At 46.0% G+C, this 71524-nt stretch overlaps 1 protein-coding gene across 6 annotated transcripts; it reads left to right on the top strand.

Moving 5' to 3' along the window:
* The first annotated feature begins 39546 nt into the window (after positions 1 to 39546).
* Positions 39547 to 70968, top strand: PEG3 (paternally expressed 3). Of its 6 annotated transcripts, XM_061173459.1 has the most exons (13): positions 39547 to 39730; positions 43228 to 43298; positions 45471 to 45675; positions 45842 to 45969; positions 54040 to 54118; positions 54671 to 54790; positions 56538 to 57017; positions 57542 to 57625; positions 58316 to 58444; positions 58526 to 58635; positions 62392 to 62494; positions 63213 to 63305; positions 63511 to 70968. In XM_061173459.1, exons 7-13 carry the CDS (start codon positions 56624 to 56626, stop codon positions 67839 to 67841), a joined length of 5244 nt encoding a protein of 1747 aa, XP_061029442.1. In that variant the 5' UTR covers positions 39547 to 39730; positions 43228 to 43298; positions 45471 to 45675; positions 45842 to 45969; positions 54040 to 54118; positions 54671 to 54790; positions 56538 to 56623; the 3' UTR covers positions 67842 to 70968. The 6 variants fall into 6 exon arrangements, with proteins under 6 accessions (XP_061029442.1, XP_061029443.1, XP_061029444.1 ...); XM_061173460.1 differs by lacking the exons at positions 45471 to 45675; positions 45842 to 45969; XM_061173461.1 differs by lacking the exons at positions 45471 to 45675; positions 45842 to 45969; positions 54040 to 54118; positions 54671 to 54790.
* The last annotated feature ends 556 nt before the right edge of the window (positions 70969 to 71524 follow it).

Raw genomic sequence — 71524 nt, 5'->3', positions numbered from 1 at the left:
CAGCTGAACAGGGGTGTGGGGTCAAGGTGGGCTTTGTGGGCTGGGGTCTACTATTACAGCGTGTCTGTGGGCTGACGGGAATGGTCCAGGAGAGGAGGGAGTCTCAGTGATGCAGGAGAGGGGGAGAGTGCGAGAAGGATGCCCTTGAACAGAGAGGAGGCTGGGGTCCACGGGAACATGGTGGCCCTGGAGAGGAGCACAGCACCAGTGGAAGGAGGGCTGCCGGGGCCCAGACGCGGGTACGAAGGCGGTGTTGGAAGAGTGTGCAGTCCCCTCTTGACTCAAACAGTGGATGAGGAGCCATTGCCACACCTTCAGTGCTGGGCTTCCAGGAACAAGGAAGCAAGCACTGTGCAGGGGCCGGGAACCAGGGCTCTCCCTCCCAGACCACCCGGCCCTGCTGTGTACAAGCTAGTGGACAAACTACCCCCTCCCTTCAGGACTCACTTTCCCTACATGGAAAAAAGGGGTCTCTGAAGGCATCCCTCCCAAGGATTATTGTGAGAACACATTGTGAGAATGCTTACTTTGGTACTTATCGTTTTTATTTTTATTTTAAAAACCATTTTTTTTTCTAGTTTATTTTTTGGCCACGCTGCTCGGCATGTGGGACCTTAGTTCCCCTACCAGGGATCGAACCTGTGCCCCCTGCAGTGGAAGCATGGAGTCCTAACCACTGGACCACCAGGGAAGCCCCCTTTGGTACCTATCTTTGGTGAATGTTACTTATTGCTAGAATGAAACAGTATTCAATGAAATTCAGGAGGAGAGAGGTATCCGCAAAGTGCAGGGCTTACAAAAGGACTATGTCCCTTACCTATTGTATGGTATTATTATTATAATAATCTTATATATAACGTAGAATTAAATATATAATACAATGTTATACATGATAATCATATACATGATTATATATGAATACACTGACCTTAACATATAATTATGTAATAATCAACACTAATAATACATGATGAGCTTATTGTAGACTGCCCATCACCTGTTGTAGAATCCACAACAAGGTCCTCATTTCAGCTGACCCTGTGGAATAGTGCTTGGTAGGAATAAACTGGCGGGGAAATGATTAACAGGGACTTGGATATTTATTTGGAATCTGGGAGATGGGGCTACAATATGCAATCATCCTCCAGCAAAAGCTAACAGAAGCCTTTCTCCTAGATGCCCGGGAAAACGGAAGACGCTGCGTTATTTCCAATATATGCCTTTGGCTTGATGCATTAACCTTAATTCTGGCATTTTTACTCCCTCCTGCCTTAAACAGTATTTCTCCTGGTCTCTTGGCCTGGGGATCCCGAGGGTTTTCTTAAGCCCCAGGACAAAGCGCCTCGGAGAGATTGGGATGGGGAGCCTTTTATTTGCAAAGTGGTATAAGAGCCACGGTGAAAGGAGAACCCTGGGGCGCCTCTCTGGGAAACCGCTTCTCTCTCTTTTTTTTTTAATTAATCTTTTATTGGAGTATGGTTGCTTTACAATGTTGTGTTAGCCTCCGCTGCACAACAAAATGAATTAGCCATACACACAGATATCCCCTCCCTTTGGGACTTCCCTCCCATTCAGAAAGAGAAAAGCAAATATCGTATAATATCGTTTATATGTGGAATCTAGAAAAGTGGTATAGATGATCTTACTTGCAAAGCAGACATAGAGACACAGACGTAGAGGACAAATGTATGGATACCAAGGGGGAAAGGGGTGGGGTGGGAGGAATTGGGAGACTGGGATTGACACATAATACACTATTGATACTATGTATAAAATAGACAACTGATGGGAACATACTGTATAGCACAGGGAGCTCTAACTAATTCACTGTAGAAACCGCTTCTCTTCAACAATCCACCTCTCTTCAGCCTTTCTTCTCTGCTTGGAGGGCGTGCATGCCTCTGGGGTTACAAGTGACCTAATTTGAAGGCCACGGCTCTACTGGCCTTAAGGTCCTCAATTCTTCTGGGAGCCTCCAGCCCTGGGCCCCCTCCGTCTTTCCCGGGACACTCCCAGGCAGCTGCACCAGACTGCGGGGCGCCAGGAGCCTCCTCTCCTTAATCCCTCTGGCTGGGTCTGGAGGCCCCTGGAGGGGCCAGAAGGCTTGTTGTCTTGTCTTTTCCCCTCCATCTCCCACCTCTGCAGAGGGGCACTGCCTGAGCCCCCAGCCCAACACCTGAGGTACAGACTTTCTTTTTTTCAGATTTCAATTTTTTAAAAAATTTTTATTGGAGTATAGTTGCTTTACAATGTTGTGTTAGTTTCTACTGTACAGCAAAATGAATCAGTTATACGTACACATATATCCCCTCTTTTTTGGATTTCCTTCCCATTTAGGTCACCACAGAGCATCAAGTAGAATTCCCTCTGCTATACAGTAGGTTCTCATTAGTTATCTATTTTACACATAGTATGAATAGTGTTTATATGTCGATCCCAATCTCCCAGTTCATCCCACACCCCACTTCCCCCCTTGCTGTCCATGTTTGTTCTCTATGTCTGTGTCTCTATTTCTGCTTTGCAAATAGGTTCATCTGCACCATTTTTCCAGATTCCACATATATGCGTGAATGTACGATGTTTGTTTTTCTCTTTCTGACTTACTTCATTCTGTATGACAGTCCCTAGGTTGCATATATACAATGCAAATGCATATATACAATGGAATATTACTCAGCCATAAAAAGGGACAGAATTTCTACACCAGTGAGGTCTAGGGAATGCAATCTGGCAAGGAAGGGAAAGAAAGGGTTACTCCTTCCATATCCAGGAGTGGAGGGTGCCTTGACCCTATTAATGTTTCCATATTCAGGAAGGGGGTAAGCACAGGCCCTGTAAATGTTTGCATGGCCAGGAATGGTAGACAGAGCCCCTGCCTCTACTCCCATCCCCTTCTGGGGCAGGTGACCCAATAAAGCTTGTCTCCAGAGACCGTGAGAAGGAGTTAGGCAACAACGGAAGCTTCGGCCATCCTCCCTCCCTTGCAGCCCCACTCAACCTCAGCCTTCCCTAAGCCCCCACGAGGCCTCGGGTTCCTGCAAACCAGAGGAGGGGAGTTGGGGGTGGGGGCAGAAGGGTCTCAGCCCATTCACCCTGCAAACCGAAGGGCAAGATGGCTTCCAGTTTCCAGCCCTGGTGCAGAGCCCTCTGGGGCCCCAGGAGCTAGGGTCCGTCCCTTAGATGCCAGATATCAGGACAGTGACAGGTGGGTCCCCTCTGGAAGCCCCTGTTCTCCCTCCGTGGTGCCAACCAGAGGAATTCTGAGACCTTGCCTGCGACAGTCAGATGTGAACTATAAATAAAATTCTATCAGACACCAACAATGGAGCATTCACTCATCCAACAAGTATTCTGCATGCCTAAGTCCCAGGCACTGTGCTAAATTCTGGGGAGTCACAGGAGCTCAGGAAGATGTTCCTTTTCCCCTGGAGGGGGTGGAGTAGGGAGTGGGGGCTCTGACAAAGTCAAGGTAATTTTTTAAGTGAATGGAGATGGGTGACAATTTCTTGGACACGACACCAAAACCACAGGCAACAAAGGCAAAAAGTAGACAAAGTAGGACTATAGGTAACTTAAAAACTTTTGTGCATGACAGGAAACCATCAATGAAGCGAAAGGGCAGCCTATGGAATGGGAGAAAATATTTGCAAATTATATATAAGGGGCTAATATTCAAAACATATAAAGAACTCCTAAACTCGACAACAAAAAACAAATAAGTGTGATTTAAAAATGGGGAAAGGAAAAGAAAAACACTTTTTATGGGGCACACAGCTTAAAAGTAGCTGTCACTCAAACATGCGCTCACAACTGAGCTGCTTTTGTTTTATTCTAAATAAATCGTTGCTTTTGAGGAACAAAAAAATGGGGGCAAAGGACTTCCATAGACATTTCTCCAAAGATGATAAACAAATGGCCGAAAAGTACATAAAAAGATGCTCAACATCATTAATCATCAGAGAAATGCAACTCAAAACCACAATGAGATACCATTTCACACTCATTAGGATGGCTGTTACCAAAGAGAAAGAAAGAAAGAAAGAAAGGGAAAATAACGAATATTGCCAAGGATGTGGAGAAATTGGAAGGCTTATACGCTGTTGGTGGGATTATAAAATGGTGCCACTGCTGTGGAAAACGGTATGGAGATTCCTCAAAAAATTAAAAATAGAACTCCCATATGATCCAGTAATCCCACTTCTGGGTTTATCCAAAAGAATTGAAAGCTGGGTCTCAAAGAGATATTTGCACACCAATGTTCATAGCAGCCCTATTCACAGTAGCCGAGAGGTGGAAGCAACCTAAGTGTCCATCAGTGTAGAATGGATAAACAACAAAAACAGATATGGTCTATCCACACAGTGGGGTATTATTCAGCCTTTCTATCCCTTCAACATTGTTCTCTCCGGGGTCTTCACACTTGCACTTCCTCTTCTGGGTACTTTATTCCCACAGGTCTTCACCTGACTTCTCACTGAGGCTTGAGCTTCAATGTCACCTCTTTAGAGGGGCCTTTTCCGAGAATTCCAGCTAGAAGAGCCCCTTACACCCTCCAAAGGTGTCTGTTACCCCATAGGTGGCCCCACCACCACGATTAACACCCATTCTTTGATGGGATAACTGATGTCTTCTCTAGGTTATTTATAAAATTATCCACAAACCTGCTTCAAGATCCCTCTTCCCCACCCATCGGAAGCCTGTCCTATGCAGAAATTCCCAAGGAACCAGACGGTTACCCTGTTCTATGATCTCCATTCATTTTGTGTTATTGCGGTGAAAAAAAACAGCACACAACATAAAACTTAACCATCTTCACCATTTTGTAACATTAAAAAAAATTGAAGTATAGTTGATTTACAATGTTGTGTTGATCTTAACCATTTTTAAGTGTACAGTTCCATAGTGTTAAGTATATTCACATTGTGAAACAGATCTCAAGAACTTTTAAAAACTTTTTATTTTATATTGGAGCACAGTTGATTAACAATATTGTGTTAGTCTCAGGTGTACAGCAAAGTGATTCAATTATACACAGACATGTATCTATTCTTTTTCAAGTTCTTTTCACACTTAGGTTATTACAGAGTACTGAGCAGAGTTCCCTGTGCTATACAGTAGGTCCTTGCTGGTTATCCTTTTTAAATATAGCAGTGTGTACCTGTCAATCCCAAACTCCCAGGCTATCCCTCCCCCCAAACCCTTCAGAACTATTTCATCTTGAAAATCTGAAATTCTACACCAATTAAACAATAACTCCCGTTCTCCCTTCCCCCAGCTCCTGTTAACCACTGTTTTACTTTCTGTCGCTATTCCAGGCACCTCATATAAGTGGAATCGTACAGTCCTTGTCTTTTTGTGACTGTCGTATTTCGCTTAGCATCATGTCCTCAAGGTTCATCCGTGTTGCAGCAGGTGTCAGAATTTCCTTCCTTTTTAAGGCTGAATCATTCCTTTGTATGGATGGACCATATTTTGTTTATCCATTCATTCACCAGGGGACATTTGGGTTGCTTCTACCTCCTGGCTATTGTGAATAACGCTTCTAGGAACGTGACTGCACAAATATCTCTTTGAGGGACATCTCTTCCCTGGTGGTGCAGTGGTAAAGAATCCGCTTTCCAATGCAGGGGACGCAGGTTCGACCCCTGGTCGGGGAACTAAGATCCCACATGTTGCCGGGGAATGAAGCCCGCGTGCCACAAGTGTTGAGCTCGTGTGCCTCAACGAGAGAGGCCGCATGCCTCAACAGAAAGATCCCGCATGCCGCAACTAACACCCGACACAGCCAAGAAAATAAGGAAAATAAATAAAAATTTAAAAAAATAAATATTTTTAAAAACCATCTCTTTGAGATCCTGCTTTCAGTTCTTCGGGGTGCAGACCCAGAGGCGGGAATGCTAGATAGACAGTCTGTTTTGCACATTCCTCTTGCCCCAGCACAGTGTCTGGCACTCAGGAAGGTCTTCGGAGGTAATAGCTGTGCCTAGAAAGGGTCTTGGAAAGAGTCCTGCTTCCTTGGCTCTCCCTGTGTACCCAGCATCTGCCAAGAACTCCCAATATATGATCTCTTTTGAGGTAGGAACTGTTATGACACCCATTCCACAGGGGCCCAGAGCGGTGAAACCCCTTGGCTGGGAAGAGCTGCAAGAAAAGCAAGGTTGGTGGGGCAGAGGCTGGGTCTACGGGAACTTCCAACAAACGCTATGGGGTGCGGTCTTCATCCTAAGGGGCGCCAGCTGGTTTTTAGCAGGGAGGGTGCTGCAGTTAGGTTTTTCTCTGGCGAAGACCCCTCTGACTGCAAGCCCGGAGTGCATCCGAAGCCATCAGAGCGGGGAAGAGGGGTTCGGAGCTCTTTGCAAAATCCAGGGAGACACAGGGAGATCCAGGCCAAAGATGTGGCCAGGGACTCAGGAGGAAGAGGGATGGCTCGAAAGGCATCTAGATGGACCGCTGGACGCGACTTAACTCGCAAGGCATGGGGCTGGAGAAGCCGTTGAAGGCACCCAGGTTCCCGCCTGGCACACCGTGTGGCTGACCGGTAGCTCCCCTCCCTAAAAATGGGAGCACGCTTAGGTCGAAAAGGAGAGCAGGTGCTGGGCAGGGATCTCCCCAGGGAGGGCCGGCCGCGTGTTTCCCCACTTGCTGGGCCTGCAGGTGTGTCCGTGGATCAGATGACGGCTGTGGGGGTGGAGAGGGCTGAAGGCAGGAAGGGGCAGGGAGAGCTGGGGCCGCGGAGCCCAGACTTCATCGGACACAGCTGTCTGGCGGTGGAAGGGATCGGTCGTCTGGGCTGGTCTGTCCCCTGGTTCTCTCTTTTAGAGAAGATTGTTTTGTTCTTCTCGCGTCGAAAGGGATATTGTGGCTACTTAAGAAATTACGTACTCAATACCTTCCAATAATCTATAAGGGAAAGGAATCTGAAAAAGAATATGTATGTATATGTATTTGTATATGTATTACTGAATCACTTTGCTGTACACCTGAAACTAACACAACATTGTAAAGCAACTCTACTTCAGTTAAAAAAGAGAGAGAGAAAAGACTAATAAAATAAAAATGCAAAGAAAAGAAATTATAGAAAAAATATATTAAAGGGAAAAAAATGAAAATCACCTACAAGCAGACCGACGAGAGATGAACCCCAGAAACATTTTATTGTTTTTAAAGATTTTTTTTTTTTGTATGTGGACCATTTTTTTAAAGTCTTTTTTGAATGTGTTACAATATTGCTTCTGTTTTATGTTTTGGTTTTTCGGCCGCGAGGCATGTGGGATCTTAGCTCCCCGACCAGGGATCGAACCCGCACCCCCTGCATTGGAAGGCAAAGTCTTAACCACTGGACCGCTAGGGAAGTCCCTGGAAACATTTTAGAGTATTTTCACCCATTTTTTTCAATGCAGATATACTCGTGAAAACCACTTTTAATGAAATTGTGAGGTACCATTCATTCACTCATCCAACAGTTTTTAGCTAAGTGCCTATTACGTGCAAAGCATCGTTGTAGGTGCCAGGGATACAAAAGCAAAAAAAACAGACGAAATTCCCTGCTTTTGTGGTGTTTACATTCTGCTTTTTTTCATCTAAGATTATTTCACAAGCCCTGCCCCTCCTCTCAGTAAACATTTTTTAGAGACATGACTTGTAATGACAGCTTACATCTTCATCCTATGGATATAATAAAATGCATTCGCCATTCAGAAATAATTGGACTTTCCAGCTCATTTCCATTTTTTCATAAATGCAAAAAAAAAAAAAAAAGGAATGAAAATCCTTGTACATGCATTGTTTTGTGCCCTGCCACTTCCTTTCTTACAGAGAATCCCCAGGAGTAGAATTATAATATTTGGTCAATGGGAAAATAGTTGAAGATTCTTGACAGAAGTTAAAAAAATTCTCCATCATCAGGCAACACAGAGATAATAATGACTCTTAAGGTTTGGGGATATTTATTCCATTAGTTTTTCTATGCATACCTATCTATGTGTCTGTCTATCTGCCTATCTATCTGCCTATTTATCTACCTACCTACGTAGACTTTGCCATCATCAGAAACTGCATGTCTGAAATCTCGATATTAACTCGTCTTTGCTCTCATCGCTGGCCCTGGTCCCTTTAGGTCTTCCCTCCTCCCACCCCCCACACAATTCTGTGACTTGTTGGCACATTCAGTTCACTACAGCCGACTTCAGCCCCTCCTGGTCTAATTTAAATTCCACGGTCCATTCTGACAATAACTGTTAGTGTTTTATTGCTCTGTAACAAACTACCGCAAACCTGGTGGCTGGAGAAGGTGCCCATTTATCACCTAACCATTCTGTAGGTCAGAAATCCAAGCAGGCTCAACTGGGTCTCTGTTTAGGGTCTCACGAGGCTGAAATAAAGCTGTGGGCTGGGCTGAGCTCTCCTCTGGAGGCTCTGGGGAAGAATCCACTTCTACACTCTTCCTTCACCGTTACTGGTCGTGGTAAGCCAGCCTCCACCCTGGAAGTGGCTCTCCACTAGTCAAGCCTTCAGATGACTGAAGCCTTGCCTGACATCTTTTTTTTTTTTCTTAAAAAATTGGGACTTCCCTGGCGGTCCAGTGGTTACGATTCTGCACTTTCACTGCTGAAGGCGCGGGTTCAATCCCTAGTCGGGGAACTAAGATCCTGCAAGCCACGCAGCACAGCCAAAAAAGAAGAAAATTGTAGTAAAATACACATAACGTAAACTAACCATGTTAATCATTTTTAAGCATGCAGTTCAGCGATATTGAATACACTCATAACGTTGTGCAACCATCACTACCATCCATCTCCAGAGCTGTTTTCATCTTGCAAAACTGAAACTCTGTCCCCATTAAACACTAACTCCCCATCCCCCTCTCCCCCAGCCCCTGGCAACCACCATTCTACTTTGTCTCCAAGAATTTGACGACTCTAAGGACCTAATATAAGTGGAATCATGCAGTATCTGTACCCTCTACAAGGGTTCCAATTTCCCCACATCCTTGTCCACATTTGTTATTGCCTTTTCTTTTTCTTTTTCTTTTTCGGAGGGTAGCCATCCTGATGGTGTGAGGTGCTTGGGGCGGTAGTCTGCCGAGGAAGGGTTTTAAGCTAGGAGAGACACGACTTGTGTTTTCACGTTTGTCTGATGGCTGTTTGGAGAACGGTTGTGCGGGAGTGAGAGAGGATGCCATGATAGAAATTTCCTGCCCTCGTCGAGAGACAGATGGCAGCCGGCTCCAGAGCAGTACGATGGGGATAAACAGAAGTGGAGAGATTTGGGATAGATTTTGGTGGTGGGGATAGAAAAAAGATGGCAATGAGGAGGGAAATTTATGCCTGGAAATCTCACTACAACACTCACACAAGGCCCAGTGTCCAGGTGAAAATTTCAGGCCAACAGCTTTCCATGGAATTTCCCCTGATTCGTGAGCTGAAAGCCCACCTAGAGTCCAAGCTACGAAGTTAGCCTAGGTACCCCACTAACACAATCGGCTCTATAGTACTGTACCGTAATAGGTTTATAATACTTTTCACGCAAATAATACATAAAAAACAAACACAGGACTTCCCTGGTGGCACAGTGGTTAAGAATCCACCTGCCAATGCAGGGGACACAAGTTCAAGCCCTGGTCCAGGAAGATCCCACATGTCGCGGAGCAACTAAGCCCGTGCGCCACAACTACTGAGCCTGCGCTCTAGAGCCTGAGAGCCACAACTACTGAGCCCATGTGCCACAACTCCTGAAGCCCACGCACCTAGAGCCTGTGCTCCACAACAAGAGAAGCCACTGCAATGAGAAGCCCACGCACCGCAACGAAGAGTAGCCCCCACTCACTGCAACTAGAGAAAGCCCACGCGCAGCAACAAAGACCCAATGCAGCTAAAAATAAATAAATAAATAAATAAATAAATATTTAAAAAACACAAAAAAACAAACATTTTTAATGTACAGTGCCTTGAAAAGTACAGTAGTACAGGGGGCTTCCCTGGTGGCGCAGTGGTTGAGAGTCTGCCTGCCAATGCAGGGGACACGGGTTCGAGCCCTGGTCTGGGAGGATCCCACATGCCGCGGAGCAACTAGGCCCGTGAGCCACAATTACTGAGCCTGCACGTCTGGAGCCTGTGCTCCACAACAAGAGAGGCCGCGATAGTGAGAGGCCCACGCACCGCAATGAAGAGTGGCTCCCGCTCGCCGCAACTGGAGAAAGCCCTCACACAGAAACGAGGACCCAACACAGCCATAAATAAATAAATAAATAAATAAAAGAACGTGAATTTCTTTTAAAAAAAAAAAAGTACAGTAGTACAGTACAACGACTGGCATCCAGGGGTTGGCATCAAGTGAACAGGCAAGAAGAGTTACTGACTGGAGGAGGGAGAGGAGGTGGGAGATGGTAGAGCTGAAGGAACGTCAGCCATAGGAGATGGAGGGCAAGCTGCAATTTCACTCACGCCTGACGCTGATGGCACAGGTTCTGACTCCTTGCTGGGTTCAGTTCCATCTACACTCTTGAAAAAACGATCCAGTGATGTCTGGGTAGTAGTTCTTTTTTTCTTGTCATAGATGACATGGAAGCACTGGATTGCGTTCTGAACAGCCACTGCAACCTTCATGTACTGTTCTACATTTGGATCCTGTGCCTCAAAAATTAACATTGCCTCCTCAAACAAAGAAAACCCCCTTGCCATTTCCTGCGTTGTGAATCTCTTCTTAGCAGTACCAGCTACATCACCACTGCTTGCTTCGAACAACCTGGGCTTGAAATAAAGATACTGTACTACTGTACTTTATACAGTACTGTACAGTAAAGTACACAAGACCACAACCACTTGTAGAGGATGCATGCACATGACAACGTACGCCAGGCACGTGAACTAACTTACGTGATTGGACACGCGAACGCACGTACGCATCTTTGAACGTTCGCAACTTGAAGGTTCGTATGCAGGGGACTTACTGTATATGGACACTGTGGCCGGGAGAGGCTTGTGTTGACATCCATGCTTCTGCCTGTGATAGGTATTTCCCTTCCCCAAGAGATGCGTCGGTGGGGCTTGGATTCCCAGAGACTTTTGAGGTTAATGACCAGCCAAAGGCCTTGCTCCCTGAGAACAAGAGATCAATTCCTTCCAGGGGAGGAATGCCAGCTTGTCTAGGACAAGTCTGGGAGCAGCACGGGGGGCATTTCTGCTTCTCTCATTCTCCTAAGCTCCCCTCTTGAAAAAGGACTGGGGCCCCAGGAGGCAGATTTGGGCAGAAGATCGGAAATGGGCAAGAACAAATCTCTCCTGTAAGTGTGGGCTGGGCTGCCGCCCCGTTTGCTGGGTCACAGAGAGGCCAGGGTTCCTGCTGCTGCCCTACCCGGGCCTGAAATGCCTGGGAATCCCAGCATGAATCGTTCATCATGGATTGTTTTGCATTAGATGTGATTTTCTAAAAATACATTGTATTAAAATATTGTATGTCTTAAAAAAAATTTTTTTTAATTTTTATTGGAGTATATAGTTGCTTTACAATGTTGTGTTAGTTTCTGCTGTACAGCAAAGTGAATCAGTTATACGTGTACATATACCCCCTCCTTTTTAGGTTTCCTTCCCATTTAGGTCACGACAGAGCATTGAGTGGAGTTCCCTGTGCTATACAGCAGGTTCTCATTAGTTATCAATTTTATATATGTCATATTTTATGACATATATATAAAATATATGACATATTTTATATATGTCAATCCCAATCTCCCAGTTTGTCCCATCCACCCCTCCCCTTGGATACTTGGTATCCATAATTTTGTTCTCTACATCTGTGACTCTATAATATTGCTTATATGTGGAATCTAAAATATTATACATGTTGATTACTGAGGTTTTTTTTGGTGCCTCCTTAAACTTTGGGAGACTCGCCTAACCCCAGCCTGGGCCCTTAATTGGTGCAAAGTGCAGGGTGCTGGTTCCAGCCCTGTGGAATTCACCGCATGGGTCTTTACTTTCCAACTGGGAGGACAGGACACGTAGGGAGAAGAGACCCCAACTCTCTGGGGCTAATTAACACTTAGAGGCAGAGGCTAGAGTGTGATGGATCCATACGTTCACTATTCTCCACTCTACTTTTGCTCAAGGAACATTAGATTCCCCAAGCTGAAGCTGACCCAGGTGGGAGGGGCAAGCAGGCAACCAGTGCGCATTCCAAGAGAGAGAGAGAATTTATGGGAAACGCATTTGGCTCCTATGGAGAACTCATGGCATGTGTCCAAAAACCAGGGATAATAAGGACTTCGTATCTCCCACTGGAGGAAAGAAACATGTCCCCGGAAAGCACAGAGAGCTTAGAAATGCAGAAATCACCTGTTACCATGTATGTAGTTGTGCGTTTACTCTGTCAAAATACAATGAGACTACTACTCTGTTATGGGCTGAATTCTAATCCCCCCAAATTCATGCACTGAAGTTCTAACCCCCATCACCTCAGAATGTAACTGAATTTGGATTTAGGGCCTTTAAAGAGATAGTTAAGGTAAAATGAGGTCATTAGGGTGGGCCCTAATCCATTGATCAGTGTCCTTATAAGAAGAGTGAATAGGGACGCACAGGGGGAAGACTGTGTGAGGACACAGGGAGAAGACGGCTGTCTACACGCCAAGGAGAGAGGCCTCAGGAGACACCAACGCTGCTGACACCTTGATCTCGGACTTCCAGTCTCCAGAATCATGAGACAATACACTTCTGTTGTTTAAGCCCCCCTAGTCTGTGCTGCTTTGTTACAGCAGCCCTAGCAGACTAATATGACTTAACATCTGAAATGAAAGGACAGTGCTGAGTTTATTTTTCACCATAATAAGGGAGAGCTGTGATAGTCAGGCAGTCCCTCTGCACAGAATGGACTGATTTCATGCAGGGTTTGGCTTTCGGAGGTTGGCGGGCCTTTGGAGGCATAAACAGCTTCACGTTGTCTGTAGGACTGTGGTCTCTCAAGTGAGACCCATGTTGATTGGTTGGCACCCAGAGGCGTGCTTATCAGAGTGAGTCCGTCCTTGATAGGCTCTTTCCCTGGCTGACTTTCCAGAGCACAGTGGTGACACGTATTGTTTGGCTCGTAAAAGCACGTTCGCTGAGGCAAGTTGCCATGGATCAGTCGAATGGGTTTAAAACGGATTCTGATGGCGGCTTGCTCTTCCCTGGCTGGAGAACCAGTCTGTCTTTTTTTGAAGCTTGTGGGAACTTTCTTACACGCTGCTTGCTTGCTGGATGACGGTGGCCCACAAGGCCGTCAGCTCCCTGAAAACAGGAATGTGATCTGAACTGCTCATCTGAACGCATGCCGGTGACTGGCAAAGAGTAGGCACTCAGTACATGTTGGAAATTATGATCATCCCCTGGTCAGTGTGCCTTCCTGTGTGCATCTAGGCTCCTTGAGTGAGAGCGGCCTGGTGAAGACGTGCACATCTTGGGAATTCCCTGGTGGTCCAGTGGTTCAATCCCCCATCGGGGAACTAAGATCCCATAAGCCGAGAGGTGTGGCCAAAAAAAAAAAAAGTGCACATCTTCAGTTTCTATACCTAAAAGCAGAAGAGGAGGAGCTTGAGGGAGAAGGCAGGGCCAGGAAGCCAGGAGAACAGAGGTTCAAAGAAAGCAAGGGAAGAAAGTGTTTTTAAGGAGGAGGAAGAGGTCGACGGTGTTGACGGCTGTGATGAAGCCACATAACGGAGGACAGACAGTGACAGCTGGATCTGACTACAATGGTGGATTTTGAGCAGAGCAGTTGCAGGGGTGTGGGGGTGGGTGGAAACCTGTTTAGAAGGAACTGGTGAGAGAGTGTGTCCTAAAATATGGTGTATTAATAGAAAATCTGAGGTATGTGAAGGCCAACGGATCAGAAGATGACTTGTCATTAATGAGAACCTACTGTAGAGCACAGGGAACTCTACTCAGTGCTCTGTGGTGACCTAAATGGAAAGGAAATCCAAAAAAGAGGGGATATATGTATACATATAGCTGATTCACTTCGCTGTACAGCAGAAACTAACACAAGATTGTAAAGCAACTATACCCCAATAAAAATTAATTTTAAAAAAAAGATAGTTTGTCAGAAACAGACTCACAGAAATAGAAAACAAACTTAGGGTTACCAAAGGGGAAAGGGCGGGGGAAGGGATAAATTAGGAGTTTGGAATTAACAGGTACACACTACTATGTATAAAATAGATAAACAACAAAGTCCTACTGTATAGCACAGGGAACTATATTCAATACCTTGTAATAAACTATAATGGAAAAGAATCTATAAAAGAATATATCTATATGTATATCTGAATCACTTTGCTGTACACCAGAAACTAACACAACATTGTAAATCAACTGTACTTCAATTACAAAAAAAAAAAAAAAAAGATAGTTTGTGACTCACAGATCCCAAGAGGAGGGGGCACACCGGGCCATGGCAGGCCACACAGGGAAGCACCGAGGTCGCCCAGGAGGCGGAGGGAGCGAGGGGAGACCGTGAGCAAGAGCCTTTGCTGTGGTTTCCGAGGGCGGGTGGGTGGTGGGGGGTAGTGGGCGACTAGAGGAAGCCAGCTTAGGAGTGGCTAGTTGGAATGATTTCAGCAGGTTCTGAGGCCCAGGGGATGTCCCCAGTCCTCTGGTACCTGGCTCTGGGGTGATGAGAGCAGAGGAAGGTGGCCCAGGGTGTGAGAGGCGGACAAGGGAGCAGTTAGGGGTGTGTGGACCCTGGATTGACTGGATTGTATTTGAAGAGCATGCCCCCAGGGAGAGAGCTTCTCCTGGGGAGGGCGAGGGGGTGCAACGAAAGAGGGAGGAGCCCAGCAAGGGGACCCAGGCATATCACTGGGTCGTCCAGAGCAGTGTGTCTCACTGGTTATCCTTGGATCCTAGTTTTCACCAGTTTTATTCCCATTTTCAGGGGCTGATAGTCTTTTCCCTTCATGTTCTAATAAAATAGCTCAGTGTCCTGAAGCTCTCTGACCATGGCCAGCACGGAGGAAGGGCCTGGTTATTGCCGTTTGGAACTAAATTCCAAAATATATCCTGAATGTAACCATGAGAGAATGGGAATATTTCCAGTGTTACTGTTTGTCAGCTCACTGTGTCTATACTCTCTCTCTCTCTCTCTCTGTCACACACGTATGCACACACACACACACACACCCCCCCCAAAACATAAGTATGTATTGATGAACATTGTCTATTTTTTGGAATGGTAATAAGATGTAGTCATTCATAAGGGGATGCAAGTGTAGCTTCCAGCAGCATTCAGGCACACCCTGTGTTCATCTATTTTTAAACCAGTTGCCACCCCATGGATCTTCCAAACAGAACTTGGAGTCTCTGCTCCATGCAAGCCTTGGTGAGGAGTTGAGTTTTCAGTTCAAGAACTATAGGAATCTTCTGGAGGATCTTAGGTAAAAGAAAACACAGTCAGATTTTCATTTTAAAAAGGCTATGGAGAACCTAGGCAAAACATTCTCTGACCTATATTGTAGCAATATTTTCTTAGATCAGTCTCCCAAGGCAAAATAAGTAAAAGCAAAAATAAGCAAATGAGACCTAATCAAACTTATAAGCTTTTGCACAGCAAAGGAAACCATAAACAAAACAAAAAATAACCTACAAACTGGGAGAAAATATTTGCAAATGATGCCACTGACAAGGGCTTACTTTCCAAAATATACAATATCAAAGAACAAAAAACCCAATCGAAAAATGGGTAGAAGACTTAAATAGACATTTCTCCAAAGAAGACATACAGATTTCTCCAAAGAAGACATACAAAAAGCACATGAAAAGATGTTCAGCATCACTAATTATTAGAGAAATGCAAATCAAAACTACAGTGAGGTATCACCTCACACCAGTCAGAATGGCCATCATCAAAAAGTCTACAAATAATAAATGCTGGTGAGGATGTGGAGAAAAGGGCCCTCTCCTACACTGATGGTGGGAATGTAAACTGGTGTAGCCACTATGGAGAACAGTATGGAGGTTCCTTAAAAAACTAAAAATAGAGTTACCATATGATCCTGCAATCCCACTTCTGGGCATATATCCGGACAAAACTCTAATTCAAAAAGATACATGCACCCCAATGTTCACTGCAGCACTGTTTATGATAGCCAAGACATGGAAGCAACCTAAATGCCCATCGACAGAGGAGTGGATAAAGAAGATGTGGTATATATATACAGTGGAATACTACTCAACCATAAAAAAGAACAAAATAATGCCATTTGCAGCAACATGGATGAACCTAGAGATTACTATACTGAGTGAAGTAAGTCAGAAAAGACAAATATTATATAACTTATGTGTGGAATCTAAACAACAATACAAATGAATTTATTTACAAAACAGAAACAGTCTCACAGACATAGAAAACAAACATATGGTTACCAAAGAGGAAAGGGGAGGGGTAAATGAGGAGTATGGGATTAACAGACACACACTACTATATATTAGTATAAAATAGATAAGCAACAAGGACCTACTATATAGCACAGGGAACTATATTCAATATCTTGTAATAACCTATAATGGAAAAGGACCTGAAAAAAATATAACTGAATCACTTTGCTGTATACCTGAAACTAACACAATATTATAAATCAACTATACTTCAATTTGTTTAAAAAGGCTATGGAGAATGGATTCTAGGGGGTAAAATGCCAGGGAGATAGGATGTGATTTCAGGGACCCAAGCTAATGTAGTGGTGGCCTTTACTGTATTGGAAACAATGAGATCAGGTCTGAGGAAAGAGCTATTTCAGGAGGCAGAACTGGCGGGGCTGTTGGGTGATGGTATATGCCAGGTGTGGAGGGGAGACTGACAAGAACATCACCCACACTCTTGCCTTGGCCCCTGAGGAGAACTGCCGTACAGTGTCTGTGGAGGGCGGGTCCCCTGTAGGACCAAGATCGTGTCTAAATGTGCCTTTCTGGGCAGAGGAATTCTAGAAGGAGGTAGAGCCAATTGTGTCCACCCTCTGGGAGGAAAGAGGTTACCTCCTGAAAGCAGGGCTGGCTACACAGTTCTTGGGACCCAGTGTAAAATGGAAGTTGTCCGAAAAGCATGAAAAAATGTGCATTGAGGGTATTAAAATATAATGTTTCCTTCCTTCCTTTCATGATCTCGCTCATGACCCGTCCTGCTATTTTCCCTTTGCTAATTGATGCCCTGCCCCCTTGGGTACAGGGATAGTTGTGGGGTGAGTGCAGACCCTCCCAGGCAGTTGGGAGCTCTCTCTGTGATTCACATATGTGTGCAGAGCCCACCAGCTGCTACGTTCCTCTTCCCATCTGAGCTAGAGTGAAGCATCGCGCCCTGGTCAGGGCAGGGAAGCCAACCAAGTATTTCCCCTTCTCATCCATAACTGGATGGATGGACCATTTCCAAAGGTCTGAATCAGGGGAGGGTAAGAGTCTTGCTCCCATCCGATTGCCCACTGAGGGCACCCTTCCTCCTCCTCCCCATCGCCTCCCCTTCTATCTCATCTCTCTCTGTCTCACTCTCATAAGTACCTTTGCTTTTGGATTTAGGGTCCACTCAGGCAATCCAGGATGACCTTGTGTCAACATCTTTAACTTAATTACATCAGCAATGACCCTTTTTCCAAAGAAGGTTAACATTCACAAGTTCCAGGGATTTGGACGACGATGTATCTTTGGGGGGTAACCATTGGACCCTCTACACTGGCCATGCCTGAGAGAGAAAGTGTTGGGGGTACGTGGGGGCCATATCCTCCCCCCTTCCCCTGCGCGCCCCTCTCAAAGGAGAACTGGGTCCTTGAGAAGGAAGAGCGAGGGGAGGAGAAAGGAGACATGTAAGAATAAGACTCCAGCAGGCTCCTTTTTATAAAGTTGCTGCATTTTATAAAGTTCATTCTTGTCCAGGTTGGGGAATGAATGGAAGGAAGGGAGACCAGCAGAGGGGCTGGTACATTGGCTGTTATGGGTTGAATTATGTCCCCCGCACTGTCAATTCCTATGTTGAAGTCCTAACCCCCAGCACCTCAGAATAGGACCTTATTGAAAATAGGGTTGTTGCAGATGTAATAAGTTAAGATGAGTCACACTGGAGGAGAGCGGGCCCCTAATCCAATATGACTGATGTCCTTATAAAAAGGAGAAATTTGGACACAGAGGCACACGCACACAGAGAGAATGCCTTGTGAACATGAAGACAGAGATCTGGGTGACGCACGTACAAGCATGCATTGGTGTTCTACAGGGGATGCCAAGAATTTCCAGCAAAGAACCAGAAGTTAGGAGACTGGCACGAACAGTCTCCTTCACAGCCCTCAGAGGAAACCAAATGCCAACATCCTGGTCTCAGACTCCTGGCCTCCAGAATGGAGAGAGAATAAATTTCTTTTGTTTAAGCCACTCAGTTTAGGATACATTTTTTAATGGCAGCCCTGGAGAACTAAGACACTTGCCTACGCAAGAGAAAAGAGGAATCGACCAGGGAGGTGGGAGTGGATGAAACAGAAGTGGCAGGAATCAAGGGTGATTTAGGAAGGAGGAGAGGAAGCTGAAGATGCATGTTGGAGACAGGACTGATGGATTTGATGCTGGAGTTGAGGAAGAGAGGAGAGTCAAGGATACCATCCAGATTCCTGGTCTTTATAGCTGGTGGCACCATTTTGTGAGTTTGAGAAAATTGGAAAAAGTGGATTTGGGGATGGGTGCAGTAGGGGGGATGGGCTTGATGAGATCAATTTTGAATTTTTCTTGAGTCCGAGATATCAGATCCACCTGGGAAGAATGCCCAGGTCATAAGTGGATATACAGTTTAGGAGCCCAGAAGAGAGTCTGTGGTTGAGGATAGAGATGTGAAAGGCAGGTGGCCCTTGAAGCCGTATGGGTACGTAAGATTTCCCAGGGAACTAGTGTGGATGGAGAAGAGCCGGTCCAGGATGGAGCTGTGATGAACTCAACATTAAGGTTTTTACCATCTAGTTGGGAGGACGAATCTCAATGAACAAGACATTATAGAAACCACAGAAGTTATCTAACATCCTGAGACAAAGGTCCTTCTTGAATCATTCATTATTTCATTGTTTTCTCCTTCACTCTTGCCCAGTAATAGTACCTTTTTTTTTTTTTAATTCCGCACCACGTGGCATGCGGGATCTTAGTTCCCCAACCAGGGATCTAACCCGTGCCCCCTGCAATGGAAGCACAGAGTCGTAACCACTGGACCACCAGAGAATTCCCTAATAGTGCATTCTTAAGGTCATGAATTTCTCAGGCTGGTGATGCAGACATTCAGCAAGGGGGCACATCCAGAAGGCAGAAACCAACCCAGTAAGACATAAGACTGTGTGTGCTCAAAACTGAGTATTTATAATACTCAGTTTATACACAATGTCTGTCCATCCGTCCATTTATCCCTCCATACAGGAAATACCAGATACTTCATGAAGGGAGTGGTGAACCCAGTAAGGCAAGAGAAATTTGCAACAACATAATTAATTGATGATTTATTCATCTGTTAACTGTGTTTCCCATGAGGCCAGCAGGTAGCAAACTAATGGCCTATGGGTCAAATCCAGCCCACTGCCTGTTTTTGTATGGCCCATGAGTGACGAATGGTTTTAATATTTTTAAATGGTTGAGAACAAATCAAAAGAAGAATATTTTGTGACATGGGAAAATCATGTGGAATTCAAATTTCAGTGTCCCTAATAAAATGGAAAACAGTCACGTTCATTTACATACACATTGTCTGTGGTAGATTTTGCACAAAATGTCAGAGTTGTATAGTTAAAACAGAGACTGTATGGTCCACAAAGCCTAAAATATTTATCTGGGTTTTTTGTTTTTGTATTTTTTTTCGCTGAAAGTTTGCTGACCACTAGATTATAGGTTCCAATAAGAAAAAGACATCAAGTTAGTTCAAAACAAAATCTCCAGCACCTAGCACAATGCCCGGCATATTACATATGGTAAAAAATATTTCTTATGTAAATAAATGTGCAGATGGGGCTTGCCCCATCTTCCTCCAGCCTTATAAATGGAGGCTGTTGTAGAAGCTCAGAGGACCTGCATTGTTACTGGTTCTTGCCTTCTCTGCTACCCTATTCAGTGTAAAATCTTTAATGGCTGGGATCAGGTCTTATGTATCTTTTCTTCTGTAGAATCTTATCCAGGGAAGATGTCTGCTATGGATTGAATGTTTGTCTCCCACAAAATTCGTATATTGAAACCCTAACCCCCAAGGTGATGGTATTAGAAGGGACCTTTTGGAGGTGATAGGTCATGAGAGTCAGAGCCCTCATAAATGGGATTAGTGCCCTTACAAAAGAGGCCCCACAGAGATCCCTTAACCCTTTGGCCATGTGAGGAAACAGCTAAAAGATGGGCCCTCAGTAGACACCAAATCTGCTTGCACCGTGATCTTAGACTTCCCAGCCTCCAGAACTGTGAAAAGTAAGTGTTTGTTGTTTACAAGCCATCCAGTTTGCGGTATTTTTGTTATAGCAGCCTTGATGGACTAAGACAGTATCAGTCAAAGTCTGAATGGGTTGGTCCAAGCATTTTGCTTCCAGGCACCTGTGCTCTGCAGTGAATCCTGGACGGCTCATAAAACCTCGTCATGGCCTGGAGGAAATATGCCTCTGTACAGTACCTCTACATTTGTTTCATTCTATGCTCTCCAAGAAACCTCCTGATTTACTTTATTTTGAGGTGGTCAACAAACCCACAATCTTCCAGTCCCTACAAAGAATTTCTTCTCATGCTCCCTTTGTAACTCACTCACAACACTGACTGACATTTATTGAGAGCTTACTTCGCACTAAGTCCATTACATACATTATCTCCTCTAAGCATCAGAAGAGAGAGTGGGGGGGAACCCTAACTCTCTTGCTTTTTTCCCTAATAGGCAGACAAGACCAGTTTAGCACCCCAGCAAAGAGAATGTCATTCATTATAGCCCTCAGGGAAAAGTTCCAGGTGAGTCTCTGAATGGCTCACCTGGAGTCATGTGCTCATCCCTGAGCCAACCACAGTGGTCACAGCAATAGAATAGAGTGACCAGGCCTGGGTCAAACAATAACCAGTTCTCCGTAGAAACAGAGGGCTTCTGTGGCAAGAAGCTGGGGGAGGCAGTATTGGGCAAAAAAAGCATAGAATCTGCAATGATATAAATTATGTTTCTAAATAGATGACACCACCTATACAATTAGGCCAATAAATTCTCCTTTTTATTTAAGTCAATTTGAGTTGAATATCCTGTATGTTGTAACTGAAAGAAAAAGAACACTAATTGATTCATTTACATACATTTCCCTCTTCCTACCATAATGTAAACTCCATGAGAACAGATACCAAGTCTATTTTGTTCATTGCTATAGTCCCTTTGCCTAAAACAGTGCCTGGCACCATAGTAGGTACTTAGTAAATATTTGCCATGTTTGTGATTATCTGTTTAATACCTGACCTCAATCCTACCAGGTTTGTTTCCATGCAGCACAACATCTTGTTTTGCTTTTTAAATTCACTCTGTATCCCCCAGACTCTAATATGTCTCACACATAATGGGCTCTCAGAATATAGTGATGAATGAACAAATAATAAAATAACAAAAGAAACAAATAAATAACAAAAGAACACAAATAACAAAGGTTGGCGAGGATATGGGAAAAAGGGAACCCTGTATACTGTTGGTGGAAATGTAAATTGGTACAGCTACTGTGGAAAACAGTACAGAGGTTTCTCAAAAAACTAAAAATAGAACTACCATTTGACCCAGGAATTCCACTCCTCAGGTGTACATATCTGAAAAAAATGAAAACACTAATTTGAAAAGATACATGTATCCCAATGTCCACAGCAGCACTATTTAGAATAACCAAGATATGGAAACAACCTAAGTGTCCATCAGCAAATGAATGGATAAAGAAGATGTGGTACATACATACAATAGGATACTCTCAGCCATAAAAAAGAATGAAATTTTGCCATTTGCAACAACATGGATGGACTTGCAGGGTATTATGCTAAGTGAAATAAATCAGACAGAGAAAGACAAATACTGTATAATATCACTTATATGTGGTATCTAAAAAATATAACAAACTAGTGAATAGAGCAAATAAGAAGCAGACTCATAGACAACAAACTAGTGGTTACCAGAGGGGAGAGGGAAGGGGGAAGGGGCAAATATAGGGGTAGAGGATTAAGAGATACAGACTATTACACATAAACTAAGCTACCAGGATATACTGTACAACACAGGGAATATAGCCAATGCTTTATAATAACTATAAATGGAGTATAACCTTTTAAAATTGTGAATAACTATATTGTACACTTGTAACATATAATATTGTACATCAACTATACTTCAATTTTTTTTTTTTTTTTTTTTTTTGATCACAAGGGCCAAAATTACTGTGTGGCCTTATTCTTTTTTTTTTTTTTAATTTTATTTTTTTTGGCTGCATTGTGTCTTCGTTGCTGCGCGCGGGCTTTCTCTAGTTGCAGTGTGAAGGCTTCTCATTGCGGTGGCTTCTCTTGTTGTGGAGCTCGGGCTCTAGACACGTGGGTTTCAGTAGCTGTGGCGTGTGGGCTCAGTAGTCGTGGCACACAGGCTTAGTTGCTCTGCGGCATGTGGGATCTTCCCGGACCAGGGCTTGAACCCGTGTCCCCTGCATTGGCAGGCAGATTCTTAACCACTGCACCACAAGGAAAGCCTATACTTCAATTTAAAAAAAGATCATAAAAAACAAACAAATAAATAAAAGTCTCTCCTGCGGGACTCTAAGGAACAGGAAGGTAGAGACCGTTAAGTGTTTTGATAGCAATTGTATCTTCAGGATCTAGCACTGTTTGACACATAGAAAACCAGGTCCCTTCTGATCATTATTGGCTGATCAGACTAAATGATCAACCAATAGACTAAATGAATTAATAAGTGTTAAACATGCAAAATGTTAATCTCCCTGTTGCTTGCAGCAGCTTCTGAACTGAAAACCTATGACTCTGGAGTCTGCAGAGGTTCACATAGCCAACTTTTTGTTTTTCTGCAGAGACCCCATCCAAGGACAGATTTTAACACATACATACATATTTCATAAACCACTGAAGGAGGCAGCTTTAGGGCTTCAGGAAGTCCTCCGCAACCCCCGGCCAGATTAGGTTGACGTCAATGGTTCCGGCTTGTTCCCCTTCAAGAGCTCTCATCTCTAGTTAGCTATAGAGGCAGGTTCAGTCTGTTACCATGGAAACTGCAGCTGGAGTGGGGAAGCGGGGGAGCCTAAGGAGTGAGCAGAGACTGAAATTTTCAAAGACTGTGTGTGGAATAAAAATACCAGACCAGCACACAAAAATATTCTCAATAACTATTTTTGGGGTGACTGAATGAAAATGTGGGAACTTGGACAAGCAACCTCTTTCTTCATTTGTAAAATAAAAATAATAATTATCCTACTGCATGGGACATTTCAATTAAGATAATGTAAATACAATCTTTAGCACAGGGCTAGGCACTTTTATATCAAAGTTTCTCAAGCACGGTCTTCAGTCGTGCTTCATAATTGGAGGCATTTATTTATAAATTCCAGATGCGCTTTTTTCCCCCTTCTCCAGTTCTCTAAGAGGAATGAAATCATCTTCTCTCCCCACCTTAACACGTTGCCTTCTTGCTAGGGTGCCAGATAAAATATAGGAAATCCAGTATGGGACATACTAAGGCTAAAAAATTATATGTTGTTTATCTGAAACTCAAATTTAACTGGGTTATCCTGTACTTTTATTTGCTAAATCAAGCAACCCTACTTCTCACACTAGGCTACTTTGTGACGAATGAAAACTTGGTTTTATCAGCCAATCTAGCGGATGGTTCACTTACCCGGAACTCTAACTTTTGGTGCAGCACGCCCTTTTAAAGACTTCTGTGATCTGAGAACTATTCACTGAGCATCCATTCTGTCCCAGGCACCGTTTAGGTGCAGTGGATACTCGTACTGACAAGTGCCTGCCCTCTCAGTTTTCATTCTATCATGCAATTTCTCTTTTCCCCAGAACATAATGAAATTATTCAAAATATGATCTCATGGAATTCTAAAATTGAAATTTATTTTTAAAAGATTAATCCACTGCCCAGATCAAGATATGAAAGTAATGCGTCTGAAAACACATCTCACCAAGCTCTATAACAGACGCTTGGGTGTAGCTAACGGATACCCTGCATTCGCCCGTTGCTTTTTATCTGCTTCCGCTTCCTCCGTGAGCTCCTTGAGGGCAGGACTCGTCTCGTTTTACTGACGGTTTCCCAGGCGCCCTTGCGTAGGGGGCCCGAACGGCGCGTCTGCGCACAAAGTTCGTACTCATTGATCAAGAAAACGCCCGTTCCTGGGTCCTATCCGTGTCCTCATCCGTGAGCAGGGCTCGACTTAGAGACCTGCGACTCTAAGACAGTAGTGGCTGGCGGTCATAGTTCTACTGACTGTTCTCTACCGAGGGACTGGGCAACTAGTCCACAGCCATAGGAGAACCCCGGAAACTCCGACGCTCTGGCGTGGGCCCAACAGAAAGGCCGGCCCAGGGCGCATGCGCAGACGGCCTGGCGCCCTCGGCACCATCTCGAGCCGCCGTGGGAAGTGAGACGGCCCCGTCCTGGGCGTTCGGGCCTGCGAAGTCGGTGAGCTCGCGTCGTGGGGCCTCTCGGGACGTGGGCTTCCCCTCTTTTGCGGCAACTTTCCTGGCGTCCCCGTCAGGCCTCGTGCTGGACTCAGGCCGTCGGAAATGCGCTCCCCGGTGACCGCCCAACCTCGGTTTCTTCACCGTCTCCGTTCAGCGGGGCTGCTGCTCGGCTGGGCCCAACGAAGACCTCCAGCCTCGCCCCCGGGTCTTTTAAACAGCGAGAAACCGTCCACGAACAGCTGCTGAAGTCCGGGGCCCGCCTCCCTAAGTCTGTTACACCGCAGTATTGTCTCTGAATTTGGGATTTCCAGTGATTACCATTAACTTGAATAAGAGGAAGCTTGTGAGACGCGTAGCACTGAGTCTAGGAAATGGCCTTCGATAAGAATCGGTTGTTACATAATATTGAGCATAGTTCCGTGTGGTATACAGTAGGTCCTTGTTGGTTATCCATTTTAAATACAGTAGTGTGTATATGTTAATCCCAAACTCCGTAACAATTCTTCCTTCCCCACCGTAAGTTCGTTCTCTAAGTCGGTGAGTCTGTTTCTGTTTTGTAGATAAGTTTGTATCTTTTTTTTTTTAAGATTCCATTATACATATTTGTCTTTCTCTGACTTACTTCACTCAGTATGACAATCTCTAGGTCCATCCATGTTGCTGCAAATGGCATTTTATTTTTTAATGGCTGAGTAATATTCCATTGTCTATATGTACCACATCTTTATCCATTCCTCTGTCGATGGATATTTAGGTTGCTTCCATGTCCTGGCTATTGTAAATAGTGCTGCTCTGAACATTGGGGAGCATGTATACTTTCGGGCCATGTTTTTCTCCTGATATATGCCCAGAAGTGGGGTTGTAGGATCATACAGTAGCTCTATTTTTAGTTTTTTAAGGAACCTCCATACCGTTCTCCACAGTGGCTGTACCAATTTACATTCCCACCAACAGTGTAAGAGGGCTCCCTTCTCTCCACACCCTCAGATCAATTTGTGGCACATAATTATTTGCTCCCTGGGAGTTGGTAGGAAGTTTTTATATACCCCCCCAACGGTATTTTGATAGTTTTGGTACTTTATATTTTCTCAGGAAATTGTGCATTTCCTCAATATTTGCAGATTTATTAGGTTAAAATTAACTGGTGTTTTGTTAAGAGTGTAGTCTCTGAAGGCAGAAGCCAGGGTTAGAGGCCTGAGCTCTTATCAGCTTTAGTTCCTTGGGCAATGTGCTTAACCTCCTGAGGCTCCAGTTCATCCACAGAATTGGATAACAATGGCACCCTACCTTCCCTGGTTGTCGGAGGATTAAATGGAAATCTTGTATTTAGTACAGCACCTGGAATCGTAGGGCTAGTTCTGTAACTATCAGCTGTTGTTATTTTCATTATGCAAAGTTCTTTCCAATTAAAACAGCTTAGGGATTGTAAACCTCTGTGAACCAGTTAATTCAAAGGAACTGGGAAGCCCTCCACTGTTTTTTAGGCCTTGGAACACGTTATGGAACAGAGAAATTTGCTCCTGGAAAGTTGGAAGTTTCCAATCCTACTCCAGTCACCCTTTAAAGCCATGCTTTTTCTTCCTTTTGGGGAGTACTTTTTACATACTCCCCCTCCATTTCACTAAGAGTTTTAAATTTAATACTAAAGAATGAGTGTCCGTAAACCTATTCTGTAAAGGGCCAAATAGTAAATATTTAGGCTTTGTGAGATATGTGGTATCTTTCAGAATTACTTAGCTGAGCCACTGTAGTGTGAAAGCAGCCGTAGATAGTATATAAACATGGATGTGGCTGTGTCCAATAAAACTGTATTTATAGACGTTGAAATTTGGATTTCATACAATTTTCATGTGTCACAAAGTATTATTTTGATTTTTTTCCCATCACTTAACCACTTTTTAATTCAACTATTTTGTGTGTGGACTGTACAGAAACAGCAGGCCAGATTTGGCCTGAAGGCTGTAGTCTGCTGGCCCCACAGAATTTCATGACACGGTGACTATGATATGACTGTGAATCACAATAAGAAAGTTGCCGGTAAATGGCAAGGGCTTAGAGCACTTTTTAAAGAAAGCACTCCCTTGATATTTGCCAAGTTTTTATTATCTGCCTTTCTCTCAAGAATGATCCATTTCATTATGGCTTTCAAATTTAATAGCCTAGAAATGTATCCAGTGGTAGTGAGAGCTCAGGCGTCTAACAGATTTGGGTTTGATTCCTGACTCTACCAACTACTAGCATGTGACCTGGGACAAGATACTAACCTCCCAATGCTCACTTCTGGTCTATGAGACTTGGATAATAATAGTATCTACCTCATAGAGTTGTTACAAAGATTAAACATACTAACGCACATAAAGTGCCTGGTGCCAGGCCTTGCCCATTGTAAAAGTTTAATAAATGATAGCTATTACTTTTACTGTCCTCCAGGGCACTCTTAAAGTAAAATCCATTTGAGATGGAAAACCATTTGCCAGGTTTTTAAATGGGCAGCCTTCTCTCTTACTGTAGGTTTGGAATGCTTAATAATATAGGAATTTTTTTTGTTCTTAGGCGATTGCCCTTGTGAACCTGTTAGCCATCAGTTTATGTCTTCACAAAAAAGGGGGCCATTTTTTGAAGATTTTCACTGTATTTGCATTAGGATTGTGTTGGGAATAGTAGGCATTGTAGACAGAAAGACCTAGGTGTGAATCTTGGCTTTCTCAACCAGTTAGATTACGACCTTGAGTAAATGACAGCCTCTCCGAGATGCAGATTTCTCATCCATAAAACAAGTATATTAGTTCTAGTTTCATTAAGATTATTGGGAGAATTTACCCAGATGCATATTTTTAAATAACAATTTTATCTAGGTGTAATTAATTCACATACCATACAGTTCACCCACTTGAAGTGTATAATTCAGTGGTGTTTAATATATTCACAGAGTTGTGCAACCGTAACCACAATCAATTTTTAAACATTTTCATTACCCTAAAAAGAAACCCTCAGTCTCCATTCCCTTCTGCCCCAGTCCTAGGCAACCATTAATCTACTTTGTCATTGCCTATTCTGGACATTTCACATAAATGGAATCACACAATATTGTGGGCTTTTATTACTGGCTCCTTTCACTTAGCGTAATGTTTTCAAAGTTCATCAGTGCTATAGCATGTATCAGTACTTCATTCTTTTTTATTGCCAAATTCTCTGTTGTATGGATATACTACATTTTATTTATCCATTTATACTACATTTTATTTATCCATTTATCAAACAATGGGTCCATCAAATGATGGGCATTTGAGTTGTTTCCACTTTTTGGCTCTTATGATAATGCTGCTGTGAACATTCACGTATAAGTTGTTATGTGGACATATGTTTTCATTTCACCCAGAAAAGGAATTTCTGGGTCTTGTGGTAACTGTTCAACCTTTTAAGGAACCGCCAGACTGTTTTCCAAGCAGCACCCGGATCATTTTTAAAGAACTTAACCCAAAGCCTGACATAGAGCAAATGCCTCATACAAGAGAGCTATTTCATTGTAAGAAATTTGTTCTTGAAGGCCACTCCTAATTTAGTTGAATAAACTGGCAAGCCTTCTGTCTTTTTAAATGCTCTGGAACAATTTGTACAGACTAAGAATAATTTGCTTCTTGGGCATCTGAAGGACATTTCCAGTCAAACTGAGATTTCAAGTAATTTCTGCTTCCCTAGAAAGTGATACGTTTCTTTAAGGTTTTTCCAATTTGTTGGCATAAAATTATGTTAGCATAGTGGTTGAAGAGTCTGACTCTGGAGTCGTTTGCTAGGTATGCAGGTTTGAGTGAGACTCCATGACCTTCAGTTTCCTTACATGTAAAACAGGTCATGAGGTCACGTATCTCAGAGGTATTTTATGAGGAGCTGCAAATACATATAATGCTTGATGCTGTATCTTGCATACAGGAAGTGCTCAGTAAATATTAGTTTTTAACCTCATAGAGCCTGTGGGGTTGAAAATCCCTGTGCTAGGCTATTAAAATGTTCTAGAGAGTCTTAGGACATAGGAATTCTTTGTAAGGTTTTTCCTACTTTTTTTTTCCTATTCCTTTGCTAGTCGGTTTTTGGTAATTTTTATTTTCCTTGACAGTGTTCATTTTCATTAAAATCTTCATATGCATTAGTCTAGAACCTTGACTAATATTAATCAAGTTAATATTAATGTGTTTGCTTTAACTTTTAATAGGTAATTTATTTGTGTGGCTCCAAATTCAAAAAGGAGAAAAGGGTATACACTGAAAATTTGCTTCCCATATCCCTTCTCTCAGCCACCAGTTTCCCTCCCTGCAGATAACCAGCATCACTAATTTTGTGAATTATCTTTCCAAAGGTATTTCACGCATATTGAAGCAAATATGTATATATTGCGTTTGCCTTTTTGTTTAACAAATGAAGCATACTGTGTTCAAGGTTCAGCACCTTGGCTTTCACTTAACAATGTATCTTGGAAATCATTCCATAAGATATTTCTCATTCTTTTTTATGGCTATTGAATATATATGTATTCTACATATATGTATATATATGTATAATTTATAAAATATGTATTTCTTATCTCCAGCTCTTTTTCTGCTTTCTGCTTCATGTTTTACTTTAATCTCAATGATTGTCTTTTTCCTGTTCTCTTTAGATTTATATTTGATGGGCCTTTGGCAAAATGAACCAGATAAGAGTGCATGTTCTCTCCTGGCCTGATGATCTGCATTGTGGAAGCCAGACCACCTCTCCATAACATTCTAATCACGTTCTGAGGTGTTGACATGTGAGTATGTGTGGAAATCATGCCACTTTTCAGGAGACTTGTGTGAGATTTGAGTGCTGGCTGGTCACCCCTGCGGGGAATTCCTGTGGCATGCCAAAGGTTGTGATTGTCAGGGATCTCCAGTCCTTAAATGGCCTACAGGGCTTTGCAAGGTCTGACTTCTTGCTCCATCCTTTGTCTTAAGCCAGTCTGTATTCTAGCTGCATGGTTCTCCATACTCCTCTCTGCCTCCTAACCTTTGTATGTACTGTTAATTAGGCGTGGAATGTCCTTCTTCAGCACCTGGTCCAGATCAGATTCTCTCATTATACATGCTTAGAGCACAGTGTATCTTCATCACATTTACTGCTTGTCACTCATCTTATTTGTGTGGCTATTTATAATTGTTTGGTGTCATCCATGAACCATATACCCCATGAAAGCAGCGACTGCATCTCCTTTATCATTTTCTCCCTAGTGTCTGGATGTATTTGATAATACCTGTTTATTGAATGGTTGAATAAATGAGTGTCTACCATTTTGCCAGTTCAGAATTAGAGCTTTCTGGTTGGCAAACCAATGTGAGAAAAAAGTATGTGAATAACCCTCTATTTTTTAAATAAGTATTTTGATTAGCATGTGATAACTTGACTTCTGAGTGATTTTGCTTCCTGTGAGAGAAGGTGCCTAGTGTTCTCTTGGACAGGGACATGTGAGCAGAATTTTGTGTAGATGAGCCTTCCTGGCATACAGGAACTCTTGTAGTTCTGCACCTTAACCCCATCTGCCAGACTTGACATAGCATTTTTCTTTTCTAACATCAGACTTGTGACAGGGTTCTCCTTTGCCTATCTTTAGTCTTATGTGTAATTAACTGTTTAATATTTGAATTTAGAAGCAGTTTTTGTGAAATAGTTGGTTGCCTTTAATGTGAATGTTTGGTTTTCTGTTATCTTGAAATTCCTTGAGAGGGTTAACAAATAAAAGTAAGTTTACTCTTAAAAAAATTGGTTAGATTTGCATTACTGAGGAGCTATGCAAATTTGTATACTAAGATAATTACCTATCCAGCACTGAATGTGTACGCGAGAGTACTAAATACTGAAGAACTGATTTTTTAATTTATTTTGTAAAGTAGTGTTTATCTTAACCTGACTATTCATGCAACAAAGCAGCTCTGTGCAGAAAACTTGCAGAGTTAGAGCTCTAGCAGACCTCTCCCGAATACCCACTCAACATCTTCACTTGCTTGAGCATAAGCATTTCAAATATAACACATCCAAAAGAGAGCTCTGGGTTTTCTGCTCTTCCCCTGCCCAAACCTGAGACTCAGAGACTCACTAAACAACACTTGCATCTACCCAGTCACTCAAACCAGAAATGCAGGAATCATTTGCGATACTTTTTTCCTTTGCCACACATACACAAATTATCAGCAGTTTTTGTCTCTTTTGTGTCTTGTATTTGTTCACTTCTCCTTGTCTCCACTGCCACCATGCTAGCTCAGAACACTGTCATCCTGCCTGGACAGCTGCCTCCTGACTGGTCCTCCTGCTTCCTCTCTTTCCTGTCTCTAGTCCTCTAGTTTTCCACACAGCAACGTGAATCATCTCTCAGTGGATTATGTCAGACCTTATTTAAAAGTCTTTAATGACTCCTTATCACATTTCGGATCAAATTCAAGATCTTTATCTTGGCCTACAGTTCCTAAAGAACTGGTTTTTGCATACCTGTAAAACCTCATTTTATGCCCTTCTGCCCCATTCTTGCTATCCTCCAGCCATTCTGGTGTCTTTTCCATTTTTTTCCTTTATGGTCTTTGTATATTGCTATTTTACCTGTCTAGAATGTTCTTCCCCTTGCTCTTCCCAGGGCTGGCTCTTTCTCACAATTTAGTTTTAGCTTCTTGTCCTCAGAGATGCCTTCCCTGACTGCTCTATCTAACCACCTTATAAAACCCTCCCCCTCCCCACCTCATTTCAGCATCCTGGTTTTTTCTTCAAAGTCCACACCGCAATTTTTAAAGGTTTATTTTGTCAACTTAGTGTATGTATCTTCCCAGCTAGACTGAAGCTCAAAGACATATATATCAAATAAATGAATTAGGGCAAGGGTTATTTCAATTTTATTTGCAATGAGCCAAGAACCTGGCCTAGCACTGGTCCTTATATGTAGTAGGTAGTCAAATATTTGTTGAAAGAATGGATGAATAAGCACTCACTGAGAGACTTACATGTATTAAGCTCTGTGCTAATCCATGGGATCATACCACCCAGATAGTAGCCCAATCTATTATAGATTTATTGTAGACCAGAGGTTCTCAAACTTTTTTGTCTCAAGACCCATTTACACTCTTGAAAATGATTGAGGACTCCAAAGAACTTTTGTTTATGTGGATTATACCTGTCAATATACATAGTTTTAGAAATTAAAACAATTTAAAATGTATATTAATTAATTTAAAAATAGGTAGTCCATTACATGTTAATAGAAGCAACATTTTTTAAATTAAAAAAAGACATAATTCCCAAAACAAAAGATTACTGAGAAGAGGGGCATAATTTTACATCTTTGCAAATCTCTTTAACATCTGGTTTAAATGAAAACAGCTAGATTCTCAACTGCTTCAGCATTCACCCTGTCATGATACCACATGTCATACAGCCCCAGGAAAACTCCATTGTACACTTGGGAAAGAAGTGAGAACTACTGCTATAGACAATTTAGAAGATAATATTTTTGATTGAGATGGTGCTGTGAGTTCTGCATTCACACTTCAAACCAACCTCTTTTAAATATAGACTTGTAATGATCTAGACATATACGACATCTGTATGGATCAAAAACTGAACAGAAAAACAAGGATTTGTGGGGTTAAAGACATGAAGCTGCTGGACTCCTGACCTTTAAACAGGCAGAGGTAGTTAACAATTTGACTGCTGTGGATTAACGAGGTCCAGAAGCACCCTGTGCCCGTTGAGGTCCCAGGCTCATTGCGTCAGACGGGCTGGGGTGACACTCTCCTGACATGAAATGAGACTGCAGAAAGCCAGTAATAGTTACTCAGGGCTCCAGCTTATATTATGAGCAGTGGCAGGAGATAAAAACATGGCCATGCAGAGTGGACCCAGTCTAAGCTTAAATTTTGCTCAGTGACTAATATTACCCCTTTATCACATGGCACAGAGCCCCCAGTTGATGATATAAGACTTGTCTCATGACTAAGTTTCTCAGGGGCAAAGCAGACACTACCAAAAAAAAAAAAAAAAAAAAAAAGGCTAGATATGGAGGGAAGAGATGGGTGGGGTGGGGGGAGATATCCCATAGGAGAAACACTTAGAAATTAAAATTGCAAAGCACTCAGTTAAACATAGGAAAACTTATAATAAATAAGACAACAAAGTCAGTCAGGATATGAATTCATTCCTGACAAAATGCCATCCTAACAGTTTTAGTTTGACTTTAAGATTCTTGAAAGATAAAGAACAGTATTCATAAAATGTTCATCCATTTGAGAAAGGTGGATATAAAAAAGTACTGATTAAAAATCTTAGACATAAAAAAAAATAGCCATTGTAAAACACATCAAGGGAAACAGTACATTGGATGCAGTTAGAAAGAGGAGTTACTCAGAAAACAACCCAGAAAAGAATATGAAAAATAGAGAAGATAAATGGAGGATAGATTAAGAAGGGCCAATATACTCTAATAGGTTGAGAAGAATAGAATAGAGTTGGAATGACAGAATATATTGGCCAAGAATTCTCCAGAATGGAAGAAAGACCTTCATTGGTCACACAACTCCTGAGCAGGATAAACAAAAATAAATCCATATGTAACACCTTTTGAAAAGCTACAGAGGGAAAAACCAATGTTAGGAACATTTAGATTATAGCACACCTCATCAGCAATGTTAAATGTTGAAGACAATAGAATAATATCTTCAAAATAAGGAGAGAAGATAAAGGTCACTTTAGAATTCCATACCTAGGTAAACTGTCATTCAAAAAATATCTTTTAAAGCCATCGTTAGAAATACAAATAGACTGCCTGAAAGGCTTATTTAAGGATTTATTACAATGAGAAAAAAAAGAACCTAGAGGGAAGGAGTAAAATTCAAGAAACAAGAATAAATTATCAAAATATCAATAAATATAATTAATCATTGACTGTAAAAATTGTGCTTTTAGTTGTTTTAAAAATGTATAGCTAAAATTCTAGACAATAACCAGGAAAGTGGGAATAGGAAATTCAATGAATTGCTAAGATATGACAGGATCCTTTATTATTTTATACTCTGTTAAAAAATATGTACTTGTATATAAATTAGGAATTTAAAGATAGACAATAAAACAACTGAAATATAATTCAAAGCTTTCAAATTAGCAAAGGGAAAAAAGAGAAGTAAAGAAAACTTGATCAACTCAGTAGAAGGCAGGAAAGGAGAAAATAAGAAGCAAAGGAAAAGGCACATTTAACAAGCAAATATATCAGAAATTTAAAATGTGATCAATTAACTCCCCTATTAAAGGCAGACTTCTAGATTAATTTCTTTGATATCTGATTTAGAGGAAATCATGGACTTGTTCCTACCTAAAAACATGGCCTTGAAATATATAAAGCAAAAGCTAAAAGAATTACCAGGAGCAATGGATGAAACCATAGGCATAAAGGGAGATTTTATTATAATTATTTAGAACTGATATATCAAGTAGACGGAAAATTAATAAGAATACTGAAAATGTAAACACAAAGAAAGCTTGCTCCTATGAACGTAAATAGAAATTGGTACCTGATAGTTAGAGAATGCTTATTCTTTTCTAATACATTGAACAATTAAAAATTGATTACATCCTAAGATCACAAAGGAAATTTTAACAAATATCCAGTAATAACATAAAGGCCATATCATTTGCCTATAATGCAGTTAAGTTAGAAATCTATAATCAAAAGATTTTTAAAGAACTTGAAAACCTAAACACATTCCTTAATGTGACTAAGAGGAGATCTAATTGAAACAATGGAATATAGTACCAAACAACAATGAAATACATGGAATGCAGTTCAAGTGGTACTTGAAGGGAATGTTACAGCCTTAAATGTACCTGTTAAAAATTAAGAAAGGTTAAAGGTAAATGAGTTAGATATGCAACTTAAGTTGCTAGGAAAAGAAACTCAAATAAGTAGAAGGAAGGAAATAATAAAATAAAGAACAGAAATTAACTAAATGGAAAAGAAGAAAGAATATGGTCAAAAGACCAAAAGCACTTTAAAAGACATAAAATTGTCAGATCTTTAGTGAAACTGATGATAAAAACAAGAATAGATTAAATGATATTAGTAACAGAAAAGGGGACAAATTATTAATTACCAATGAGGACTAGATTAAAAATCAAAAGAATACTGTGAATAATTATGTGCTAGTAAGTTTAAGTGAGGTGGACAATTTTCTTGGAAAATATAAATGACTAAAATTGACTCAAGACAGAGCAGAAATATAAGTACAAAGCTAAGGAAACTAAGTCAAAAATATTCCATGCAAAAAGACATCAGATTTAGACAAGTTTATAGTGAGTTATATTAAACTTTCAAAAATCAGGGAATCTCTATTTTTTATGAACTGTTGTAGAGAATATAAGCAGCAAGGTAATAATCCAAATAATTTTATAAGGCTAGTGTAACCTTGATACCGAAACGAAACAAGTATAATAAAGTAAGAACTCAGGTGCAAAAACAAAAGTAAAATATAACCCAGTAGTATCCTCCTGTATGTGTATATAAATCAGACCCTCATAATCACGATTAAGTAGGGATTAGGAACGCAACATGTTTCAACATCAGAAAATTTGCCTTAATTCTCCACATTAACAGATTATATAAAATAAAGTATAATCTTCCCAATAGATAATAAAGTCATTATATAAAAATTAAACTTATTCATGATAAAATTTTTAGAAAACCAGAACTAAAGGGAATTTCCTTAACCCCCAACAAAGAGGCTCTACAAAAAAGCTTATTGTGAACATTTTTACTTGCTATTGAAACAAAAGTATCCCCTTTCAAGTCTAGAACAAGACTTATTCCATATCACCCCAGAACGCATTATGATAGAAATGAGATATAATTGTCAATAAAAATTAAAAATTGTCATTAATAAACAGTTTAACATTTTTAAAAATCCAGGAAAATCTGAGAGAAACTATTAGAACTAACAAGGAGAGGTCAGCAAATTCACTGGATTAAAAAAGTCAACATATAAAAGGCAAGAGCAGATAATTCTTCTCAGAAACTCATAACCCAAGACAAATCATGAGAAAATATTAGACAAACTCAAATTGAGAGATTTCGTACAAAAACCTGACTAGTACTCCTCAAAACTGCTAAAGTTATGAAAAACAAGGAAATACTGAGGAGCTGTCACAGCCTGGAGTTGTCTAAGAAGACATAACAACTAAATGTAATGTGGCGTTCTAGATGGGATCCTGGGACAGAAGGAAGACATTTATGGAAAGTTTGTAGTTTAATTACTAGCTTTGTACTAATGGTAATTTCTTCATTTTGACAACGTACCAAAGTTAGGTAAGATGTTAACATCAGGAGAAACTGGGTAAGGAATGTTTACACTATCTTTGCACCTTTTCTGTAAATAAGTTATTTTTAAAAAGCTATACTACTGTTGTAACCCCAAAATAACCAGTTAGGTAAGTAATAGGAAGAAAAGACCTCCTAAAGTCAAATAAGATCTTAAAGGGAAAAAAATTACAATGTACTGTTGATGGCTGTAGATGACATGAATAAATGGGTAGCACAGACCATAGGCAAAGATGGGAGGTCTTGATAAAACGTTTTCGGTTCTCTTTAAATTTCTCTATGGATTTAGTAAAATGTCAGTCGAGGGCTAAGAATAGCCAAAGACACTTTTGAAAAACAAGCTAGGGCAATTGTCCTTCCAGATATCAAGATACTGTAAAGCTCCAATAATTAATATGGTGTGTAAATGCATACAGATAAACAGATGGGCCAGTGGGACAGACTAGAGAGTTTAGGAACAGGTCCACTTGTACAGAAACATGACATTATGTCAGGAGAAAAATTAGATCCATGCCACAGAACATATATAAAACTAAACCTAAAAAACTAAAACTTAAGGCTATTATAATATCTTTATGACTTCAATGTGGAGAGGGATTTCTTAAGGTATAAAAAGCAGAAATCTGAAGGAAAAGATGACTAAATTTTACAGCACAAATATTTAACATTCTTCCATGACAAAAGATATTGCCGCCTTTTAACCTTATATGGATTTTAGACTTATATTGAAGTGTGATTGGGGTAGGGAATAGGAGGTAATTCAAGCTGCAACACGATGTCTTATTCTCAGTTAAAGAAGATCACCCTGGATGCTGTCTAGAGAATATTGGAGGGAAGGGTTTGGAATGGAAGCAGGTAGTCAAATGCGTGGGCTAATATCTAGGGGAAATCATGGTAATTAGGACTATCATGCAGAGGAGAAACATAGGACAAATTTGGGATGTATCTTGGATGTAGAGTCAGCAGGACTTGCTGACGAATTGGATGTTGATGGTAAGGGAAAGGGGAATCGAGAACAATTGCGAGATTTTCGGCTACTGCAACTGGTGCTGTTTATAGAAACGGGGAAAAGGGAAATTACTATTTGTTTTCAATGTTTTGAGTTGCCTATTAGGCATCCTGGTAGAACAGTCGGCTGTTAAGCAGATAGTTGGAATATGAGACTGGGCTTCTGTGGAGCGTTCCGGGGCAGAGGGAGCTGTTGGCATGCAGGTGCTGTTTAAACCATACAGCTAGGTGAGACTGCTACCTAGGGAGTAGACGTTGATGGAGAAGGCTAGTGACTGAGTTCTGAGCCTTGGGAGGTGGAACAAAGCAGAAGCCAGCTAAGAGGACATGGGGGGAAAACCAGGGCAGTATAGTGTCTCTGAAAATAAGACAGTTTTTGTTATCATTGTTTGTTTTAATGAGGATGTTGAATGTTACGGAAAGATCTGGTGAGATTAAGAACAAGTTTCCTAGCCACATGGACAACTGCTGAAATTGCCAAGCAGTTTCAGGGGTGTGGAAAGGATGGAAGCCCGTGTGGCATGCCAGGGGGAGAGAATGTGCGGTAAGGCTGTTGAGTCAGTGACAGAAGACCACTCTATCAAGAGGGCTTTTTTGGTGGGCACAGGGAGAGAGTGCTGAGAAAAGGGGTAGTAGCTGGAGAAGCTCTGAGAGCATGTGGTATCTGATGGGAATGAACGACCTGGGATCCAGAGAAAAATCTGTGTTGCAGATAGAGGTCTTTGAGAAGGAGAGAGGGGATGGGGTCCCTAGATTGCATTAAAATCACCTCCTAAACCATAACCAGACTTTAGGATCCCCTGAGGAGCTCCAAAACAAACACCTCTCTGGGACCCTGGGCACCTGCAGTGTTTGACAGCTCCCCCAGGGGATCCTAATGTGTGGCCAGATTTGAAAACCTCTGACCTAAGGGTAGTACCACATTCACTTCTAGTGGTGCCTCTAGAATTTCTATAGAAGCTCCTGGGGAATACTTTTCAAAGGTACAGAGCAAACACAATGTTTTCATTCAGATTTTATGTTTATGTGGCACTGCTGGGTGAGAAGAGGCAGCTGAAGACTTGGGGAGTTTCAAACATCCCCCACCCCAAAAGCCAGTAGTTCTTAATGTACCGAGCAACCACTGATTTATAAATATTTATACTTGTTAAGTATAAAATTTAAATTTGGGTATCATGTTCTTTGTGCTTAGGTAACCTGCTTTTTGTAATTAACTGTATCTTATGAATCTTTTCCTTTAAAATTAAAATCTTACATTTTAATTGGTCACATAAAATTGCAGTGTATGGCTTTGCCAGAATACAATTTAATTCTTCCACAGAGTACATTTTTCTAATAAAAAATGATGCTACGTGAATATGCCTGCATATAATCTTTCGTACCTCTTAGCTTAGTTCGTTTCCCTTAGCTCCTGGAGAGTGGAATGGTTGGATCAAAGGGTGCATCAGTGAGCTTTCTGTAATTCATTGATTCTACTACTGGGAAAGAAATGCATATTTCTGGCCAGGAGATTCCAACAGTATGGACTGGAGACGGGAAAAATCCCTCCTCCATCTTCCTTCCCCTCATCCCTTTTCCCTAGAGGTAACCGGCTAACAGTTTCTTGTACACTTTCGCAGAGGTTTTACCTGCGTGTGTGTTCATCCTTAACAAACAAATGAAAACACTTACCGGGTCGTGTCTACAAACTTCGGCCACTTGAGTGCTTGGCTAACTCTGTTGAGTCCTCGGCCCTCGTTCGTCCCGAGCGGCGCTACCTCGTCGTTTCCCGCCGCACATGGGTTTCCTCGCGCATCTGTGTGCCCCGCACGGCCGACGGTCCGGGTGGACCACGGGTGGGACTGACCCAGCCTGTCCCAGGCGGCGGCGCGCGAGGCCGCCTCAGGAGAGCGTCCGCTAAACCGTGCTGGTCCGGGCTCTCGGTTTTACGTTTCTTTGGGAGTCAGGTCGTGAGTTTTGTCCCGTAGGTCTGTCAGCCATTTGTATTTTCCTGTGAATTGCCAGTTTCCTCCCTTTTTGCCCATTTTTCTGGCTTGGTTTGGTCTTTACCGTATCGGTTTCCAAGAGGTCTTCGTTTATTAGGGAGTTAGCCCCGTGTCTTTCATGTGTCCCAGGCGGAAAAGTCTCGTCTCCCACTTTCTCGTTTGTCTTTAACTTCAACATACATATTTTTGTCCGCCGGATTTTCATTTTCTTAGACAAATGTATGGTTTTTTTTTTCCTTTTTCTTCAGAGGTTTTGCGTTTGGGAGTCGTTAGCGGGCCTTTCTCCGCGTCACCCCCCTTCTTTGTTTGGGGGTCGCACACCCACTCCCCCTCCCCCTTTTCCAGACCCTTCCTCAGGGACCCTAGCGTTGGCTCCGTTGACGTCAGCCTCCTGCCTTCGCGCCAAGCCGTCGCCACGGCAACCGCGGCCTGATTGGCAGGGCTTGGGGGCGTGGCGAGGGGGCCCAGGGCGCGTAGCGCTGCCGCTGATTTGCCCGCGCCGGGGCCCCGCCTCTGCGGAGAGCCTGACAAGGAGTCGCGGGCCGGGGCCCGGTGCAGACGCCGGGAGCCGCGGGAGGACGAGGCCGGAGCGGAAGAGTGGACATGTCCACCGTGGGCTGGTGGCGCCGCCGGGTGCCCGGGGCCGTGTGGGGGCACTAGACTGTGCGCGGGCTGCGCCGTGGCCGACCTGTTGGCCTGGGGCGGGGCGGTGCCTTGAGGTGCGGTGTGGCGAGGTGAGTCCGGCCGCCTCGGCCCGCACCTCCGTGTCTGGACGGTGCGCGGGGATGGGACGCCGCAGGTTCGGGACCCTGGTCAGCGGGCGAGGGCTGCCGCGCTTGCCGCAGCTGCGCCATTTTGCGCTGCCGGCCGGAGTCTGCGGTGGGGGCTCCCGTGCCACCTTTCCTGGGCGTAGTGGGGGACAGGGATGGCTGGCCGTCCTGGGCAGGGGGCGGGTAGGCCGCGGGCTCCTGTCACCGCAGTCCGCTAGGGTGGGTGCCGGAGAAGTGGCGGGCCATCCCTAACGAGCGAGGGAAGGCTCAGCGCGCCGCCCCCCCCGCGCCCCGCCCTGCCGTTTCCTCGGCTTGGTCGGGGGGCTGCAGAGGACACCCCATCCTACGGGGTCCCAGATTGGCCAGGTCCCCTCCGGCCGCCCCTGCATCCTTGCCGGTCTTTGGGGGCGGGGCTTGCTTGCCGCAGTGGCGGCGGGAGGAGCTGAGGGGCGGGGCCGAGGGCCGTCGTGCCTGCGGGATGTTTTTCTCTGGGCGGTGATAGACTGCGGCCCGCCCACCCTGGCGTCACTTTTGATTGTCGGATAAGAGTGGCTGCGCAGGCCCTGTCCTGATTGGTTGGTGCGGGCTGGGGTGGGGCCAAGGGCTGTCTTGACTGCAGGTCTCAGAAGAGATAGACTGGTCGAGCCCCGCCTACCTCGGCGCCATCTTTGATGGGGGCGGCTGAGGCTCGCTGCGCGTGCGCGGCCTGGTCTCGGCTGGCTGGCCGCAGGGGCGGGGCTGAGGGCAGCGGTGCTCTGTGTTCTTTGCCGTGATTGAAAGCTGCGGGGGTCCTGCTACCTCACACCTTCTTTGCTGGTCACGGGCCTGGCTGCCGACGCTTGCCGCGGACGCTTGCCGCGGACGCTTGCCGCGACATGCCACCCTGACTAGCGTTAGGTTTTGAGGTCTGACGAGATTGGGCGACGGCTGGTGACTGGGGGGCTGTTTCATCGGCTGGGTCCATGTGGCGACACTGTTTGCCGACACTGTTGTTGCTGGAGAGCTGTCTGTCCTGAGGGACAGGGCTACGGGCTGCCATTGTGCCCGCTGTTTCTCCTTGGTTGGTTTGGGGGTTGCAGAGCATCACCCCTTACCCTGTCGTTGCCTTCCTGGAGTGCTTTCACCTTGGGATGTTTCTGGCTGCATCTTTTGGCTGGGGGTGGGGGGGGGGCTGGGGCGGGGGGTGCCGCCCAGCAGTGTTTCGCAGGTGCCCTGTCAACTGGGCTGAGGGGGTGGGGCCGCGGGCCGTCTTTGGGGACTGACAGCGGTGCAGAGCCCTGCCCACTCTGATCCTGTTCTTGTTGGCCGACAGGTGGCGCCGAGGATTATTGCGCAGGCGCTGTAATGAATGAGGGCGGAGCTGCAGGGGGCGGGCCGGGGGAGGGGCTGCAGAGCCCTGCCCACTCTAGCGCTGTTTGTTGGCCGTCAGGTGGCACCAAGGCTTACTGCGCAGGCGCCATCTTGAACGACTGTGGGGCTGCAGGGGGCGGGCCGAGGGAGGGCTGCAGAGCCCTGTCCGCTCTAGTGCTGTTGACTGACAGGTGGCGAGCGAGGCGTACTGTGGAGGCGCCGTCTTGAATGACAGCGGGTCTGTCTGCTGGGGTGGGCCCAAGGGAGGGGCTTTTATGCTTTGTATGACTAACGGGGGACTGCAGACCATTTCCCATGTAGCGCTGTGTACTTTGGCCTAGGGGTGGTAGCTGAAGCTTACTGTGCAGGCGCCATCTTGAATGATGGTGGTACTGCAGGGGCAGCCCGAGGGAGGGGGCTGCAGACCCTTGCCCCCGTAGTGCTCTGCCGGCCGACAGGTGGCGGCCGAGGCCTACTGCGCAGGCGCCATCTTGACTGACACTGGGCCGGCTACAGGGGGCGGGCCTGAGGCCGGGGCTGCGGAGCCCTGCGTCCTTTGCTCGCTGCGCATGCACCATATTGAGTGCCACTAGGACTGCGGGGCAGGCTGCGTATGGCGTCCTGGGAGATGGAACCCCCCCCCCCCCCCCCCCGCCGTCTCCGCTGCGCAGGCTCCAGGTGGACCGCTGCTTGCCGCTGCGGCACATCTTGGCGGCCACGCGACGGCACCGTGTTCCTTGGAGGGCGTGCAGAGCCTTGTCCCTGGAACTGTGGGATGGGTTTTAATTGCGCATGGCCGGGGGTCACATAGGAAAGTGGGAATTTTAATAGATTTGGGGAAGGGCGTGATCTAAGTGAGAAGGCGGAGGAGAGGGTGGCAGGCTCTGAGGGCGGTGGGAGGTGACGTGAAGGAAAAGGCCTCAAGCCCATAGACAGCCTGGAGAATGCGGAGCGCAGATGGTTATGAGGGAGGCGTGGCGTGAGAAATGATGGGATGGAGGAGGGTCTGGCAGGTGGGGTGGGGCGGGGAGGGGTGGCCCCAACGGGGAGGGGCGGGGCGAGAGGGAGCAGCCCTGGATTCCTTGTTTGTGGGCGGGACCTAGTTATATATCCGCTCATGACTGATAGCGTTAACATAAACCAGAGCCATAGTCCTGAAGGTGCGTCCCCTAGGGGCCTCTGATTGATTGAACGTATGCTCTGAGGCACAGTGGGACTTGAAACATGTAGTGTCGTCCACGGGGATCATGTTGACAACCTCAACTGTTGTGTAAGGTTAAGTAATGATACCATTATCTACTGGTAATGTTGGTAATAGCATTAAGATTGTAATATAAGGTAGTCTTTCATGCTACTTAGGGGTACAGCACAGTAAAATTTCTGGCATTTCATCACTGGCTATCGCATGGCAGAACTGGAGTTTTACTCACCTTTCTAAGGGGTGCCTATATCATTATTCCGCAAGGTTTCCATGAAAAATGTCTGTAGATGTACTGTTTTCCAAAATGACGTTAGTTGATCTGTTAATTGCCATGAGTTCTGAGGTTGAGTTCTCTGAGCCTCTGCTTTTTTGTGTGTGAAATAAGTAGAAAATAATGTTGTGGGGGGAATTAACAGAGATGCTAAAAGTAAGGTGCTAATAAGCACTGTATGAGGCACGTAATTAGCAGTAAATAATACTACCTTCTTAGCCATTTTTTCCCTCCAGTTTGTACCTGCAGTGTGTGTCCCTTGCCTTTAGAGGGATGGCCAGTGCAGCATAGCTAATAAGTGGGAGATTGGGGTCTTAAATAGCATTTCTCAATCCCAAGTCTTTACTGTTTTGCTTTGCTTATTAGAGAAGTTTCTAAGACACTCAGAGATTGGCTTGCACACGATTGACATAACCTCACTGGAAAACAGCTATGATTATAGCCAGGGTACAACATACACCCCAGTGAGCAATGCCGATGGTCCGTCCACCCTGGGAGGAAAAGCTGTTCTTCTTGGTCTCATTTTACCTCTACCACTGTAGGAGGTAAAGATGCAGCTGTGTGGGGTCATTTCCAGCCTGGGAAATTCAGTAATTGGGAAGTAAGTTCGGTGTCTCACATTTTCTTTTCCTTCCCCAGCTTTACCCTCCTCCGAGACGACTTGCAAGAGGAAGAGGGACTAGGTCCAAACGCTAGGTGGCGGTGTCCAGGTGAGCTGAATTCCCTCCTCACAGTGCCACACCCATCCTTGGAGTGAGCACGTCCTTCCTCAACCTGACACTTTCCTACTGTACACGTGTTCCGTATGGCCACACGAGCACCCTGTGTGCTCTGAGAATGCACAAGCTCTTCTGGTAGATCACGTGTTCACCAAATTCTCCTTAGTCTTCGCAACATTCAGCTACTCCTTCAGGCGTGCCCTTTCTTTCTTATTGGGTGAATGAAGAAACATGAGAAATTCATTGATTCATCTATCAAACATGGCCCCAAGTGGAAAAGGAAGTGTTTTCCTGGAGCTCATAGTCTTTTGGGTAATGAAAGACATTGAAAAAATAATTGTGTGATTCATGCCTTTGAAAGAGAACGTTCACTTCAGGCAGTTAACTAAATCTGGGAGAGGCCATGTAGGGTCTCTCTGAGAAAGCGAGGGACATTAAGGCTGAGCCCTGAAGCGTGGTGGGTGGTAGTATGTCGTGAGAAGAGCAGTCTTAAGGGAGCTGGGAGTCCAGGATCTAGTCTAGGCTAGAAGCCTAGAACAAAGGAAAGAAAAGAGTGGTGTTTGAGGTGAGAAAAAGGTAAAGTGGGGCTGCACTGTGAAAGGCTTTGCAATCCATGGTAGGTAATTGGGCTTGATCTGAAGCACCATGGGAAGCCATGGAGGTACCTAACCATGGCAGCACCATGATAATCAGATTTGTGTTTTAAAAATATCTGGTTGCAGGGTTCAGAAGGGGAGGGTAGAAACAGTGGGTCCAGGAAGACCACCTCGGATCTGGGTTAGAGATGGTGGCTTGGGTTAGGGTCACAGAAGAGGGATAAATGAATTGGATGGATCTGAGAGAGGTACTGAAGAAAGGGACTCAGTAGGGCTTGTACTCTGTGTTCATGGTTTGCCGACTGATTCAGACCATACTCAGTGAATCATATCATGGGGGGAAGTGAGCAAAATAGCCAAATATTGCTCATTCCGTCAGCAAGCATTGATACTGTGCCTGATCTGGGACATGATCATGCTGGACTTCGGGTCTCCAGAAGTGAGTGATATAATCCCTGGTCTCAGTGTCTAGTGAATGAGAACTCCAATTAAGTGGAGAGTAGGAAAACATGCTTACCAAGATTGGTGGCCATGCTGATGGCATATTACCACCCAGGGAAAGACTAACATGCTGTCCCAATGAGCCCCTGGGGGTGGGTTGGTTTTTTCTGGCCTTGGTGAATGCTCCAGACAGCGGTCCAGTGTCTGGCGCTCAAGCCTTTGGAGACTCAGAGGCCCTACTTCACCTGAGGACTCATCCTACATCAGTAGATCAACGTTAACGAAGCTAAGCCATAATGAATTATTGGTTTATGTCGGAAAATAGTGTGACCAAATACGACGTTCCTGTTTTCTCAATTTTGGTAATAGATTCATGGTGGGAGAGCACTGCCTCAGGAACCCAGATATCCAAAAGTACGCATGACCACATTCTCTCCCTGTAGGCAGACCTACATGGGAAAGGAAGCCATAGTGAGAGCTCACTTGGTGAGTATAGAATCAGAATGAGAAGTTGTGGAAAAGCTCTGGGAGCCCTGGCCTGTGAGGTCGCCTGGGGATACCATCTGGTTGCAGTGAAGCTCTTGCTAGGGTCACCAGGACACCAGAAGCCCTTTGTCTGCAGCCCCCGCCCTCCCCAGTCTCCATTCACATTAGGTCTGACCAGAGTAGCGTGCACTCTCCTATAGATGGTTAAATGAACCATGCTTTGTGGTCTGCCTTTTCATGCCCTCACCCCTTTAAAAAAAAAAAAAATCTGATCAGCCAGTTACTGATGTAAAAATTGGTCGGATATGTCCTACTGGCACAGAAGAGGTTTTATCTCTTTAAAGTAACTCTTTTTCTTGAATCATTTGGGGGCTGACCATAAAACTAAACTCTTAGTTACTGTTTTCTCTTCTTTGAAATTTTTGGGGAAATTCCTTCAGAATGGACAGCAATAAGGAACTTTTGCTGCAGAGTGGTAAGTGCTCAGTTTATATGATGGAGGAAAGCCCAGGGCGGCGTGGCGATGATCTGCGAGGAGCCACCTCTAAGAGTCCAGAGGGTGGAGTCGTGGCTGGTATGGTAGGGGTAGTGGTGGTTTACTTCATGCTCACATTCCCCTGTGAAATTGTTACCCAAACAGCCTCTGTTGTCCACATGTACCTGTTCATGGTTGACTGGACCAGACTGGACGCATCAGCCTAGAGCAGTGGTTCTCAAAGTATGGCTCCTGGCGTGCTTCCTGGATGGCTGTTTCCTGGGGAGCCACAGAACTCCTAAATACCCACCCCGGAAAGGCTGGTGCATTTCTCCCAGGCACCCCAGGCTTGAGAACCACACCCTAGAAGGTATCGAGCTGTAGTGTGCACTTGTAATGTCGGAGTGGGGGGTGAGCAGAGGCACGGGCTGGCCCAGCTGCCAGTGTTGGGTACCTGAGCCGGGAGGTGAGGCGGGCCCAGGCTGGGACAGCACTTTCCTCCACGTGGTGCTGAAGGAGAGAATGTCGGTCCGCAGAAAGAGGCAGGAGAAAGGATCAAACAAGAGCAGAGGAGACCGCACACCCTGCTGTCCCTGAGAAGCGAAGAAAGTAACTTCCTCGGTTCGTGACTTTAAAGTTCTCAATTCCAGCCCCCTTTAATGAGGTAGGTAGAATGAGAGAGGGGCTGAATCTAGGTGCACCGTGATGAGGCACCAAATTAAGTAAGTAGAAACGGGCTTGGAGAAGAGACCATGAGCTTCTCTCACTCCTGGTGGGATGTGGGGAACCTGAGGTCACACAGGGGGCCACAGAATTTCTTTACCTCTTCTCACACATCCAGCCACATTTCCAGCCACCACTAGTTGAGTTCCTCTCAGTTCAGTTGAACACTTGACCCACTGATCCTTTGATTGAGGCCAAAGACGCCCCCCCCCCACTTGTGGCAGGGGTGCCTGATGACTTCCATCTTTGTTTCAGATGAATTAACTGTGAGACCGTGCTTTTGTTTTCTATGCATTTTTATGAAATAGAAGTAAAGGGCCGTAAAATACTCAGAGAATGGCATAAACGCGTCCACATGGACCACAGTGGCAGCACTTGTCCAGCAGGCGGGACCACTGCCCTGTGGTTGGAGGCCAGCTCTTGCCCGAAACTAACTGCATGCAGTGCTTACGACGCACACGTTTCATGCTTAGACGTCCCGTGTATTTAAGAACAGGTCTTTGGAGGTTGAAGAACAGCTGGAACCCCGTAAGCCCCTCTGCCCGGTGTGGAGGGTAAGACCTTTTTCTGACCAGCTGTCCTTGTTTGTCTCCTCTCCTTCCCTCTCCTTGGAGTTGGTGGCCTCCCTTGGCCCCTATGACCAGAGTCAGGCTGGGTCCGTGTGTGTCCCCGTCCTCTGAATGTGGTCAGACCTTTGGCTTTTATTTATTTATTTATTTATTTATTTATTTTTTAAGATGAAAGTTACTTTAATTTACTTATTTATTTATGGCTGTGTTGGGTCTTCGTTTCTGTGCGAGGGCTTTCTCTAGTTGCGGCAAGCGGGGGCCACTCTTCATCGCGGTGCGCGGGCCTCTCACTATCGCGGCCTCTCTTGTTGCGGAGCACAGGCTCCAGACGCGCAGGCTCAGTAATTGTGGCTCACGGGCCTAGTTGCTCCGCGGCATGTGGGATCTTCCCAGACCAGGGCTCGAACCCGTGTCCCCTGCATTGGTAGGCGGTTTCTCAACCACTGCGCCACCAGGGAAGCCCCGACCTTCGGCTTTTAAAATCCTGCCCTTGGCTACTACTTGACTCACGCTGGGACTCCTGCTGCAGAGAGTGTGCGGAGGGAGATGTGGGAGCTTCAGTAACTAGGGTGTGTGAGAGCCCACCTCCAGGCCCGGAAACAAAGCTGATGGGTTTGCCACGTGGCCAGAATTGCGTGTGAACAGTGAGACCGAGAGGACAGCTGGCAGTGAGGTCGGGGTCTAGGTGTGGCGCCCCAGCAGTGGTGCTCTGGCCCAAAGGGTGTGTGGGGAGTGGAGGACTCCACGGAGCACTGCGGGTGGTCGGAGAGAGGGGGAGCCACGCCGGGGAGGGGTGCTGACGCGCAGTGACTGGCGCAGAGAGGAGGACGGACAGACAGCAGCTGAACTTCCGAATTTATATTCCGTTTTTTTTTTCTGACAGTGAACTTAAAATAACATTCTAAGTTGAAATGCAAAATGAAGTATCTTTTATTAATCATTTATTTTTTCGATTTTCCCCGCTTTACGCATGGTCTTCATACAAGTTTTTATGGAAGTTTTCTTCCAGTTTGGTTTTGTATGTACTTCCATACGTTTAAGTACCTGTGTAGTTTTTTGTTTTTTTGGTTTTTTTTTTTACGTAAATGAGATCATGCCCAATTCACTAACACTTCAAACTCAGGCTACCAGAGTGAAGTATGTGAGGTGTTAGGTAGCAATATTTGGTTGTGGGGGAGTACGTGGTGTGCCATCTGGCGAGCTCATATCACGTGCCCATCACGTTTACAGTCTCCATTATATGCGTGTTTCCGTGTGTGTGAACGTAATACTGTGCAGCTATTTAACAACATCTACAATAACTTCTGTTTAAATACATCTCCATCTGCAGCTTTGCTTTCTAAAACTTCATTTTATTCTATTGTGTGGACTTCCTCATTGTTTTCTGTGTACATATAAATGAGTATATTTGCAGTAAGAATGCCACATATGCTGTATAATTTTATGCCCTTGTATTTTCATTTAATGCTTTAAACATTTTTTACATTGGTCATTTCCATCAAGTGTAAATAAACTGGTATATCCATAGAATGGAAGACTATGTGGCCTTTAGAAAGAATGATATAAATCTATATGTACTGGTTGGAAAGATGTCTATCAAAAATTACTGGGTTTAAAAATACACACAGAACTCCTGGTATGATCTCATTTTGGTAAAAACAAGATGTTATATGTACAGACTTTAAAAGGTTTAGTATAGGAACAAATGTGATCAATGGATGTGGCTTGCAGTTTCTACGTTGGATAATCTGTAATGCTTGAATGTTGTACTGTCTTGTATGTTTGTAATCAGAAAATAAAGCTACAAAGTTTCTTGGCAACATGACTTAATGTTACATGACATTTTCTTAAAGATTTTATCTGTTTTCATTTCTTCTTGCATGATGAAATTTTGGAGGAATGCTATCTTTTGAGGGCAGTGATTTATTTTTCTGAGAACAAAGTATGTTTGTCATTGGCCTTAGTGGCCTTTGCCTTCTAGAGATGAAATACCGAATTTCTTGGAGGAGAGGCCAGAGAACCGGCACTGATGTTATTGGTCTTTCCTCATGTCAGACAGAGGCCTGCTCCAACCTTCTTAGAAATCCATACTCGAATAGCTGGTCAGAAATGGAAGTGTTGGCTGTCTCTTCTTGCCACTTTCCTTAAAATGACCCTTTATCATTTACTCCTAAGGAAGTTCCTAGTTAGTATTTAAACAGTTAATGCTTTTCTTGATTTAAAAGTCTTCCTTTACTATAAACTAAATTCCCACATGTGTATATACTTTCACATGAGTCAGATTCTGGAGTGTATTATGTTCCATCAGTGTATTTGTCATTGCACCCCCATCCTTGTGTTGGAAAGAATACTTTATGCTCTCATGTGTTTGGGTCACTTTACAGACAATCCCCCACCCTTGCTGCACACATACCTTCTTGTTCAGAATTGTCTTGATATTTCTGTACATTTAGTCTTCTGGAGAAACTGGATTCTCAGTTTGTCAAAGCTCCCACATTTTGTTGGATTTTAACTTATATTCAAGGGAGGATTGACAACAATTTTCATGGTCCTGTGCAAAAACATATGTCTTCATTTATTTAGGACCTTCTCTGTGTCCTTCTGTACATTAAAAAAATTTTATTTGGAGTTGCAAATACTTCACTGAATTTATTAATGAGAATTGGTTTATTTATTTTGCTATTCCTGGAATTTTTTTTCTTGCTGTATTAACTGACAAGGTTTTTGAATTCAAAATAATGCTTTTTCCACATCTATACCTTTCACTTCTTTTTTATCAGTTGCATTAGCTAGGACTTCCAAAATAGTACTGAATGGTGGGTATGGTGGAGGGCTTCCCTACCTTTAGTGTTTAATGCTTGCTTGCACTTGAGATAAGTCTTTATTGTGTTTAGATGGTCTCCTAGTCTTACTCTTTGCTAGGGACGTACAAGGAAAGGTTGAAGTTTGCAGACGCTTTGTAACGTGCAACAGTGCTCATGGAATCCCCTTCCCCCTCTAATCCCTTATATAACAGCCTACCCTATTGGGATATCATCCTTGTATTCCTGGAATGGCCTTTCATGGTCAAGGGCTACTATTTAGACTTTTCTAGATTGGATTTAAATGTTTTTGCATCTCAGTAGAAAAAAACCCAAACACACAGTTTATTGAACACCCTCTACGTGCCAGTCCTGTGAAGGGAACAATACAGTGATGAGAAAGGCGACGTAGTCCTTGCCTCAGGGACTTTACGGCCTGGCGTAAGTACAGGTGCTCCCTTTCTCTGTTGGGCTGTGCGTCCCCCAGCACATCTTGATTCTGTGATGGCCTTTCTGGGCCGTCCTTGGACAGGCGTCCCCCTCGGCCTCAACACCGCCTTTGGTCGTGCCAGGCAAGCCCGTGGATGACTCTTCCCTGATGGTTTCTTCCTCTCAGCCACCCCTGACACGTATCTTCTGTCCTCTTCAGTGGTAGGCATGGCTGTTGCCATGGAGGCAGAAGCTGGACTGGGGAAGTGGGGGCGAAGTGGGCAGAGCAGTTATGCTTTCGATTGGCCAGAGTCGCTGTCACAGGCGGAGTTCCCCTGGGTCTTCCCAAGGGTGAGGTGAGTATGGGGCCCTGGCAGGTGCTAACTCAGCACCTGGCCTCACTCCTGGGTGCCCTTTGGGCTGCCAGCGGAGGACAGGGTGAGTCGGGGCTGAGGGCTGGGTCACTCGACTCCTCCTGAGGGGCCACCTGCAGTCAGGTAACCCTGTAGGAGAACGTTGACCAGTGTTTCCTTTCCCTGCTTTGCCTCTGGTTGCTGTGCAGGGATCTGCCCTGTGTTAGGACCGCCATTGCATAATAGCACGTTGCCAGATGTGCTCCTTGGGTGACGTGATGTCACCTGCCATCACTCCTGCAACATATTTGAGAGTAGATGTACGTACAAGGACTTAGTGGTGGTGGGCAGCTGACTTTGTAGCTTTTTTTTTTTTAAACTTATATTTTTATCTACTTGACTGTCTTTGTCATTAAGTGGAGACTTGCTGTTTCAAAAGGAATAGGCATTGTTAATGTTTTTTAGATATATGCCAAAATGATATCCAGAAATAGGATTCACACTTGTACCAGCCGGCTTCCCACCAACACTGATTTTTATTTTGAAATAGTTGTCCATTTGGTAAGCGTAAAAAGTGTTCACTATAATATTTTACATTTCTTTGATTTCTGATGTAGATATTGGCTCTTATCACTAATTTTATGAACTGTGTGTTAATGTTCTTTATTTTCATGTTGAGCCACTTACTTTTTTCTCACTGCTTTCTAAGACCTATTAACTGTCATCTATGTTGCAAAATATTTTTCCCCCTCCTTTTCTGGTTTGCTTTTATTTTGATTGGTTTTTGTAGTGTGGAAAACGTGTACCGGTTTTACTTTCACCTCTGCTGCGTAGCAGTCAGTGGTCTCTGCCATTGAATCTGCTCGAGCATTCTGCCTGCCCCTGTTCTTTACTGTTGGAAGCAGTGCTTCTGTGAACACCCCTGTGAACTGTGTCTCTCTGCTCATGGGCACATAGGTCTGTCAGTTCGAGTTCAGAAGTGGAATCGCCAGGATAGGGAATGGCATTGCATTTATGAACTAATAGTTGCTAAGAGTTCTGAGGGCTATTTCAGCTTGGAGCTGCAGTTTCCCTAAGTACTTCTTGGGTCTGAGGAGTTTCAAAGTTGATTCTTTGGGGTTTTCTAAATTGCCTATCATATCGTCTGCAAATGGCCAGTTTAGGGTGTGACCTTGGACTCAGACCAGGGTGGGGGTGGGGCGGGGCGGGGTGGGGGCGGGGGTGGGGCGGGGTGGGGGCGGGGCGGGGCGGGGTGGTGGGCAGGGAGCGAGGGAGACCCCTCAGCGTTAAGGTGGTCGTGCTGCCAGCACCCACTCAGTGGGCAGCACAGTCTCGAAAGGCCTCCACTACTGCTTTTGTTTATTGTTTTGTTTTAACTGTGAATTTATTTTTTTGACTAGGTAATACATGTCATGATAAAAATAAATAAATAAAAACAAAAAACAAAAGGGGAATATACAATGAAAAAGTTAAGTCGCCCTTCCTTCCCTGGCCCCCAGTTCCCTTCCCCAGGGGCAATCACTATTAATCACTATTAATAGTCTCTTCTGTGTCCTTCCAGAAATCGTCTGAGTAAATGACATCTGTTTTTATAGTTCCTTAGAATGCTATGCACATTGGTGTGTCCCATTTTGCACTTAACTACCTTAGAGGTCATCTGATACCCATTTATTTACAATTGCCTCATTATTTTAAAAGGTTTCATAATCATAATATAAACATACCATATTTTGTCCATTGTCATAACAGTACTTCAATGAATATATTCTTGCACATATGTCATTACGTATCTCTGGGATAAATTCATAGAAGTAGAATTAATAGGACAGGATATTACATTTTTTTAATTTTGATAAGTAACCGATTTGCCCTTTATAAAATTTGCAGGATATGTATATGCCAGTTTTTTCTTCACAGGACATATATGTTATCTATCTTTATGACTATTCTGTTCCCAAGGCTCTTTCTTACTTTCAAATGAATTTCCTCTGCCATTGTGGGAAGGAGTAGGTAAGGTCCAACTGTTTTTCAGGTTTTTCTATTAAAAATCTTTTCTTTTTCAACGCCCTTGATGACCAAGGGCTATTTCATTGGCCTGGTCAGAAAATCTTGAGCACATTTAACAAAGATCACATTTGTTGACTCTAGTCCTGAATTTCTTGAGAAAAGGAATAGGTGAATTTTCGGCATAGAAGTTGGCATCTACCTTGTGACAGGATATTTATGGGTGTTCACATGGTCATATTATCAATGAGCAGGAAGTTCTCCATCTCTTTTCTGTGCTCTGGAAGGGTTTTTATAACATGGTAAATACTTCGCTCATGGAAATTTTATGGGAAGTTGCTCCTTCGATCATTTCATCTTTTTAAATTTCTTCCCTAGATTTTCCTCTGCTTCCTGAGTCAGGTTTGCCAAATATTTATATTTTCTTAGCAAAATTGTTGCTTCCTTATCAAACTTTTTAAGCCTACAGTTCTTAAGTATAGTTTTTACCTACTGGTGCTTTATGCTTCAAACACATGCCTAGTGGGAAGAAGAATTAATGTGATTAGAGAAGTATGTATACAAAGTCAAAGTTGTCCCTGTTTCCCAATTTTATTGTCAGGTTAGAAGATCCCATCCCTGCTCCAGGATTATAAAAATTAATCTTTTATTTATTTTATTTTGATTTTAGTTTTAGCATTTTCATATACGTTATGACCTTTTTCCCCAAGTGAATGATTGGCTAGATCTCCTATTACCGTTATTATTTATTGAAGTAATCTATATACATTCCTTACTATTTTTTAATGCCACTTTCATAGAGTTCTACGTACTCAATTGTGTACATACAGTAAACTTATATTACAGTTCTTAAGTGAATCAGTCTTTTTGTCTTTTTTGGTGTTTTTTTAGGTGGTTAAATTATTGCTTTGGCTTTGATGGTATAGACAAGAACATCATTTGTTACTTTTATGTCGTCTCTCTGCCTTTAGGCATCATACTAGAAAAGAACTTTCTTAACCCTGGGATTATATTAAGATACTTCTTTTTTGTGTGTGGTTTGTTGGCCTTTTGATGTATGAACTTTCAAAATACTGATCCAAGTGAAATTCTTCCAGGTCAACTTTAGAACCATTGTCAAGTTCCCCAACACTTATATTCTTTGAAATTCCACTAGGTAGTATAGGTTAATTTGGGGGGGTATTTAGAGCTTTCATATGCTAGATCCATGTATCTTCCATGATTATCCTGTGTCTCTCTGGTTATTGCCTTTTCTATTGTTATGTCATGTATAAGTTTGCTCCTGTGGGTGCTGTCTTCTTCTGTTAAATCTTTTGTATTTTTACAATGGAGTTCTTCCCATTTTCTCAAATTGGTTATTGTCGGTACATATTTAGGGAGTCTGTTATAAATGGGTTTCTTACTAAATTATTATTCCTATTATAAGGTCTGTTTCCACTGATTTGCAGTATCTGAGTGGACGGTCTTACATAACAGAGTGATAATTTTATATCTTTGTTCATGCCTCAGATTTTCTTGTAATTGGCTGAAACTCTGTAGAATGATGTTCATTAGTCATAGTGTTAAGACTGTTATGTCTGCTTTTGTAAGTGAGTTTTGTCTGCAGTTTGCTAGTGCTCTCTGTGTCTTAGATGTTTTAATTATTCTGGTTTCATAAAGAAAATTTGAAGGCTTTCTGCTTCCTGTCTCTGGTTGGTTTATATGACATGGGAATGGGCCTTTTCTTGAATTTGGTGTATAAGGCCTCACCCCCAATGCTCTCTCAGTCCACAGCCATTTGGAGAGTGAATTCTCTGACACTCTTTACATTTCTTCCATGTTTGTTTGTCCATGTATTTCTTTAAAATGTCTGCAGGTCCCTGGCATTTTGACTCTGTTCCTGTGGATAAGAACACTTGTTCTGAAGTTCCAGAAAGGATCCTATTCCCAAACAGGTGATTTACATACCCAAGGGTGTCCTGTGGCCTCTGAGAGGTGGGGCTGCTGTCACCTAGGGGACCGGAGTTCTCTCTGGAATTGGATGCCACAGAGCAGGCTTGGGCTCCCTGCCTGCCCCTCTGTCCCGCACAGGCCTGCTGGCTTTTGAGGGCCCTGCTCTTGTCAGGGCAGTCCCTCTTAGCCAGTTGCAGGGTAAACTCGACTGTGTTCTCTTGTCCCAGCTGTCTCACCAGCTCTCCAGAGCCTGGACGCTTGCCCTTTCTTTCCCCTGCCCAGCAGGGTGTTATCTAGTGTCCTGTCTGTCATCGAGGAGGGCAGGGCAGGCAGGGCGGGAGTGGCAGGGTCTCCAGGGTCTCCGAATGGAGGTGCATCTGTGTGGTTGGTGCTGAAGCTCCAGCGGACGCTGCAGAGAGAGTGGGAGGGCAGTTTCCACGGGGCAGAGCGGAGCCCACCATTGTCTGGAGAGAGTCCCCTGCATTGAATCATGCCCAAATGATGAAGGCCACTTTGAGACTGAATAATTGAAACAACTTTTGTTTTCTCTTTAGACATTAAAAAAAAAAATTCTTTTTAACTTACTGGCTTTTCCTTTTAAAACAAAAAAGAATTTTTGCTGCATGTGGTTTTGTTCTTCTCTGGAAGTAAAGCCAGAAGTACAAAACTGTCAGGTAAGTTAATTCACCCAAACCTAGATTTCTTTCCTGTATTGCCTACTTTCTTGCTCCAGTTGTGGCTGACCACTAATAACAAGGCTACATAATAGAAACCACATGCAACTAAAATGGTTTAGGTGAAGGGAAACGTATAGCCTTAGTTGGTTACGATAGAACAAAAGGAAGATGGAAAATCAGCTTTTATACTTGGTCTAAAAAGTTTTCTTAAGAAGGGAGGGGGCAGATACTAAAATAAAGACAAGTAAGGAAATAAATGATACAGAGGATTATCAAAGTAGAAAGCTGGTTCTGTGGAGGCAAGCTAGATATTTGACAAGATTGATCAAAGCAGGAGGATGTGCAGGGGTGTGAAGAAGCCTGATGGTCGCTTGATCACATTCTCCCCATGGATGTGAATCCTAGGTGTTTATCACCTGTGTAGGGTTTCTGTGGACTCACGGATACTTCATTTAACCGTCCCCCTCTGTGCTAGGCAGCCCTGTAAGAGAGCTCCACGTATACCTCCCAGTGCTCCCCTTGCCTGTTTGTCGGGAATACCGGGAAGGGGCTGGTAGAAGAGTGGGCAGGTGAGGGTAAGTGACACGCCAGGGTGTTCTTTTGGAAACAGTGCCGCAGAGCTTAACCCAGAAACTGCACTGTGCTTCCGCAGGCCTGTAGTAAGAATGCATGCCTGTGTCTAAAACCAATTTTAAAATGGGTTTGCGTACATTATCTTCAACCTGCTCTATCAGTGTCGATACCTGACTTTTCCAGTGATGGAAAAGTTCGTCTCTCATCCCTTTACCAGAGTTTACAGTGGGGGCATAGGCAAGTGAGCTCAAATATTTAAGACCAAATGCGGCAAGTGCTTGGAACACTAGTAGAGGAAGTGAGTCTCGGGAAGGCTCCCAGAGGAAGTGGTGTTAGCACGAGCCCAAGGCTGGGCTGTGGGGCAGACACTCCTCAGAAGGGTGGGCACTGCTGCCGCAGGAATCCGGAGCTTTCCTGCAAACTCAGACGCTGTCCAGCCACTCTGGCCAATAGAACTTTCCCCCACGAGGGAGATGTTCCGTGTTGTGCCGTAGGGTAGCCACTAGTGCTTGGAATGTAGCTGGTGTGACAGGAGCTGAACTTTTAATTTCATTGAATTTTAACTTAACAGCAGCGCGGGTTCAGAGAAATTATTAAGAGCACTTGCAATCGCATTACCCAGAGCTGAGCACTTTTAACATTTTTATGTGGTCTTCTACCTTTCACGTGTTGTATGCTGTTTTAACAGCCACGTTAGGGGAAGAAATGCTCAGAAATGGCAGGATTGAGCCCCTCACGACCCCCCTTTCCGTTTTTGCTAAGAAAAAATATCGACCTCCCATTTTAGTAATGGCCAGCACCTTGGGCATCCCCATGTGCTGTGTGCTGGGTGGTCAGGCCTTTTCAGGTGTATTGGCTTCTTTAAGCCTCACAGTTGTAGAAGGGGTGTAGGTCTGTTGGTCCCATTTTGAAGATAAGGGGACAGACTGCAGGACATGGACTGAGTGGCCCGGGGTCGCAGAGCCAGTTAGTAGCAGAGCTCACGCCTCACACGGGCGTGTGTGGTGCTTGGAACGCCTGCCTGTGCATGTGTCTGTGTGTTGGGGTTGGATGCCTCTCTTCTGCCCTTGGCCTGTTCACAGAGCATTGTTGGCGCCCTTGTCGGGCAGCCCCACACTGCTGCCTGGTCCTCGACTTCTGGGACATGTGTATGTCTCCTTACGATCCGCAGGTCCCTGAGTACTGACTGTCCCAGGCTGCCGCGTCTTTCCTGTTGACTCATGTTGGGTTCCTCCAGTGAAAATTTTCCTTAGAGAGATGCTGCCTCCAAAGTACTTGTCTGCCACCAAACCCAAGAGGTCTTGGGCCCCAAATCTGTGTGAGCTAGACAGTGACTTGTCTGAGGAGCCGGATGCCGCCGTAGGAGAAGCCGCCACTGACTCTGAATTCTTTCATCAGAGGTTTCGGAACTTCCTCTACGTGGAATTTGTCGGGCCTCGGAAGACCCTGCTCAAACTCCGAAACCTCTGCCTCGATTGGTTGCAGCCGGAGACTCGCACCAAGGAGGAGATTATCGAGCTCTTGGTCCTCGAGCAGTACCTGACCATCCTTCCAGAAAAGATCAAGCCTTGGGTGCGTGCAAAAAAGCCAGAGAACTGCGAGAAGCTCGTTACTCTGCTGGAAAATTACAAGGAGATGTACGAACCGGAAGGTGAGCGGGAGAGGAAGGCGGAGCTCCCTGGGGTGCCCCGCACAGCGCCCCTGATGTTCTAGGCCGATCGTCCTCTTCGCGGGGGGTGGGGGACTGCCCTGCCACAGGACGTAGGTGGCCTCCCGGCCTTTCTGCCCACAACGTGCCAGTTGGGCCTCCCTCCCCAGCTGTGACAGCCTAATGAGAGTCGGTGCCCCGTGTCCCCGGGGAGCAGAATCCCTCCTGGTTAGGATGCGAGAGGGAAGGAGACCGTGGGCCTCTGATAGGAAGGGAGCCTGCACACACCGCGACCCGGCCCAGGCTCCCCTCTGTGGAACCGGGGCGGGGGCAGGGGGCACCCCAGCAGGTTGTACTTGGCGCTGCCATCGGGAGGGTCACAGCCTCGTTCCTGCCCAGCAGGGGTGGAAGGGAGGGGCGAGAGGGTCTGACCGCTGCAGCAAGGGGCGGGGGCCGCCCGGGGGGGCTACTTAGAGGGGACCGGCGAGCACGGATGAGACCTTAAGTCATGTGTGGTGCCCTCTCAGACGACAACAGCAGTGACGCCCACAGCGAAGGCAGCATGAGCCGGAAGGCAGCAGAGTCGCCGCCGCCACACGCCGCCTGCTGCAGTGAGTAGCCCGGTCACCGCGCCATCCAGGCCGCGCAGGACTGCCCTGGGGCAGGGCTGCTGCTCAGAGGTCAGAGGGGGAAGGAACTCACGTGAGGATGGAAGGAGTCGTTCTTACGTCAAAGGAGACACGTGTGTGGAGTGAAATACAACTGTTTCTCTTAATGATGAGAGAAAACGTTTAAAGCTATGTGAAATTTGCAGTAGGCTGTTTCAGGTTGTGTCCACAGCCTCCCAGGAGGGGCAGAGTTCATCACCCCTTTGCCTCCAAAGCTGTTTTATTTGTTAAAGGTTCTTCGGTGAACTTTTTGAAGGAGCGTTGCTTTTGGGGCAGGTGGGTGTTTCATTTCTTTGGGGTAAAGTTACGTGCACGTTAAGACTGACCGGGGTAAGCGAGGCGGTGGAGGGCCTGCAGTCCGTTCTCCCAAGCGTCGACCTGACCACGTGGGAGCTGGGAGACCAGGAGAGCCTGAATGGGGAGCCAGCTCCTCAGCTCAGCGTTGGCCCTGAGACCAGGCCCACCTAGGCGAGGCCCCCAGAAACAGTGGTCCGGGGCCCGGGTGTCGGGTTGCACTTGGGACCCCGGTTTGGGATCCGTCTTCTAGCATCCCTTCCAAAGGCGTGTGTGCGCGTGAAGTGAGCGCACACGTGTCAGGGCACGTGGTCAGCTCCTGAAATGTCTCTTCCTCAGGTGGCCGGGACTGGGCCCAGGACTGGGACGGAGAGTGGGAGCCAGCCCGGGAGCGGGAGCAGCGGAGGGGCAGAAGCAGGGACCTGGAGTCCCGCGCCCGCTGGCCGTACGCCCGGAGCCCCAGGAGCAGTAGGTCCTCCCCCGACTGCTCCCCATGCACGTGCCGGCTTGACTGTGCCTTGTCCCGGCATGACGCCTGTTGTCTTCCAGGGTTTCATCAGCGGGATCTTTCCCTTCCTCTGATGGAGAAAGTGGCTTTTGCAAAGGAAAGAGAGCACAAACGTCGGGGCTCTGTGATGGATTACGAGACAAGATCGCAGGTAGGCTGAGGTCTCCTCTCATTCTGGGAAGGCTGTCTTCATTTCATGGCAGAGATGCCTTTCTTTCCCGAGAGGCTGAGTTATCTGCCCACTAGAATCCTACCTGGGTTGGGGAGAGCCCCAGCGACTCCCCAGGAGCCTGGCCTGTCCCCAGGGGTGACTGGTGGCTGGGGCACTGCTGCCTGTTTTCTTGTTCCTCCACGGGGTCAGAGGAGCGCTTCTCCGCGCAGCGTTGGTGCCGTGTGGTGGGCCGGCCGCAGCGGCTGCTCCTCCTGGGCCAGGGAAGCCCATCGACCCTGCAGGTGTTTCTGGTCCTCCGTAGGGAGCCAGGAAGGTTGCACCTCCACGGAGCAGACTCGGGGGGAGAGCAGAAGACCCCGGGGCCGGCAAGAGCTGGGTCTGGAGCCCGGCTCTGCCACCTGCTAGCTGTGCAGCCTCAGACCATTAGCGGAGTCGAGCCTTGGTTTCCTCGTCTGTGAAGTGGTCGGGCTGTTGTGAGGAATGGGTGAGAGTCACACGTAGATACAAAGTGCGCAGTGCGATGCCTGGCACGAGGGAGGCACTGTGGGCATCGCTGGCTGTGGGTGCAGGGAAGACAGGCCTTGAGAGAGAGGGTCACGTGTGACATGGCAGCCTGGAGGAGGGTGCGGGGCCTGCGGCCCTGGGCGCGCGGTGACCACCAGGCGGGGCCCGTCCTGGGAGCCTCCTGTCTTGTAACAGGAGGGTGTTCAGCAAGCATGCAGGGAGTCTCTGTAGAGAGAGATGCTGTGCCTGATGCTGGCTGTCCAGCTCGCTCTTAAGGAGGAGCCAGGGTAGCGGACTGTCACAGGGACAGGAGCAGCTGGCCAGGTGCCCCCTGGGGCGGGGGATCCCAGGTGTTCAGGAGAGCCCGGCGCAAGGCCCGAAGCGGCACCAGATGAAAGCCAGAGTGGCTGGAATGCAAGGGCAGAGGTGCAGTCTCTCCCCAGTGCCCCGAGATGCGGTAACGGTGCTCCCTGTGGCGGGGTTTGCAAGGTGGGGTCAGGTGACAGAGGGCTCTGAATTCCACCCCAAAAACTCTTGTCATTTGTCCTGTGTCCTGGAGGCAAGCCGGAACGTGCAGGTGTGTGAGAAGGAGGGGGATGGCATCCCGTTACTGAAAGCAGAGCTTCTGCGGCAGCAGTACCGACGGGGGAGGGGATGTGGAAGGGAGGGAGGGGATGTGGAGGGTGGGCAGGGTTGGAGGTGACCCCGGTGCTCCAGATGTGCCTTATGACCTTGTCCCAGGGAGAGGCCCCTATGTGTGGGACACACTTAGTTTGTCACTAATTTTGGTTTCTTATTTGGAGAAACCAGATTGACCAAATTTTAGGAATCCAGATAAAAACATTAAATTGTAGAAACTTTGAAGAAGAAAGCTCTTTAGTGTGCATTTGCCCCCACGAAGTGATGAACGTCAGTGGTTTCCAGTTAACTGCTCTGTGAGCCTGGGACCAAGCGTTCACTCATCTTCAGGGAAAACAGGAACTGCGGGTGTCCTTACTTGGGAGTGTTAAAGTACTCTTATGAAATGAAGGTAATAGCAGATTGGCAGTGGGATTGTCTTATTTTGCTTTTCAAATGCCCGTCCTCGCTACTGGAAAGCATTGGTCCCCTGTGTGTGGTCCAGAGGTCTGGGAGCCACTGGTTCCTCCTACCTTGGTGTCATAGAAATAACAAACAACGTTCTCATCTTCCTTCAGCATGCATTGTTCGTGTGTGTAGGTCATGTGAGGATGCAGCAGTGTGGGTGCTGTTTTCCGGACAGCATCTGTCACGGGGAGCGTGGCGGCGGCTTGTGCCACCTTAGATCCGTGGTTGATCACAGATACAAAGAAGACAACTGCTTAGGGCTACCCACTTGAATAGGTCAACTTAATTTAAGTCAAAGCAGCATTTTTCTTTCCTAGCGACAACGTAGTCCAAAATTTAACATACATTACATTTATGTTACTCAGATTAGGCACACGGAGAGAAAGATATGAAAAATGCCCCTTCCCTTTTGCCATGGCCCTTTGGGGTCTGTTAGCACCAGGCATGGTGCCCTTCTGGCACTCACAGTCCCCCGGGTTCTTGACCTCATCTGCTGTCTGGCAGCCCCCAAGTTAGGAGTTCTGGTTCCCTCCCTCTCCCGCCACAAATACATCTGTGCTCCCAGCGGGCTTTTCCTGCGTTGCAGTAATCCAGGGCTGAGGCCTTAGGATGGAGGCACTATCGCCCCCGAGCACAGCGGGGTGCCCGCTCTGGGGAGCCGCCCTCTGACGGGAGGAGCCGGGCTCCCACCAGAAAGGGTGCAGTCTAGCTTTCTGGCTGGTGGTGGTACCAGGCGATTTTGCAGTGAGTGCTTCCTGATCTTTTGTAGTGTGTTGTCCTAAAAATCCTCAGCCCTGGCCTTGTAAGAGTTTTCATTTTTGAAGTTCTGCTTAGTTTTGGTGGTGGTTTTTTGCTTTTTAATCACTACACATTGGCAGTTGTATCACAAATGAGACTTTCCTCTTAAACCCCAGTGCCTGTGCCTGTTTATTTTTTTCAGTAGGCGATGCACCTGATTGTGTCTTTTTTTTTTTTTTTTGCTGCATTTGCGCATGGCTGTGATATCTATGCCACTTCCCAGAACTGTAGCAAATTTAATATCAAAATATCTTTACATGATAGTTCAGTAGTGACAACAATTTACATTTCCTTCACACCATTTTTCTCCATGCTTAAACAACAAATCACATTGCAGGACATCCACTCCCACAGTGCTACAGGGCAGGCCGATGCCCTTCTCTCCATTTCATAGATGAAGGACCTGAGGTTTGGAAAGACGTCTGCTCCCAGGGTTGCCCGGTCGTAAAGGGTGCATAAGCTCCTTTGACCCTGGAGTCTTCTCTGGCCCCACAGCCTGAGGGCTTCCCACGGCTCCACCTCGCTCCTTGAGTCTGTCTCCAGGCTCCCTGGGACCACGGCTCCCCGAAACTAGTGACGTTCTAGTGCGGCAGTGAGAAGAGGTCCTGTGAGGTCCTGTGCAGGAGGCTCTCCCGCGTGGTGTGGGGACTCCTAAGATGCTTTGCAGGGGAGTGTGCATCAAAGCAGAAAAGGCAGCTGGGAGAGGAAGGTGCTCCGTGCTTAAGGTCACCCCCGGGTTCTTCGGAACTTGTCCATGCCTAGAAGGGCCCACGGAGTAGCCACAGTGTACGGCGGAGGTGGACACAGGACACAGCGGGCCTGGGGATGGAGGCCGGTCACTCTGCTGACCAGGTGTCTGAAAACGCTGTGTGCGGTTGACACTGAGCCTGTTGAAGCTTCCCACCCCCCCCCACCCCCCCACCCCTGTCCGGGCCGGAGTCCCACCACCACTTAGCACCCCACCCACGGCCTCTGCGGTCTTTGCTCACCGTCCCAGCCCACCCTGAGCTGTCCCCCTGCTAAAGCCGCTTAGCGCTAACTCTCTGCCCCCCACTTTATTGTTTACTGTTCTCTGATTGTTTCTCTCCAAACAAATGATAAGCTGCATGAGGGCAAGGAATATGTGTCCCCCGTCTTTGGGAGCTTCCTCAGAGTGTAGCACCAAGGTGGGTGCCAAATAGGTCCCTGGTAGAACCTGACTTGGATCATTCGGAACCCCAAGTGGCGTGAGCGCTTGCTGCACACCGCGTGCGCGTGTGTGGGGCTCCCATGCCGCCAGCGTTGTCCTGTCCTTGTCGCCCACGGGGGTGGGCGCCACTGAGGAGAGGGGTGCGTTTGCCGTTGCAGGATGCAGTGTCCTACCAGGATGTGGTGGCCCTCACCGAGGACCGGAAGCCCCAGAACCCGGTTCAGGACAACATGGAGAACTACCGGAAGCTGCTCTCGCTGGGTGAGCGCTGCGCTCCCGGCCTGGCCCCTCAGGCTGCTGCAGGGAGTCAGGGTCCGCAGTGTGTGTGGACTCGAGGGGTCGGAGGCCCTCGAGCGGCTCCCAGCAGAGGCGTAAACGATGAGGCTGTGTTTTACGAATCCTCTGGCTTTGGGGGAAGAGTGTATGGTGTGGGGTCAGGGAGCCCAGGAGACGACTCTTGCCCCCAAGAGTGCTGACCCTGGAAACTTAAATATTTCGAATGGGGTCCCCAGCTCCAGTTTGGATTCCCCTGGAAGACATCTGGCTCAGGTCCTAGTAGGCGGTTGGCTCTGCAGGAGTGTTGTGTGGGCAGTGGAGCCTGGAGGAGCTCCCATATTTGGAGAACAGGTGGAGAAAACAGGCACGAGTAGGAGGAGAGCCAGGAAGCCCAGTGAAAGGATGTCAGGACTGAGGAGGTGGTTACGAGAAGGGGAAGACTGAAAAGAACGCACTAAATTTAGAAGGCACTCGGAGGTCTTTGTACAAACTTCTAGGTGGAGTCAGGAGAATTAACTAAAATCAGACCAGCAGAGGCTAAGGAATGAATAATAAGGAAATGAGACTGCAAATAGAAGACATGGTAGGGCTTGGATATGGGCCCCTTCACACTTCGTGGCTGAGAGAAAGACAGACATCATTGATGGTGATGAGTCTTGGTCCCCAACTCGAGTGTGAGATGTTGTGTTCTTCCTCTGGACAGGGGTTCAGCTTGCCGAGGACGATGGCCACTCGCACATGACCCAGGGCCACTCATCAAGGTCCAAGAGAAGTGCCTACCCGAGCACCAGTCGAGGTGAGCGCGCGAGGCCCTGCGGAGTGGCGCTTGCACCAGTGAGATGGGAGCCGTCCGTACACACTGTTACATGATGATACACAATTGATGCACAGAAGTACAAGCATTTTACAGTTTAGCTTCACACCACCATCACGGAGGTCCCAGTGTTACTTTGCACAAGTACAGGGACGAGGGAGCACTTACATTTGGGATTTCTTTTCAGGTCTGAAATCTATGCCTGAAACCAAAAAGTCAGCCCATCGGCGGGGGATCTGTGAAGATGAATCTTCCCACGGGGTGATAATGGAAAAGTTCATCAAGGACGTTTCGCGCAACTCCAAATCGGGAAGGGCAAGGGAACCTAGCGATCGGCTGCAGAGGTTCCCCAGGAGGCCAGACAGTGCCTGGAAGGAAGTTCCATTCAACAAGAGGGAGTCGGTGATTCAGGAGAGGGGCCATGAAGGGAATGCCTTTGGGGGAGGAGGCTTTAATCTGAACTCAAACCTTGTTTCCAGAAAGAGAGTTTTTGAGAGAAAAAGGCGCTATCATTTTGACACAGACGGGAAGGGCTCCGTGCACGGTCGGAGAGGTGGTGCAAGGAAGCGGCCCTTTGAGCGCAGCGAGGTGAGGAAGGCCGCGAGTGGGAGCAGCCTTAGTGCGCCGCCCGTCCCCCAGTCGCAGCCCTTCGACTTTGGGGCGACGCCCTATGTGTGTGATGAGTGCGGGAGGTCCTTCAGTGTGATTTCGGGGTTTGTGGAGCATCAGATCACGCACACCAGGGAGAATCTGTACGAGTACGGCGAGTCCTTTCTTCATAGCGTGGCCGTCAGTGAGGTTCAGAAAAGGCAGGCCGGAGGGAAACGCTTTGAATGTAAGGAGTGTGGGGAACCCTTCAGTAAGAGCGCCGCGCTGGCCGAGCATCGGAAAGTCCACGCTAGAGATCGCCTTGCGAGGCGTAAGGACGAGGAGTGCGAGGAGCCCTTCATGCCCAGCCCGACCTTCAGGGAGCTCCAGAAGATATACGGGAAAGATAAATTCTATGAGTGCAGGGTGTGCAAGGAGACCTTCCTTCACAGTTCTGCCCTGATGGAGCACCAGGAAACCCATGGCCGAGGTGACAAGGAAAACGAGCGTGGGGAAGCCTTCAAACCCAGCCCAACGCTTAACGAGCTTCAGAAGATGTATGGGAAAGAGAAAATGTACGAGTGCAAGGTGTGCGGGGAGACCTTCCATCACAGCGCATCCCTGAAAGAGCACCACAAGGTCCACACCCGAGGAAACCCATTTGAAAACAAGGGCAAAGTGTGTGAGGAAACCTTCATTCCTGGTCAGTCCCTTAAAAGACGCCAGAAAACCTACCCAGCAGAGAAGCCCTACGACTTCAAAGATGGTGGGGATGCCTTTAGGCAAAACTCAGACCTCATCGAGCATCAGAAAATTCGTTCTCGGAAGAACCTCTTTGAAGGCCGGGGGTACGAGAAGTCTGTCATTCACAGTGTGTCCTTCCCCGAATCTCAGAAGAGTCACACTATAACAAGACCACCGGAGGACGAGGAGGACGAGAAGGCATTCACTGTCAGCTCCAATCCTGATGACAGCCGGGAAGCCCTGTCCTGCGAGAGGAACCCCTATGAGAGGTCTTTCATTCACAGCTCAGCCTTCCCTGGGGCTCAGAAAAGTCACAGCAAACCGAGAGTGATAGCAGAGGCGACCGTACAGAGCTCGGGTGCCACCGAACATCGGAAAGTCCACGCTGGGGAGAGTACCTCTGAAAGAAAGGGGTATGAGAGGTCCGTCATCCACAGCCTAGCCGCTTTCAGGCCTCCCCGTGGCCGCGGGGAAAGTGCGCTCCTTGGCTGTGACGAGCCGCGGGAGTCCTCCGCTTACCGCTCAGACCCTCGTGGCCCGCCGCGGAAGACCCCCGCCCGCGAGAGCCCCGACGCGGGGGGCAAGAGCACCGTCTTCAAGGGCTCTGTTGTCCACGGCGCGCCCCACACCGCGCCTCAGGACAGTCTCGCTGGGGAGGGCCCCAGTGGATGGAAGAAGGGTGGCGACCCGTGTGTGCCCGCGTCAGGTGTGCGCGAGCACCAGAAGGCCCGTGCCAAGAAGAAGAACATCGAGTGCGGGGTTCACGCGGCCTCTGTGATCCGCTCCCTGCGCTGTGGGGGGCCTCAGACGTTTCGCCCGAGAGAGAAGTGTTATGAATGTCCGGAGTGTGGAGAGTGCTTTGTTCATAGCTCCGACCTCACTGAGCATCAGAAGATTCATGATAGAAAGAAGCCCTCTGGAAGTGAACGCTACATACGATCTGTCATTCGCAGCTTAGCCTCCACGGATCCTCAGACCAGTTATGCGGGCCAGTCAGCACAGATGAGTCACGCTGAAGAGCCAGCTCAGACCAGTTACGCGGACCAGTCAGTGCAGACAGCTTATGCAGGACCACCAGCTGAGACCAGTTACGCTGAAGCACCAGCTCAGACCAGTTACCCTGAAGCACCAGCTCAGACCAGTTACCCTGAAGCACCAGCTCAGACCAGTTACCCTGAAGCACCAGCTCAGACCAGTTGCCCTGAAGCACCAGCTCAGACCAGTTGCCCTGAAGCACCAGCTCAGACCAGTTATCCTGAAGCACCAGCTCAGACCAGTTACCCTGAAGCACCAGCTCAGACCAGTTACGCTGAAGCACCAGCTCAGACCAGTTACCCTGAAGCACCAGCTCAGACCAGTTACCCTGAAGCACCAGCTCAGACCAGTTACGCTGAAGCACCAGCTCAGACCAGTTACGCTGAAGCACCAGCTCAGACCAGTTACCCTGAAGCACCAGCTCAGACCAGTTACCCTGAAGCACCAGCTCAGACCAGTTACGCTGAAGCACCAGCTCAGACCAGTTACGCTGAAGCACCAGCTCAGACCAGTTGCCCTGAACCACCAGCTCAGACCAGTTACGCTGAGCAGCCAATCCGCAATGAATGTAAGGAGTGTGGGGAGTGTTTTGCCACCGTTGAAGGCCTTGGCATACATCAGAAAATCTATGCCCGAGAGAAATTCCATGGTGGGGATCTGTTTGGAGACTCTGTGATTCAGGGTGTGGGCCTTGATGGACCTCGACAGGAAGAGCCTCGGCAGGAAGGGCCAGACGAGCCGGATGAGGCTGAAGACACCATCTATGGGTGTAAGGACTGCGGGCTGGGCTTCGTGGATCGCGCAGACCTCAAGGACCATCAGAAGGTTCACGGCAGAGAGTACCTCATCGACAGCCGCGAGTACGCGCATGCTGTGATGCACACCCATTCTGTCAGTGAGTATCAGAAAGATTACATTGGAGAGCAGCTGTATGAGTGCCCGGCATGTGGGGAATCTTTTGTTCATAGCTCATTCCTCTTCGAGCATCAGAAAGTCCATGAGCAAGACCAGTTTTACGGCCACAGGAGGTATGACGAGCCCTTCATGCAGCCCTTGGTCATTAGCCCACAGCGGCCTCGGGCCCCACAGAAGAGTCCTCCTGCTGGGACGGCCCTGCAGTGCCAAGTGTGCGGACGAGACTTCATCCACGGCTCTGTCCTTAACGAACACATGAGAGTCCACGCTGGAGACGACCTGCTGGAGCAGGGCCAGGGAAGCACAGATGCGGTCAGCCCAGGCTCGGCCCCCACAGACCTTCAGAGAGACCAGGCCAAGGACAAGCACTACGAGTGTAAGACCTGTGGAGAATCCTTCTTCAGCCAGGCAGACCTTCGGGAGCACGTGAGAATTCACGAGAAGGATGAGCCCTATGACTATGGGGCCACCTTCGTCCACACCTCCTTCCTCACCGAGCCCCCCAAGAGAGATTCACCCTTCTATGAGTGCAAGGACTGTGGGAAGTCCTTCATCCACAACACAGTCCTCACGAAGCATCAGAAGCTGCACCTCGAGGAAGAGGAAGCAGCAGCAGCCGCCCAGGAAGTTGAAGCCAACGTCCTCGTTCCACGGGAAGTTCTGCGGATCCAGGGATCAAACGTGGAGGCCGCCGAGCCAGAGGTGGAGGCTGCCGAGCCAGAGGTGGAGGCTGCCGAGCCCAACGTGGAGGCCGCCGAGCCCAACGGGGAGGCCGAGGGGCCGGAGGGGGAGGCAGCCGAGCCCAGCGGGGAAGCCGAGCAGCCCAGCGGGGAGGCCGATGAACCGGATGGGGCGGGGATCGAAGACCCAGAGGAAAGAGCCGAAGAGCCAGAGGGAGACGCGGATGAGCCGGACGGGGCAGGGGTCGAGGACCCAGAAGAGGAAGGTGACGACCAGGAGATCCAAGTGGAAGAGCCCTACTACGACTGCAGGGAGTGTGGCGAGACCTTCACCTCCAACTCGGCCTATGGTGAGCATCTGAAAACCCACGCCAGGGTGATAATATTCGAGGCTGGAAGCGTCTACGGGGAGAGCTCCCACTACACCGAGCACGCCAGCACCAGCAGCAGTGACAGCGGCAGGGCTGATGACAAGTACTTCAAGTGTGACGTCTGTGGGCAGGTCTTCACCGACCGCCTGTCCCTGGCCAGGCACCAGAACACCCACACCGGCTGAGGACTCGGGTGTCAAGGTTGGAAAACCTTCACTAGGACTGGACCCTTACTAAACCACAGAGAATTAGAACCAACCCACGATGATGTCGGAAGGAGGCTTCCCTTGGCGTGTACACACCTGACTTTGAACATCAGACAACTCAGCCTGGAAAGAAACTGAAGGTGGAGACTCCTTCGGACGTAGCTCTTCCCCATCAGACATCGGCGTATGCATGTGGGAAAGCCATAGCGCACATCTTACCTTCCACCGGAGTAATTGCATTGACGGAAAACTGGAGGGGCTTTCAAGGCTACAGAGACCGCCCCCGTCTGTAAATGACACTCCTGGAACGTATATATAATGAGTGTTTCCTGAGATGTATATGAAACAGCGAATCATAGCGACAGTGCTCACGCTTGGACTTAATACGGTTTCCAGTGACAGCACGCTTGCAGCACGACCTTCCTGACCTGCTACTCTTTGATTTTTTTTTTTTTTTGGAGGAGGAAGAGAGCAACAAATTAGAATATATTTGTAAGCATCTTAGATCCTTAGAAAGATTTATTGTGCGTTATTTGAATCCCATCCATAATTTTTTGAGTAATTGACTGTGTTGTTCCTTACTCTTAAATATTCCTGTAAAGGTGTAGGCATGAAAGATAAAATGTCTTTTCTGCTTTGCTGTTTGAAAGAGGAAGTACTTGGAGCTTCCTTTTCAGCCATTTCGTCTACACTAACACTTTGGAACCTAATGCTGTGTAAGCCTTTACGATACGTGGATTGGCCTTTTGTAACCCCAACTTGATTGGTTGCCACCTTGTACTTTGCAGTGGTTCTCATGCAAAAAATAGTTACAAGTTTTGTTATCTGTTCTTAAACCAACTTGATGTCTGTTGGATAGCGAATTCACAAAAGCTGAGGCTTCTCCCTGTGCATCTTGCGTCTTTGCCTTTCAAGAGTGGTTGCAGCCATGCCTAGATCGCGCGCGTGCCTGATGAGGTTGAGAACCGCGGGGGCTCTCATGTAAGTTAGGACAGGGCTGCCGCCTCATCACTCCCTTTGCGCGCTCCCTGCCTTAAGCGACAAGTAGCAACGGGGCTTCGTCCGTGTGTGCCGCTACAACTCAGTTTTTGCACCCTGGGCGCCCAGGGGCGAGTATCCTTAGAGCTTTCTAGCGTGAAACTTAATTCTCGTCTTTACCTGTCTGACCCTCAACCCCATGTCTAACTTGCATTTTAAAAAAAAAGCTTTCTTTACAGTCAACTCAAGCTTAACATGGACTCAGGTTCCCCAGCAGCCTTAATTTGTTTCGTTGCCATCTGTCCCTTCCTCTTAAAGAGTGGCCCCCTAAATAAGCAGTTGTCACCTATCCTTCAGAGTGTCATGTCTGTCTAGTCGCCTCGGTTTCCCGTGTGATCACAAGTCGACCTCACAGCTCGAGGTTTCCTGTGTCCTGTTCTGTGGACCACCTGTGCTCCCTTTGCTTCCCTGCCCCTCGCATAATGACTATTAAGAAATCTTTTTGGCTTTGAGTTGGCTGGAAAAAAAAAAAAAATTTAAAATTTAAAAAAAATTTTTAAAAGAGGATCTGGTAGATTAAGGGAGCAGAAGATAAGAGCTAGATTATTTGGGCGAGCAAAGTTAAAGTACCTGCTGGGGAAATGTGTCTAAATCACCCTCTCCTAGGTCCACACGGTTAGGGCTTGGGGAGAGCGTATCGCAGCTGGAAGGAATGCCAAAGTCGAAGGAGGTTGGTAGGGTGAGAGCAGGAAGCAGAAAGGAGTAAGCCAAAGAAGGGAGTCCTGATACCGTCACCAGACCTAGGAGGGTGAGGAAGCAGACGGAAGCCACATCAGGAGCAGGGATGGGAAGGCCAGGATGGGGAGAATGAATGAGCAGGATATCCTGGGCCTCTGAGAAGAAGGGGCCGTTTCGACGGCATGGTGTAGGCGAGGGCCAGCTGCATAAGAAGGCCCGAGGTTGGACACCTGGGAGAGCTGAGGGACAGTGGGGCACGGCCTCAGAGGAGGACCCCTGAGGTGGGGGCCGGTGTCAGCGTGGGTGGGGTGAACCCGCGTTCATCACTGTTGGCAGTATTAACTGGTACAACCCTTCAGAAAGCGACTTGCCAAATGTCAGGGTGTCCGTTCCAGCCTTTGGTTAGTAAAACATTAGGAACAACTTAATGCCAAAAATAGGAGGACAATTAAGGGGAACTTGTCGGTGGACTCCTAATGCAGCTGTTTAAAGACGATAATCATGGAGAGTTATGTAGCAACATGGAAATATATTTGCGGGATACTAAGTGGAAAAAACAGGACACAGAATTATATTTATACTACAGTTATAACTGTTTAAAAATGTATGCTTATAGTCAAAAGCTGTCATGGTGGTGGTGGTGTAGGCTTATAGTCGAGCATTATTTTCTTAAATTCCTTGAATGTTCTTCATCGTAGTGTTACTAAAAAGTTTATAATCACGTTTCCATTGTGAACATAATTTGAACTCATTATCAGGCACTTGGAAAATACAGGAAAGTGGAGGGAAAAAAAAATCCATATACCCCCCCATCCAAAGACAGATACACTCCTCACTATTGTTTATCCTTGTTTCTGTGCACAGGTTTATGATTATAACTGTGTCAAAACGTGTACTCAGAATAACTGTTACCTTTGTGGAATTATGGTTAAACACTTTCATCCTAATGTTTTCAGATGTTCCTTATAGTAGTGTCCTGATAACAAAGTTTATTATGTTTGTTTCCATTACAAGCATAATACGTACCCAGAGGAATAATTGGGAAATACAAAATAAATTAGAAAAGTCGCCCATATCCCCATATCTATTTTCTCCATCTCATGTCAGTGCACAAGCTTGTGATTATGACAGTGTTGAGTATGTGTGCATAAAGTCTAAAATGAAAAAAATATGGAAAATAATTAAGAGTGTTGTCGTCGTGGGATTATGGTTAAACATTTTGTCTCAAATTCCTTGAATGATCTTTGGTGTTTTGGTACTAAATCTTACGTATGTATTTTTCCATTACATATATAGTACATACTCATGGCAGACTTCGGGGAGATTCAGCAAAGCAAAAGAAAAGAAATTCACCCATATTCCCGACACCCAACAACCATTGCTGTTGACACCTTGACCTGTGCACAGTCTGATGACTGCGGTGTTTGTGATGAGTATGCAGAGGGTCAAAGATGGGAAGAGACACACAAAGCAGTGAGGAAATGGTGTGTGGTCATTGTGGGATTACAGTTAAGTATTTTGTCTCGGTTTCCTGGGACAGGCTTTCTCACAGTGTTTTGGGAACCTACCTTTATTACATGTACGTCCATTATAAACACGGTGTGTGTTCATTACAGAGACTTGGAAGTTACAGAAGTGTAGAAGAGAAACTCGCTCATATTATCATCATCCAAAGACTGTGGTTAACATCTTCATATATTTTCTTCATCTTGTTTCTGTGCACAGGTTTTTGGTTTGTTAATATGGTTGTGGTCGTTCTATCTATCTGTAATAGTGTCAACAATAAAAATAAAGTTAAAAATAAGATACTTCTCAGTCTCTTCTTTTGTCCATTTTAAGTGTTTGGGGTGGTTAAAAATCCAAAAACTTAGCGTCTCCTTAGGCCTTTAGGGTTAGTTTACAAATCTTATTCCAGTTTTAATTATTGCATATTTCAAGAGTTACTT

This window comes from Eubalaena glacialis, chromosome 18 (genome assembly GCF_028564815.1).
Source record: "Eubalaena glacialis isolate mEubGla1 chromosome 18, mEubGla1.1.hap2.+ XY, whole genome shotgun sequence".
Classification (NCBI taxonomy): domain Eukaryota; kingdom Metazoa; phylum Chordata; class Mammalia; order Artiodactyla; family Balaenidae; genus Eubalaena; species Eubalaena glacialis.
This window is presented reverse-complemented; position numbering and strand designations above follow the sequence as displayed.

Excerpts from the sequence above, each read along its gene's own strand:
- PEG3 (XM_061173461.1), top strand. The coding sequence starts at position 56,624 with ATGCTGCCTCCAAAGTACTTGTCTGCCACCAAACCCAAGAGGTCTTGG. Across the intron at positions 58,445-58,525 it reads CGCCCGGAGCCCCAGGAGCA|GGTTTCATCAGCGGGATCTT; the intron begins GTAGGTCCTCCC and ends GTTGTCTTCCAG. Across the intron at positions 62,495-63,212 it reads CCGGAAGCTGCTCTCGCTGG|GGGTTCAGCTTGCCGAGGAC; the intron begins GTGAGCGCTGCG and ends TCCTCTGGACAG.